We start from the raw sequence: 55,272 nt of genomic DNA, 5'->3' as shown, positions 1-55,272 counted from the left end.
GAAACTTAGAACCTATACCGTATATGTTTTTAAATGAAATGTTTTTTACATTATAGCAGGATAACTTATAATATGTCATGTTATAAAAATATAAGTTATTACACTAAAATGATTATGCTTTAACCTGAACTGTTTTATGTTATTACAAAAAGTTATGATTTTATGAGATAAAATTTTTCATGTTCTAAGAAACTTAAAAACGATACTATTTACCTTTATCTAAGTTATTTTTTTAAAGTGTCACATCATACAATACAAGGTCTTATGTTATGAGGTAAAACTTTTCATGTTCTAACAAGATAAACACTATGTTGTCATAACAAGAAATGTTTCTTGTTATAATGTTGTAACAATATGTTGTCATGTTATAATGTGAAACATTTTATGTTATAGCAATATTATATCACAAACTATTCATGTTATAATATTTATGTTACAACAGTAAGTTATGAGACATAACATGAAACTTCATTTCACAAGAGAAATTATATTTTGTTATAACAAGAAAGTTCTCTTGTTATAATGTAAAAAGCTTGTATGTTGTAACAACATGAAAATATCTTGTGACAATATGAAAAACATCCTATAACAATAAACTTCTTACATTAGAATGTGATTGTGATCTGTTTTTCTGTCTCTGATGTCGCTGCTGTAGTTTGAGGGCAAAAAACAAAACAAAATGAAAATAGTGGGGGCGGGGCTTAGTGACATACCTGGCAGGCAGGTGTGTCACTGGTCTGCGTCCTGATCTACAGAGTTAAACCTCCAGGAGATATTATGGTTTCATATAGTTAACTAACACGTGTTTGTGTTGTTTGAAACACTCACAGAGATTAGCTGATGGGATTCTTCTGGGGAATTTGGACTCAGTATCTAATCCTGGCAGCAGGCCTGTTGAAGAGATTACTGTATTCATTAGTGGACAATGATAGTCACGTCTCTGGCTTCACAATAATATACAGAAATGTGTTGATTCGTTGCTAAGATCTAGAAACAATAGATGCTTTGGCATGATTGCATTCATTTGCAGAGGGACAACGATATTGACTAAACAATTTGACACATTATCTAATTGATTAGTCAAAGAAATCCTGTGACTGGCCTCAGAATGTCTTTTTATTGAGATCTGTCCCTGCAGTATCAGACATGCCTGTTAGCATGTGGACAGACTGTTTTCACAAAAGCACAGTTACCAGGAAACTGTTGTGTGTTTGTATTGATGTCTGATGATGATCCTGCAGGTCAGAGTTCAGCCACATCAATCACTTTAGGATTGAAAGTTTCTTTTATTTATTTACATGTACATATTCTTATAATATGTTTGAAAGCTGTGGGAAAAGCTGCCGTTTGGATTGTGAAGGGATTGATCACCATGAATGTGTGGTCATATTTTGTTCTTCTATTATCACACAAATGTGCTGCCATATTTTACAATTATTTTGGTATTAGCACAATGTCATTTAAAAGGACAGACTGCATACTATATTCCATCTTACTTATGCTGCTATTTTTACATCTAATATTTTCTGGTTTCTTTACTTCTTTGTGACAATAAACTGAATATATTTGGGTTGTGGACAAAACAAGATATTTGAGGACATCATTTTGGACATTGATCAACATTTTTTACTATTTTCTGACTTCAAAACAAACAGCCATTAATTGATTAATAAAGAAAATAATTGACCAATTAATCAACTTTGTAATCATTAGCTGCAGCCCTAACCAGGTTACTCAAGATAATCCACAGACCTTGTTGTGAGCAGTTTGATGTAGGAACTACTTTGTTTTCACCGAACTACACCTGCAAACCACGGCACTGAGCAGAGGGAAGTGACAAATGAAGAGACAGCAGACGTCTGTACAGCTGATATCTAGATGGATAAAGAAAAGTACAGGTAAGAGCATGGATGGATTATGTGACTGTGGGCCCCTGGGAACACATCTGTAAAAGGCCCCGTCATCTGTCCTACACAGTAACAACACACACACACACACACACACACACACACACACACACACACACACACACACACACACGCACACAGACTGTGGTTCTTTGCCTTTTTTTGTGGTATCTTTACATCTCTTTGTAGTCATATAGTGCCTTTTTGTGATCATTTAGTGTCTTTTTCAGGTTGTTTTAGCTCTTTTTGTTGACATTTTGCTTCTCTTTGTAGATGTTGTGCAACTTTCTCTTGTTTTGTGCGTTTGCGGTCATTTTGTGTTGGTTGTTTTGTTTCCCTCTGTGGTTGTTTTGGTCCCTCTATAGTCATTTTGTGTCTCCGAGTTCATTTTGCTCCTTTCTGTGGTAGTTTTGTACTTTTTTGTGATAATTTAGTGACAATTTCTGGTTGTTTTGAATCTTTCTGTTGTTATTTTGCTTCTATTTGTAGTTGTTATGCATCTTTCTATAGTTTTGTGTCTTTGTGGTCATTTTGTAGTAGTTCTTTTGGTCTCTGTTGTTATTTTGTGTATCTTTGAGCTTGTTTTGCCCCTTACTGTAGTTGTTTGCATCTATTTTTGGTCATTGTGTGTCTATTTGTAGTTGTTATAGATTTTGCAATTTTTTAAATAATAAAGTGTGAAGATTTATTTAAAACATGAACGTTCATTTTTCTCCTTGAAATAGTTTTTGAGCTGTATCACACATCTACAGATGCAGACTGTGTGTTTTGTCAAAAATCTTCATTAATTTGCGTATTTTTCAACTGCACAAAAACTTTTAGAATATTGGCAAAATCAATTAATCAATTAAAACCATCTTACTTTATATTGGAAATATTACCAGAAGATAACCAAGACAGAAGATAAGCAGATATTATTATTGATTCTTAACTGCTAAGAAGATGAACAGTGTCCTGGCTGAGGCTGCAGCTGCCCTCAGTAACACAACGTTTGGAGAAGGTAAAAAAAAAAAACAAAAAAAAAAAACTAATCAAAATTAAGTGATCCCCAATAACTGATCATTTTATTTTATTGTTTGATCGATGAGATGCAACATGTAGGTTTTTCTTTTCTTTTTTCTATTCTTGATTTTATCTGTTTTATTATATGAATTATTAAAATTGATAATTCTGATTATATTATATATTGTTTGTCCACTTTTATTTATTTAAATATTTATTTCTAATCATTTTTAATTTCACCCTCCTAATAGATGTATGAAGAAACATGTTATCTGTTTTCTCTGGGCCCATCATCATGTTATATTATTTTTCATTCCTACTTATTGGAGCTATGTATGGACACTGAAGAGATGCTGACACTGACGGACTGCCTCCTAAAGACATTTGTGACCTTGTTACATCTTAAAGCATGCGTCTGCACCGTACGACTGCACTTGTTTAAAGGAAATAAGAAGATAAAATTGTAGGTTTGGCTATGTAATGTTTAACTGGTCTTTAAGACGAGAGGATCAGTTTAAGAGATACTTTCCATGTCCAGAAGCAGAAACCTCACAAGCCATAATTTGATAATTCTGCCTGTTTGCATTGAGAGCAGATTTACTCACTCAGCTGCCTTTAAAAATGAATGCAGAGGTTTAAATATGCAGAAAGTGAGTGAGTGAGCAGGAAAAAGGTGAAATATTAATGTTTACATGCTGTTACAGTACGACGATGATAAATAAACAAACAGCAGCTTGTACTAAAAGAATATAGTTTTATTAAGCATTGTAGCTAAGTTGCCTTCAAATACACCACGCCACAATCCGTCAACATTCAATCAAAGCCAACAGCAGTTCATTCTTTTACAACCCGTGAGTTAGGAAGAAACTCTGATCAACTTACATAGAAGGTAACCTATTTAGCTCTTGCAGGGGGGGACTGGGGGGGGGGGGGGGGGTACACCATTTTTCTGATCACTAATGAAACATGAGAATTCAGGAGAATTAAAATGTTAAATGATGATTCTGGTGTAGAAGTAGTACGACTGGAAAAAACATCACTAAAGTAAACCTCAGAAGTCGATTACTGGCTGACGGCTAAAGTCTTAATTGGAAGGTCGAGCACGTTGCTTTCAGCTACAAAAGGGGTGGTTTGATCAGCTTTTTATGGGATTTTTTTCAGGTATTTGACTAAATGCAGAAAAACAGCAACAGAGAACAATATTGTGTGAATACACTATTCCAAAGTGGCTAGATAACTTCTTGTTTTTTTTTTAATTAAATGCAACAGAGGTCAATACCACAAACAAATCAAGGTCAGAACAAATCTGTTACTAACAGTTAACACCTTGTATGGGCTATCACTGATATCAGCCATTTGTTTAATTTGCAAATGGGCACAGTACGTGTAAAGATGGAAGAAAAAGGACAACATGCATAATAACTACACACCTGTTAAACTGCGAACCATGCAGAAGGTTTTTTTTTTTTTTCTGTCGAAGCAGTTAATACTACAGCTCTACGCTCGATTTCGTGAAACCAAGTCGAGTGTCGGAGTTTGGCGACGAGATCTTTTTGCGTCTGATCTTTAGAGCCATTTCTTGAAATGTTACTTACAGCTTAAGTGACTGAAATTATACGGAGCTCATCTGAACGAACGGACACAGGTTACTTAAAAATGAGCTGAACCCAAAGTGGTGACCGAGGCGGATGTGTTTCATTTTGCTTTGTCGTTATACGCTCAGCAAAAATAGCAACGCAACACTTGTTTTGTTTTTTTTTTCCTCCCATTTTTCGCATATTGAAGTAAAAGATTCAATACTTTTGTGCACACAAAGGTTCATTATTCTCAAATTCTATTCATAAGTTTGTGTTAGTGAGCAGTTCTTTGCCAAGATCCATCAACCTAATGGATGTGGCATTTAGAGACTCTGGTTTAACAGCAGGACTGTTGCACAGTTGTGACAACTAAGGCTGTTTCACATAGGACTATATGAGATTTTTTTCCTAGGATGGCAAAGTCATGACCTGCCCTACTTTGCCTCCGATTGGCTTACCCTGAATGTCATATTTTGGGCTTTGAAGCTTTGGCAGTAATCAGTAGCAAATATTCAAACTTCTGGGGAGTGGGGGGTGCTGACTATGACTCAGCTTCAGCCACACGCACAAATGTTTCAAAATTATAGCAGTGCAATTAATAATTGTTTACCTTTAATATAAATATGACAGGTTTGGCTGGACGGGGTTCTGCAACATTTACTCTCAACTCTCACTTTTGGTTAAGAAAATGGAATAACTTTTCTTTGTTTTTTTTTAATCTGGTATGCATAGCTAATCAAAAGAAATTCAAGACGGCCCGCTGGTGAGTAAAAGGTGCCGAGCTATAGATGTAGGGTATGAAAAACATTTTAGCTGACAAAAAAATATAAACTATTTTTATTATTCACTGTATAGGCTGCACATTTTGACAGTTGGGGAATCTAAGAATCACTTTAGGGCCACAAAAATGACAGATAAAAATAAAAATGTTAAAAAATAACTGTCATTTCCAGAGAATTTGCTTTGCCACTGCTCGTTGGTCTGCATCCAGCTGACACTGAAGCTGCTGTCTGACTGTCTATGACTGACTATGTTTACATGCACACTCGTTTTATTCAGAATATGGCAACTCTGAATTTGATACTAGTCATGTACACAGCAAATTCCTGTTGGTTATTCTGGATTAGACCTTATTCTGAACAGAGCACATTCTGATTCACATATGTGGGATATGCTGATATTATTCTGTTTTTTTCTCTTTGGACATGTAAACAGCACATTCAGAATACGCGTCTCAGTTTGTGACACACAGCCTCTTGTTTATTTGCAGTCAGCTCTGTGCTGTAAACAATCCAAACAGCCAACAGTTTGCGAGGCTGGACTAGAAATGTGTGCACAAAAGAAAATCACAAATTTTTGGTTGAAGGGAGAAACAAACTTACTTTTAAACATTATTTTAAACATTTGGTATCAACAGGTTTTTGGATACACACAAATATCACAGAGCAGACCTTTTCAAGAGGGTGATTAAGTGAATGAAAGAGGGCGGCTGTGTCTGCACAGTCAAACATGTCTGCCAATAGTGGAAAACTTCAAAATTGACAAAACTGACAAAATCCTAAAGACGCGTCTATAATCTGAGTATGCACGGCTCCTTCTAAACAGGAATATTAGAGGAATATTCATTTTCATTCACTATGTAAACAGCTTGGTAGGAATACTGTCTTTTTCAGAATAAAAGCAAAAACTAGAACGTTGTGTGCATGTAAACGTCTCTGTCAGATGGTCCGAAAGACGACGGACGCTGTCAGAGAGCTGCAACTTCAGCTCGAGCTTGACACAGAGCGACAAAACACTGGCATATGTCAGAATAGTTAAGTAATAATTTTGTTGTGGAATATCATCGCAACAAACGAAACTTCAAATCAATCTGTTCAGCCCGAGGAGCAACCCGGATCTTCTTACCCTGACCAATTACCCAACCCAGCCAACAAAGGCAATGAGCAACAGTCAGTCAGAGGCAGAGTAGGACGGCTCGTGCCTTGGATGTCGTGGAAAATAACGTTATCTGTAGTTCCATGTGAAATAGCCACAGCTCAGTGTCTTAAGGGCCATCCACACCAAGAACTATAACTCTAACTAGAAAAAATATAGTTCTAAAATTGTTCTAACTGGAGTGGATGGTGGATTCCAGACTGATGCTTTATAGTCGTGGTGCAGACTCCTCAATCCACTTGAGTTCAAATGATTTTAGAATGAGATTTTTTATAGTTATGGTTATAGTTCTTGGTGTGGAAGGCCCTTAATAAAGCTCAAACTGCACATTTAAGAGTCTAAAACACACCCGTGAAATAATCCTGCTGTTTGATCAGTATCTCTATGCGCCACACGTCAGGTGGATGGATTATGTTGGCAGACTAACATGGATTTGAACAAATTTTAGAACAAAAACTGAGATAAAATAAACCTTTTGTGAGCAGAGAAAAGGTTTTAGCTTTTTTTACTTCAACTGCTGAAAAACTGGAGCAAAAAAAAAAAAGTGCTGCATTTATATTGTCGTTGAGCTTTCATGAAGCGGTTACCGTGACAACACAAAACTGATAACCGCACTGTGGCGATCACATGGCGCCAAGTACTGTTAGAGCATCAACCTAGAAGAACTAAAATATTTCACAATTAAAGCCTCTTGGAGCTTTAATATTCTAATGAAAAGGAAAGTATCATTCATCATACACATGTTCTTGGTGACGAGGTTGTGAACAACTCCTTAAACTAGCAGTGTGTGTCGTATATATCTTGTGTGTTTACTTGAGAGGGATCCGAATTTTAGCTCTTTTCTTTGTCTGACAGGATAAATGTACATTTGACTGTAGGCTTTCCAGATATCCTAAACCTTGTTCCATCTTTCATCCTTCACCCTCTCTAGAAAAATAGGCTTACTCTTCTTTTTGTAAGACAGCGGCCTCCAGACCTTCATCTCTGTGGTGGCCACCGTCTACATTTAGTGCATTTAAGTGAGGATTAGGATTGCACGTCTTGGAGTCACTGCTAAAGGCACTTTCAGGTTGGATGAGAGCCCTGCATTCCTCTTTATCTCCGTTCAGCTGGTCCGGCTCTTTGTCCTCCTCCTCCACACCGTTCTCCGCGGTTGAGCCGTCCTCGTCGTCGTCTTCATTGTTGTTGTCGTGCGGTGCTGGGCAGGATTTCCTCTCCTCCGGTTTGGGCGTCTTTCTCTCCTTCGCCGCATCGTGTCCACTTGTATGAGCGGGCTTATGAGCGGGTTTACTCTGGTGGACAAAAGGACAGAAAGGGATTTGAAACCGATGCCAAAAACTGTTAGACTGTAAGGTTCTTCTTTAAATCGTGTGCAACACCCAAGAAATATGTGGGCTGAAAGTCCTGCTAGCAAACAAAAAGACTGGAATTTAGAAGCTAATTAGCAGTAAAATAAAAGGTTTTAAGCGGCACAAAGACCTGCTGAGGGGTGGTTCGTTCCCACTCACCACATGCTGAAAGCTCAAACAATGATGGTGCATTCTGTTGTTGCTCTGTAATTAACCAGTGAGAGGACAACAGCTGTAGTTTGATCTTTGTCAAGTACATACAGTCTACGGTGAAGAACAACAACTGATATGATTAAACCACACTGTTGAAAAAGGGGTACTAGAGGTTGTTTTCCAGTTTTTGGCAGAGGTGGGAAGTTACAGAGAACAGACACTTAGTTACTGTACTTAACTATATTATTCAGGTATCTGTACTTTACTTGAGTCTTTATTTTTCTGATGTCTTTTTAGTTTTACTCCCTACATTTGAACGCAAATATCTTACCTTTCTACTTTTTCAAACCAGGCTTGTTACTTTAGTTTTAATGCTTTTAAGGGGAAAAGATGTTACAAGACAAAAATAATGAGAGAGATAAAGATGCAAACAACAAAAGATGTGACAAGATGAAAATGTCATAAAAGACGTAACAAGACAAAAACAACGTAAAAGATGCAGCAAGACAAAAATGATGTAAAATTTAATAACAAAAGATGTGACAAAAATTATGAAAATGACTTAATAGAGGAAACAACACAAAAACAATGCAATACGACAAAAGTAAATAAAAGAGCACTGAGACAAAAATGACATTAAAACTTAACAACAAAAGATGTGACGAAAATGATGAAAATGAAATAAAACATAACAAAATGAAAGTGAAGTCTAATGCATGAGATGAAAACAAAAGATGTGACGATGAAATTGAAAAGACATAAGACAAAATTTACGCAACAAGACAAAACTACGTAAACGATGCAACAAGATGAAAATTAGGTAAAATATGGAACAAGATTAAAATGAATAATAATCATCTTTGCATTCAAATGGGTTTCTTAGGGAAAATGTTGGCCCTTTAAAGTTGTGTCCCAGATTTCCGTCAGCTCTGTCAGATTTTGTACAAAAACATGATTTAATCAGGCATAAAAAGGGTTAGCTATACCCCAAGGACCCCTGTCTCACTTCCTGGTTTAAAAAAGGCGGGAATACTGCTCAAACACTGGTAGACTTTATATTTTTAGACAAATTCGTTCAATAATATTTCTATCAGATGTGTCTCAACCATAACACGTCAACTCTGTAGTCCTTCTAAATCAACACTAAATGAGAATTATGGTTTAAAAATGTGTATTTTGATTAACATTAAGAGAACTCAGACACAATATGTCTGCTCACTAAGACTGTGCTGTGAAATGAAAAATTTTGTCACCTCCGTCAAATTCCCCATCTGACAGCAAAGAATAAAAAAACTAATCCCTACGAGGTTGGCACGTTACAAGGTTTAATAGCCAAGAGTTTTATCTTTTAAAATATATTTTCCAGCATAACTGAAGAGTAAAAATCAAAACCCTCCTCAAATACAGTTTTATCCCAATTCTGAAGAATGAGTGACACAGGTGTTTGTTGAGGTTTTATTCTGTCATGTCAGGACTGTTCTACAGAATGATGTTTGGCAGCTGGTGCACCAGAGGGAGCAGTGGTGGTGGTGCTGCTGAGCGCTACGTTCAAAGGCAGTGAGATCAAGGAACAAGATGTGTCCTACGATTCACTGACAGGCTGCAGCAGTGTGACAGTAACGTGTATTCAAGGCTTTGCTTTTTACAAGATGGAGCAAAACTGTGGATTTACGGAAGCTGCGAACAGCCGTACTTGCAATTATTTTTTAATGCTGTTATCTTGAGATCACAAGTTATTTTGCTCTTATCTTGAGATAATGAGATAATCTACATGAAATCACAAGAAAATAAAAGGTTGTTCTGCTTCTGTTTGTCAAGACTTCAAGAGAGCCATGTCAGCGTGTACAGATGCTGTCTTAACAACTGCAGCACCTGATTTAACAGATCAAGGAGTAATCGTAACTAATAAACACATCAGAGTGTTCTTCAGTCGATGTTTAACACAGGCAGACACTGCAGCGTCAGACATAATGTTCATATCAGTCCTCTACATTTATGAATCCTCCCTGAAAGTCTTGACAGTGATCTTGAAAGTTGAAATCAGATCAAATCAACCAGACACTCATTTTCCACAAGATCATAATTATCCCATGATTGAAAAAAACAAGTCGTATCCTTGTGATGAATTATCCTGTAATCAAGAAATTGGCCTTTTGTTAGAGATAAATTAACCTGTTATCACCAGAACATGCATGTTGTTATCTTGAGATAACAAAATAATTATAAGATAAAACAATGTATTTCGTATGATTATAGTGATCAAAAGAATCAGTCAGCAGTATTATTGTGGTATTGTTAAAATGTGCTGAAAATGCTCAAAAAAGAGCGGATACACACACTGAAATCATTTCACCAACTTCTATATTGAAAATAGTTTGAAATGACATCCTGTCCACTGTGATGTTCATGTTTTCATCGACTGATACAAACCTGTGTTGTGTCTGAGAGACTGGTGCTAATTGTGATTGATGCTGTGAAGTATTTACTCACTTAGTTTTTCAAGGCACAGTAATCACACAAAAAAATAATACTTATCATATGGAATTTTACTGTTTAAAAATTTTAAAAAATTTTAAAAAATAATTGGAAGCATGGCTGCTTTCACAGTATTTACCCTGTGCTCTTACAATAACTTTGTCTGCTGGAATTCAAACTTGAACTACTTTTATATATAATAGAAATGTAACTAGGTGCTAAGACTGTCAAAAGTAAAAATACTACAATGTTTTTTTCAATACCACAATTATAACATGGACAGCACCAAAACTATTAAAAAAGTGTTCATTTAAGACCTCAGTTCAGTTCAGTCTTTACTGTTCTGCCTGAAAACTGGCTTACAGCAGTAAAACCAGACAGTTCACTTACTTTGTCTGTACCAGCACCATGTGCAGGCTGTCAAAAATAAGGAAAAAATCCTGTTTTTTCTTCTATATTTTTGTCGGTGGTATCGAAAGAGATATCCAGTTTTGAGTTTTCAGACTAGTACTGTATCAAAGTTAAAGGTTGTGGCTTTTAAGTAACACTGACTTGTGCACTTCTTCAGACAGGCATCTGAGAAAACCTGCAGCACATTCTTCTGGTGCACTGACATGAAGATGAATCTGCCTAAAACTTCTCTGTAAAGAAGACATGCCAACCAGAAAAGTGGAAGGATTTTTTAAACATGGACCAAACTCTCTCTGCTCAGATGCCTGCAGTAACAAGCTGCCTCTCAGAATATTATTTTTAATATTGACACCAAAACTATAAGGTCTACAAACATATCTGACCTTGATTTCACGCTGTCAAACTCATATTTTTAGTCCTGACCTTTGACTTTGACATTTGCTCCCACAGACTGAATAATATGATAATGTCATTTACTATTCAAGAGGAGGGAGGCAGAAATATCTCCTCGCTGAAGTTAATGTGTAGGAGAGAGTGTTCAATGTACACAATATAAAATAGATTGAAATCAACAAATGTTTAGTGTGTATGTATTTATCTGTAGCTTTTAATGTGAAACATACACATATGGATTTATTAAGATGAGAGCACAGGAACCCATTACAGTCGTGATCTGTGTGTCAGTAACTGGACCTGTATGAACTGATCATTAGAAGCGTATATGAAGAGTGATTCCTCAGCGACTCACCAGGTATGTTCCCTGACTCTTGAAGGCTCGAGGGTGGTACCTGCCTCCTCGACCAAACGTCCTGATGACGGGTGTGGAAATCACACCTCTGGGACGACTACAGAAGACACAGACAAGTCCACAAGCTTTACAAATACAGACTAATAGAAAAAAACAGATAACACAACGCTGTATTAGGGCTACTGTATGCAAAAAGTGATCAATGTCACAACAATAACAGATATTCTCTGAGATTAAAGTGGTAAATTTACAAAATAATACTCACAAATTTACAAGATAAAACTCACATATTTACGAGAAAAAACCTTGGATATTTTTCAAGATTTAAGAGGTAAATTTACAAGATAAAACTCATAAATTTAAGAGAAAAGAAGTTGGATATTATCTAATATTAAAGTGTTAAATTTACAAAATAAAACACAAATTTACAAGATAGAACTCAAAAATTTGGGAGAAAAACAAATTTACAAGAAAAAACTTTGATATTCTCTGAGATTAAAGTGGTAAATTTACAAGAAAAACTCACAAATTTGAGGAAAAAAATACACAAAATATAACTGACAAATGTATGAGAAAAACTCACAAGTTTCCGAAAAGAAAACCTGAATGTTCTCCCAAATTAAAATGGTTACAACTCACATATTTACAAGAAAAACTCACAATTTTACACGAATAAACTTGGATATCCTCCAAGATTAAGCTGGTAAAACTGCAAGATAAATCTCACATATTTAAAAGAAAAACTCACAAATTTATGAGGAAAAAAAACTTTGATATCCTCCAAGATTAAAATGTTACATTTAATGGATAAAAGTTAAAAACCTATAAGATAAAACTCCCTGCTAGTATTAATAAATGGGTGTTGTGCCTTGTAAAGTAAAAAAATCTGATTTTCTCTAAAATTTGTGAGGTAATTTTTTTTTTGGTCATCCATTTACCACTTGAATCTCAGAATATTTAAGTTTTTTTCTTGGAATACTACCACCCTGCCTCTGCTCCAGATTTTTTTTAACTGACAATGGTCATAACATGCCATCATAACAAAGTACTCGGGACGGCTCATCATCTTTCTTCACTCACCCTCTGTTTGGTCCACCAACAGACACCACCTGGATTGGGAAGCCTCCTCTTCCTCGGCTGCGTCGAGCTCCGGCCCACTGACCCACCACAGTGCCGGCGATCTCCAGCTTCCCACCCTGTGAAGAGATCCCTTGAAGTCCTCCTGAGGAGAGAGGGGAAACAAACTGTTAATCTGTGGTCCTACATCATTCTCTTGTGTGTGTAGAAGTGATTTAGTTTATATCTTGGTACGTAGTCTAGGACACAGAACAGGGAACACAAACACAAGATCTTCCACAATGATTGAGGCAGGGTTTAGTTAGAGGACAGATGTTTGTGAATTGAGATTCCAAACTAGTATAAAATGGCAAATTATGAAATTACTGTAAGACAAATAATATGAAGACTAAATACAAAACTGAATATTCCATTACTCACCAGGCATCCCTCTGCCCCTCCCCTGAGGAGGCATCATGGGTGGTGGGGGGTAGAAGGAGCCAGCGGGGGGGTAGAAAGGCACCCCGTGAGGAGGTGGGAGTGGCGGTGGGGGGAATGGAGGAGGGTGAGGTGGCCGAGTGAAGTTGAGACCTTCCAGGATGCTCTGACGCATCTTCTCCACCTTAGCAACCAGCTCAGCCTGAAGAAAAGGAAAACAAAAACACCTGAAACGACTGATGACTCTGTTCATGAACACTCATATTTCTACTGTCAGCGTCTGTCCATCCAAATGTGTCAGAAGTTTTAACCAAAAATCAACAAAGAAAATGTGAATCAATGTTTGTTTCAATCCACTATGGTTAGAACCTGACACACCAGACGGTTTGTTACACAGAACCATCTGGAAAGACGTAATTAGAAACTGTTCAGACAAGGGAACCTGGCAGGTGATTGGATGAACCATCTGTCTATATCACGTCTAACACTGGCTAACTTCAGCCAATCAGATCAAACTCGTGCTCAAGCCAGTCGAGAGAAAAGTGAAAATGTCTTTTCCGTGGAGAAAAGTCTCCAGTGTTGTTCTTTGCTCTTCTTTCAAAGCAGAAATACTCTCCAGTTCTGATATAACTGATGCTATCACAGTATCTGCGCTAACCTCTTCAGGAGCTGCCATCGTTTGTTCGAGACGAGTTGTGTCCATAGACGCTTCTCACCGTCGTCACAACTAAAACCACGCCCACAGCTGCCACTAGTCCCTCCTAAGACGCTGACTGGCTGCACCACTTTTGGTGCGGACACAAACCATTATACCATGATAGAAGGAGAGGGCGCAGCAAGATGAGGTAATTGAGGAACGGCAGCTGAACTTCAAACAGTAAAGAACGAATGACATTGCGGTTTCATGTATTAATGCAGTGGTTACCAAATTGGGGGGCGGGACCCCCTGGGGGGGTGCAGAGGCACTGCAGGGGGGCTGTGGATGGCCAGGGGAAAAATGTAGAGTGAAACAGTTAAATGATTATGATTTATGAAGAGAACATAAAACTTTTGCTGATGCTATCATACCGACTTTTGCTTACGTAAAATTACATGACTACTAATCAACTTTTGAATCCATTTTTACCTGTTGCTGGGGTTCAGATCTGTCATATGTCAGAACTTATTCAGACAGTGTTGCCATCTCTCATGCAGCACATTAAGTCTTTTAAGAAAAAGCCAAACACACTTCAAGAGAGGATTAAAACCTTTTTGCAAAATTGAGGATGTTTTATATCAAATTTTGCCATTTCCAGCAAGCTACCGCAAAAAAGTACATAAAAATACAGCTATTAACCCTGAAATTATGTCTGTGAAAAGACAAGGATTTCTTGTTGTGCCCAGGATTCTTACTTATTGCTCCTTTGTGTTTTTGTAAAAATAGGATGGACCTGCAGCGTTAGAGCAGCATGTTTTCTTTATACGAACACAGGTAAAATATCTCATTTAGTGCAGCTTTTAGCAATTTTCACCTTATTTGAAAAAGAGCAGTTACACAATTGGCTGTGTATTTTATTCCTGACTATCACTTGCACTTCTCTGTTTGACTGTGAGAGAAAAAAAATATCTTAATCAACTATAATATTGATTAAGATAAAGAAAAAAATTATCTTCACACAAGTCAGTGCAAATTACAAAGTGTCTGATCAATATCAGTCTATTATGAGGTGAAGTGTCTTGGTTACTTAAAGGCACAGGGGGTGTCGAGAGGATCTGTGGATTGATAGTGGGAATATTGATTCTCTGTTGGTGTTCGACACAAACACACACTTCATCTGTTTTTTTTTTTACTCTAGAGTGTTGATCGTGGTCTGATGCAGTCCCCAAATAGGGTCATGTTTACCGTGTTCACAAGAACAGTCCAAATTAACTGATTTAAACAGCCCCTCTTGTGGCATTCACAACATCTAAAGTGGAAATTCTCTGACATTCTCTGAAAGAGTTCACACGTTATGACGTGTTTGCTGACATTTTCAGAAATGAGGCCAGAGAAGTTCATTTTTCAGTGGATGGTTGAGTTCATATATTCTGATTTTAGCTGAACAGATTTGCCTTTGTAACTTTATAATATGTCCGTGGAAAACGTTGACATTCACAACAGCCTCATCTTTTCATGATGCCTTGGTAACATTACTCACTCTCTAGCTTGCTAAACTGTTACCCTCAACGGCTTCTTGACGCTGGCAGTTTTTGCTTCCATGTTGCTGTTGCCCAGAAGTTCTCATGACTTAAAAAACTGGAACGCCAAGCGTAGCGTGTACACGACTTCCTATGTCATAACCGCAAGCTCCAGAGTTCCATTTGAAGGAGGCATAATTTACAGTTAATGGCTGTGAAATTCTTCTGACACCTTCACACTGTGCACCCTGTTTGCATGTTGCCTAGCAACACAACTTGTGGTTTCCGCACTTATTATTGATTATATTAACACCTAATTGAAACACACATATCGTCCTGCCATCTGGACTTAAGCGAGAAAAAACAATCAATAATGATTTATAATTTTTCTTTTAATGTTTACTGAAAGTTGACATGTTCTGCGCAGAACATCATGTACATTCTACATAATGATATGGAAGAAACAATTCTAAATCCAAAAGTTTGCTGTAACTTTAACAGCCTGTGATGTTAGCTCAGCTGCTGTGTTTGTGCTGCGAGTCGACTCTGAAGGACGAGGAAACCTTCCTGCACAGTAACACAGATGTTTGAGCAGATCATTGTGGAATCTAATCATCATTTACCTTGTGATACTTGTGCTTGTTGACATTTGAAAGCTAAGTAGTGGTGTATAGATGATTCATGAGCTCTGAGACAACAGGAGATTTACTAAGACTCAACCACACAGCGGAAAGACACTATGAATGAGGGGAAAAACCCAGGGTTATTGTTGTTTTAAAGGCGCTGTGTAGAGTTTTCTTAAATGAATTAAGTTTTGTTTACATTCAGTGTTTCCCACCAAAATGTACCATGTGTATCACTGAGTTCCTACTTTATACAACACTCGCAAACAGATTTTTTGCACTATTAACTTGCATTATTTACATCATCATCTTCTTGCTCCCCACCTCTGACACAGCATCACCACCAACTATCAATCTGACATAAAGCTCTACAGTTATGTGTGTTGTGGCACAGGCATGTCTGTTCAAGTCCATAAGAAAATGAATAAAAAAACAGAAAAGACCCACACATAAAAACAATGATATTATTAGTAAAAGCTCCAGAGTAGCTTTCAGCTGAAACACTTAGATATCCATTTTATTTAAAATCAGTATGCTCTATTGAGTTTTATATTCATGTCAAATGAAATAGGGGCTGTGGTACGGCTGACCCGAATACTTCATGCATTATAGGTTCTACCATTGCCATGATAATTGACTTATGTGTTGAAGAGAGGAAAAAGACATTGCATCAGCTGCACCAAAAAAGTGGCAAAGACTGATTAAGAGTGAGAGATTGAGCTCCTCTATGTATTTAATTAGTCTCAAAACCCCCACACCAAGAAACCAGCCGCATGCACATAATACAAGCACACAGATCAATAACCATGAGTGGAAAATCATCCTCAAAGGGACCATTTCTGCTCCGATCAAGTTGTTGACTGCAAATTTAAGGAAACTATGATTCATAAGTGTTTGTACATAGTAAATCTGCAGTATAATAGCTTTGTTTCCACTGTATTGTACGGCTCAGCTCTACTCCACTCTCTTTTGGTACGAGGCACTTTTTCTTCATTTTGTTTTCCACTTCAGATAGTATCCCCTCAACACAGGCAGGATTCTTAGCTGATTGTCATAGTGACGGCGGGTGAAATTGCTGTGACATCATCATCAATCTGAGACATAGAGGATATCTCAAGGGAAGACTGTCACAGCAAGAAGACACACTTTGTTACAGAATAGGCTGAATGCTGTGAGACAAAAGACTGCTAAAAAAAAGAGAGTGCAAAGGACAAGATTCTCTGACCAATCAGTGGTCTGTGATGTTTTCACTCCACTGTTTAGTATTGGCTCGGCTCGCTTGGAACCTTGCTGACGTGATAACAAAAAAAAAACGTCACGCACTACGTACTTGTCAATGGAAAACCAAAAAGAGCAAGCAGAGTCGAGCCAAGCCGTAGAATGCAGTGGAAACGTGGCAGTGTGGACCAGTGTGAAACTGATTACTATAAAATTAGTGGAAATGACCAGTTTTGCACCACAATGTTCATGGTTAGTGAAAATAAAAAAATCTATCTAATCTATGCAGCACTACAGTACCTCAATATAATGCTGTTTTCTCACACATTTTTCTTTTTTCAAAAAACTGACTCTCCTTTTTCATGCCTTCAAGGAGAGACCATTTATATGATTGATCGCTTTGAGACTATTAACCTTAGAAATGTAAAGCAGGCTGTGTGAACTGATCACGACAGACTTTTTACTTGTATTCACTGCAGCCAGCAGCAGCAACCAGAAGTTAAGAAAGAAAACAGGAAATGGACCAAATGAAGAAAGGCATGAGGAGTAAACTGACAGAAAGCATAGAGAATTCTTGGTGAGAGTTTGGGGAGGTGGTGGATCAGATGATAGCTAAAACCTAAAAATGTTTTTGCAGCCTTGTGTGTGTTGCGGGTGAAGCTACCTGACCATCACAGAGGTCAATGAGCTGTGCCTTCTCCCTGTTGGCCCTGATGAGTTTACTCTGCAGCAGCTTGCCGTCAAAGTACATCCAGGGACAGCAGTGCTCCCAGGGGATAGGCTGTCCGCACGCGTCGTTGGCAAACAGAGCCATGTCCACGCCGCTCATGAACAGAGCGGCCAGCTGGACTCCTCGAGGGTCCAGGTTGTCGATCTGCAGAAGACAAACATCCAAACTTAGAAAACGTCCACATGAAAAGAAAAAAGAAAGACAGTATGATCTCCTAACAGCCCCACTGAGCATTCAGATTAATGAAGTGCAAAGCAAAGCACAGAAGCAAGCATAAGCAGCCCATTCACCCCCCGGCTGCCAAAATACAGCGGTACACATCCTAATCCAGCCAACACAAAAAAGCCAGCAGACACATCCTAGATGTTCTGGCACAGCAGAGAGCAGACAGGCCGACAGAGCTACACACAGACAGACCACAAGGACCAAAGCGCACAGCTTGTGTGGATGGTTTACACGAACAAAGGCCGAATGAGAACAGAGCTGCAGAGGTTTTACGACTGCTGATAAACCATCCACACATGACACGAGGACCCCTCTCGTGTCAGATACACAGATACACATCTTTAATGCAAAGCTACGGCTTCAGGGACAACGTGCTCGTACAGAACAGAGTTTTGTCGAGCAGGTTGTTTCGTCTGTAGAATATGAGGAGTGTCCAGAGAAACATGGAATCTAAGTCAGCCAATTGTCTCAACAGAAGAGCCTGTTTACACCTGGTGTTAACATGCGTCCCGGTGGTCCGATCACATGAGGACAGGTCTATGTACAGACTAGGTCTACAACTAATGATTACTGTCACAGTCAATTAATTGGTTGATCATTTTCTCGATTAATAGTTGTTTGGTCTATAACATGTCAGAAAATGGTAAAAAATGTTGATCAGTGTTTCCCAAAGTGCAGGATGATGTCCTCAAAGTCTTGTTTTGTCCACAGCCCAAAGATAATACGTTTACTGTCACAAAGGAGTAAAGAACCCAAAAAATATTCACCTTTAAGAAGCTAAAATCAGAGAATTTTGACTTTTTTTCTTAAAAAATTACTCAAACCAATTAATTAATGAATTAATAATAAATGAATCATTTGTTGCTCTACTCAAGACGCTCAGTGTGTCTTGGGTGAATTGAGATTTGATCCCTCAGAGCACATTTAGAGGAGGTCTGAGCCACATGTGACCACATTCCTCCAGCAATGTGTCCTGGGCCACAGTGAAGGACCGTCCACTCAACTGACATCCTTCAAGTCCACACAGAACAGCTGTCTGTCCATTTGGTTCTCTGTGATGCAAATGACACATTTTGGCTCTCAGCAGATGGTTTCACTAGTAACTGCAATATCCCTTAAAAAAAAGCCACATTTTCTGAGTTGTTCAGTGAGAAGAAACTGAATAAACCTTGTGAAACAGCTATGACAAATTCTTAATCATTTGTCCCTTCTTGTAAATTTGGGATTACGTGTTATATGTTCAGTTGCAGTTGCTTCTTTCCCTGTAAAGAACACATTCAGTCATGGCATCACTGTGACTATTCCTGATCTGCCAGCATTTAGAAGCTGTTTAAACTCAGTTTTTTTGATTCATTGAGTAATCTATTTATCGATTAATCTCACAATTATTTTTTATTATTCAATTATATAACAATTAATTTACAAAAAGTACACATTAAAATCTTGTCTCATTACTATTTCAATATTTTATTCAATCATAATCCCAAAATATAGGCACATAAAGCACATTAGTGATAATGTGGCATATTTTAAAGTTAGTCTAATTTCCTCCCTGTTTTATAGACTCCATGTCAGATGCCTGATCAGAAAATACTCAACTTCAAATTTAAAATGAGCTGTGATCCATATTAATTTAATCACTTATCACTTTGTCAGCTCCTCACTGAGCTGAAAAATCATTACTTTGACTTAAATTGGTTATGATGTGAAGTTATGTGCAGGTAAGATCATCACTGGCAGTGTCCTTTTGCATCAGTGTGGAGCAAAGTGAATGATTGAAACAAATTACAGACAGTCTGTAACATTAGTTTTATTCATTTCTGACTCATCAAGGGAACAGAAAGTACAAAACGGTCGGACTGTTAGATGACACATAATGTAAAGTTAACAGCAGCCATGCTGACATCACTTCTAACACAGGGGTGATGAAGAAACATCTTGAAAATGTGTGATTTCTACTAGTAGAAGCACATTCCACATGTTTGTAATCCTCATATATGGTGTTTGGGTGCTGACAGAAAGTAAGGAGGACGATGCCCCTGCTGCAGGAGGAGGACAGCTCGCTCAGTGCTTCACTTTCAGCACTCGTGTGGAGCAGTTTGTCCTGCTATGATAAGTCACGTCCAGTTTGTGTAACTTAAAGAGAGCCAAACTGTTGTGTTAGGCGAAAGACTCCTGTCTATGAAAAACTCTTAATTGTTTGGGCCTTCTTGTAAATTTGGCATTAAATGAAATACATTAAGTTTCTTTCCTTCTAAAAAAAACCTAGCTTTACTAGCTGACTGAACACACTGTTTCAACTGATTTCACTAGTTACACTAAATTTATGAAAGAAGACGACCTTTATTGACATTAACATGTCAAATTTTAAAAATATATCAAACAGTAACCAATATAGGCTACTTTTCTGTTGTCTGTGGAGAAGACTTTAGTTTAGAAATTGGACAATACTGTGAGGTGTTATGACGAACATTTTACACTTTGTGAAACACTGTCTATGACAAATTCTTGATAGTTTTTTTTCCTTGTGAAAAACGTGTGTTTGTTGTAGTATTGCTGTACCAGTGGCTACTCTGTGTCAAACAACAAATTCTTACTTGTTTGGGGCTCCCTGCAAATTTGGCAAATGTTATGCATTAAATTATTTCTGTCTTTGTGTAAAACACATTGTGTCAGTTTGTCCCAATGTTGTGGCTATTAGTGTTGGGGCGCCGGTTAAAAATAACATCACATTTGGCCTTTGCAAAAGTAAATATATGTATGTAAATGCTAGGGTTGTGCATTGACAAGAATCTGGCAATACGATACATATCATAACACAGGGGTTATGATTCAATGTACTATGATATACTGCATTACTGTAAGCAAGGTGGTATATTGCTGTTTTTTAATCAAATTTCTGCAAGCCTGTTATTGTATAAAGAACAGACCGCTGTATGCATGAGTTTCAGAGTGTGTCGATATTTTCTTACACACTACGTGTTTATTGGTATATAAAGTGGGGAAGTGAGATAAAATCACATGTGGTCATTCCAGAGACATTTTCATGCCAGATGTGAAGTAACGTACTTAGAGTGGTCCACTTGTGATTGGATCACCCAAGACGCATGTTAATACCAGGTGTAAACAGTCTCAAAGTGACACTTAAAGCACTTAAATACAGACCAAGTAAGAGATTGACAGGATGGAGGGTTATGGCCCGGACATTCAGGACTTGTGTGTGTTTCTCCGACACTCCTCACACAATAAACACTACAAAATCACCTTCAGTTCCTGCAGCTGGTCAGGCTCATAAAGTTTAGGAGAAAGTGCTTGGGCTAGGAAAGCGTCAAGTTCGTTACGACGCAAAATTCTTAATCCTGGCCAATGTAACATAAACCTGAAGCAAAACACAGAAGGTTAACAGTGTTACAAACACCAGGAACTGATCAACTCACTCCCTCACTCTCAAAGTACTTCAGGTCTCACCTACACAGTGACATCTACATACTGTATCTGTGTGTAAGGCTGCAGTCTGTCCCGGGTTACGGAGGTCTACTCACCGCAGCACGCAGCAGAGCACCAGGAGGGGTGTGGGGACGTTGGCAGGGTTCAGCATAGCCGGAGTGTCGGAGCGCATGCAGGCCAGGAACGCTCTCATCCTGCGGTTCTTGTCCTCCACGGCTTTCCCCAGCCACAGCTTCTTCAGGTTGGGGCAGGTCCACTCCCTGAAGGGCAGAGCCTCCACCAGCTCCGGAGTGTGGGGGGACTTGCCCTTGTAGGCGGCCCACTCTTTGACCATGACATGAGTATCTGGGGAAACAACGTTTGGAAGAGATCAGTGTTTGGATTCATCGAGTGTCCCAGGGCTGAGTGGCAGCCTAGGAAGAGGGCCGGGTATCAAATTTTGATCAACTGAATTGCTTCAAGCATTCAATAACAAATTTCAATACCTAAGGAGTGAATCTCATCAACGCCAGAGAGCCATTAACAACACAGCATGCTTGTACCAACAGCTAATAATGTTGATGCTTGTCTTTCTAACATTACACGTCATGGAGACATGCAGTAATAACCCTCCCTCATTACCAGAGACAAGGACCATTTTTCATAGTCGATTAATCAGTCGATTATTGTCTTGATTAATCGAGAGATAGAAAGAAAGACTCCTCTTGACCTTCTAGAGCAGCAGCGTTGTTACTGCAGTCGGACAGTATCTCCAGCTCAGATAAGCTTGCTGGGACTTTAATCCAATCAGATTGCGGCTCATTTGTCAACAGCCTCTCAGAGCCGATCAAAGACTCTGCTGTTTCACCTACCCCCAGGTTCGTCCCACTTACATTACTTTAAGTCTGCAAGTGAAGATTGCTTTCATTGTTGATTAATCGATTAATCTTTTAGCTGTTTGTCTTAAAATGCCAGAAAATGGTGAAAAATGTTGGTCAGTGCTTCCCAGAACCTAAGATGACATTTTCAAATGTCTTGTTTTACTCACAATCCAAATATATTTAGGTCTTGGGAGCAGTATCAAAGATTTTTGACAGACACCCAGCCCGAGGACTAGAGGATTTCTACCTCAGAGCGGGACTCGCTGTTTATGACACTTCGCACAATTACTCAGGAGAGAGTGTCATGCTGCTGTTTTGCAACACTCTGAGCTGCAATGAAGAAAATAGAGTGGAAGCGCTGCTGGGTCTCTGTTAGTCACATACTACTGCTCTTTGGATACTTCAAGTATTTTGTGCTTACTCTTCAGGTGAAGGGCTGATTGCAGGGGTAACAGTGTCAGTAAAAGAAAAACAAGACTCTCCTTCAAAAGTGCTCCAAGCAGTAAAATGCCGTTAATTTACATGACAAAAGAATTAAAAATGACCAACATGTATCGACCAACACAGGTCTTCAGAGTCAAGGACTCAATACGCGCTGGTATGTAAAATAAAGGCATTTTAATTTTATACGCTTACAATTCTTAATGTCTAATATGCTATTAGCCTCCTTAAACAAGTCTTGCTGGTTTTAAATAGTTATGACCCATAGAAGAATGAATATATAGGAAATAAGCATAGTTGCCGTGGATACCAACAGATGATTTACTGATGTATCATGTGGCCAATAAACTGCCTTTATAGTTGGAAGAATTTAAGTCAAAATAGTTATATGTAGCAATATTTCAATATCTATTTATATTTAATTAGCAAGGAGACCTAGGCAACAGAGCAGAAATGACAAGCTCATTATTTCCTTTTTATTCCAAATAAATCTTCTGTTGGCTAAGTTCCCCATTGTGGTAAATTAATTTTTAATATTTTAATTTTCCATGAATTTAAAAAAAAAAAAAAGCAGCTTCTATGTTTCAAATTATTTTATTCACGATGACAGTATTGAAAATCACACCTTCAGGATTTCTTAACTCTGGTATACTGTAATAACTTGATACCCCCCACATCTAGCAGCATCTCCAGTGTTGAGGTAAAATTATTGTTTTTGTCAAAGGAGACTGGTTGCCTTAGAGGGAACAAGATTTGACTAATGTAACAGTGGTTTCCCATCAGAAAAGAACGTCTGATAGCAAGGTAAAGCAGTAAAAATATTCTTAATATAGCGTACACTTGCACTGATATTGATTCAGCAGTACATTTCTTAGCTTTGCACTCCTGCTGCAAGAAAGCAAGATGATTTGTATCAATGCAGTTTCTTTTTCCATGAAGTCAAACTGAATGGTAGGGAAATTAACGATTGTCCGATATCTGAGGAGCTGCACCAGTGAAAGTGAAAGTTACTTTTTCTGTTGCTGCAGAAATTGATGATGTGACAAATCATCTGTGTTGAAAAAAAAGAAACTTTCTGTCTGCGTTTTTTATGGAGTGATCAATGACCTAATCATTGTAAATCTGTGTACACATGCAGTAGTTCCTCTACATCATTTTGAAACCATGGTTTGCTTATTTTAACTGTAGTAGTGACAGAAGACGCCTGCTTTCTTTGCTGTGTGTAAAAATTTCTTCCTAACAGCAAGAATGTGTTTGAACTGAACAAATAGTGAAACGTTTGAGCAGCAGGAACTGACAGATTCAGACTTCTAGAGAATTTTTTTTGTTCATTTCAGATTCAGTCGGACTTTGGAATTAGGTTTAATAGGACAACGCATCGCTCTGTTTGATCATCTCTCCTTTGATCCCCTCACTCTGCCGTCACAGTGGTGCTTTCCTCTCAAGTCTCACTGGAGAAAACCGACTGTACCCTGCAGATTAAGTGCATGTAAATGCACTGACAGTTTCGATGAATCTCTTTCTTCCATCAAAATGTTTCTGCCTGAACACCATATCTCAGTGATGGGTTAGGACACCTCTGGAGCTCTCACAAGTATGAGCAGAGATGATGATTGATCTCCTAAGTCAAGAAAGCCAAAGGAACACTAAATCGTAAAAGTAGAACCAAAAACACATCACTGAGAATCTTTGGCTGATTTCGTCCTCTATGAAGATCTATTAAAATGTGTCTTGGGTGATCCAATCACAATTGGACAGCTCTGAGTACTAAGATTTCCACTGAATAGTTAAAGAATGTTAAATGTTGATCATTGTTTCCCAAAGTCCTAGATGACATCTTTAAATGTGTCAGTCTGTCCTCAACCTAAAAGATATTCAGTTTGATGTCATAGATGAGTAAAGAGACCAGAAAATATTCATATTTTAAAAGCTGAAATTAGAGAATTTGGACATTTTTTGTAAAAAAAAAAAATGGCCACAAATTGGGAGTGGTCAATGATTACTAAAATGCAGTAGTCATACAGGTGCAGGGGTGAATGCATTGAGACTGCATTGAGATCTAATCACACAGACCACAGTCAGAGGTGGTCTGTGTTGGGCTCTCTTGAACTAGGTACCGCAATATCACCAGGCTCCCATAAAAAAAAAACTGGGCAATTCTGAGACTTGTTGAGTGAGGAGAAACTTTTAGTTATTTGTACATTTGGTATTGCATTACAGTAAGCCGTTTTTTTCCCTTGTAAAAAAAAAAAAAAAGGCAGTGGTGGCATCGTTGTACCGGTGGCTACTCTGCATCTCAAGAGCGTTTGCCTGCCAGTATTTAAGAACTGTTTGAACACACTGCTTCAACTGATTTCACCATTTACACCAAATTTCTGAAAGAAGACAACATTATATTGACAGTAATCATGTCAGATTTTACAGTAAACAGTCACCAATATAGGCTGCTTCTCTGTTGCCCATGGAGAAAAATTCCAGACTGTCTTTACAAATCATGCAATTTTGTGATTTATGGAGTAGGGAGAAACTTAATAAGCTTTGTGTAATGCTGCTGTCCATGACAAATTTCTAACTATTCGAGCCATTTAATAAACTCAGCAAATACTATATCTAACTGTGCTGTACTGATGGAGCCACTAGGGGTGTAACAATACACTGATCTGGATCAATATATTTATTCAGTGTTCAACAATCCAATATTACTGATGTAAAGTGAAAATATCTATCTATATTGTCATCTTTAAGACATGCTTTTATTTTGAAATCCAACTGGCATGTCTGTGTTATAAATGTCTGGAAGAGTTGAGTTGTAAAATTGTCAAATCATAGTTTAGTTTTTTTGTGAGATGATTAACTGGACAAATAATATAATCTGATCTCAATCATAGATCCCTGAGGATTGAATCAAAATGTTATTATGGCAGACAAACAATAAATATAACATGTGTATTGCCATGAAACTTGTGATTTACACTGCTAGTAGCTACTTGTTTATTAGCATATATGTCAGGGAAGTGAGATCTGATTACAAGTGGTCACTTCAGACACACGTGGAGATGCATTCTGATGCCAGGTGAGAAGTGACATACTTGTGATCAGATCATCCTAGACACATGTTAATACCAGGTGTAAACAGGCTCACAGTACAGGATGTGACACAGTGACATAAAGGAGCTTTCTGAGCACAGCACTCACATTCAGGGAGGCAGTTCTTCCTCATGGCGAGTCTCTCAGCCTTCTTCCTGGCCTCGGCCAGGCTGAAGAGCACTCCGTAAACATATTGACGGATGGGCCGAAACAGCTGCACTGCTGAAGGCAGGTCTTTGTTTGCTTCATCTTCAATGGTGACAGATAGCTTAATCTCCCCCTGCAGAGACACTGTGTTACCTCAATGCTGGACAAAGACACAAACAAGTCACTCTAGATACTTCAGATTCCACAAATTAACATGGAATGTATTTGTACTTTTTGCTTCAGTTTTACATTAAAAGACACTGACCGTCATAACAAAATAAGCCATCATTCTAGATGATTGGCTCTCTGACCTTGGTGAGAGTGTGGTAGATGTATGGGTACATAAGGCCCTTCTTGTGTCTGTGCTCGGCCACCCGCAGGACCTCGGGGGCCACGGCAGGGAGAGGTGGGATGGTGATGTCCATGTGGTTCCTGGTGGGCATGGAGAGCAGCGACGGGATCTGGGCGTTCAGGCTGTGGAGACCTCCGGCCTGCGATCCCGGGCTCACAGTAGAGGTCACACAGAGGTCGGCCTGAGGACAGAGAGCCAGACGTTTCACTTTAGTTGCCTGATGAGATGTCTGATCAGGTGTAATGAGTTCCTGCTGTTTCACTCACTTTTGTTTGGTCCCCCAGGTCTCCCTCTGCTGCGTTTTCAGAATGTGGAGTATGTCCGTTTTTCTCCCATCCGCCCTTATGGTCACTAACATGACTAAACCAACAAGAAACATATGATTCAGCTTCAACAGAGGAAAGATAAACCATTGATCTCCTGATCCCAACCAAGGGCAAAAAGGTTGTGACCCAGTTTAAAACAAATAAAAACAGAATGCAAATATTTGCAAAATCTTTCAAACCTATATTCAGTTGAATACGGCACAGAAACGGGATATTTCATGTTCAAACTGATAAACTTGATTATTTTTTGTAAAACTACACTCATTCTGAATCTGACGACTGCAAACCTTTCCAAGAAAGTTGTGAAATGAGCATGTTTACCACTGTGATATCATCTTTTCTTGTAAAAACATTCAGTGTTTGGGAACTGAGGACACTAATTCTTATTGAAGTTTAAGACACTTGGCATTGTCTTGCTAAAAGAAGCAGGGACGATCAGCTTGAATATTAAATATCTTTTCTTTGAACTATACTCAGTTGACTTTGAGTCAAAAAGGATTTGCAGATGATAACATTGTGTTTTTATTTGTTTTACACAGTGTCCAAACCTTTTGGGAAGCAGGACTGTAAATAAAATGAATACATTGAGCGATAGAGCCAGACAGATACATTGCTCAGCCGATATCAATATCAGAATGGTATTAGGGCTGTTGAGATATTAGATTTTCACTGCATGATTATCATGTATCGCCCAAAATTAAATGACAGTGTTCATGTCTTTATGCACAGGAGGCAGGGAAATGAAAATTTACAAAATGAAAGACAGAAGTCGGCAAATGGCAATTGCAGAAAACTCAAGACAGACTCACCAACTGTGTTTAACTCTTGGAAGAGAAGTGTTAAAAATCTTCAAAATCAGGGTACCTACCATGTCAATGGTAATCTAATGAGTGGCTGGTAAATCTGGACTATCACTAGCCATTTGGCTGATGGACAAAAAAATGTTTTGCATCCTGTGTGCATCATGAGATGGGAGTGTAATGCTAAATCAGTAGGCTACTTTTTTAAAACTGTGCTCTTCCTGGTCTCTCCCACAGTTGAAGCTGACCATGAACTCATCAGTACTTCAGGTGCCCAGGGTTGACAGCTAGATGCTCCTTTCAATGTTTGTCTTGAAGGTGATTAGTGGGCCTAATATTAGCAGACTGTGCTCAGCAGCTCATTAACACAATTTAATTTCATATTTTCCACTTTAACAGGAAGCATCATCTTGTTGAAAGGGGTGCATAAAATCTCGGCTGTCTGTATACCAGCATCTGTAAGGGACATCTGGGCAGTTCAGAATAAAAGTTTCCCTTTTTCTGGTGACTAAGTATAAACACATTTTACAGATACTTGTGTCTGACAAGACAAATCTTCATTTACAAGTGTCTGGAGGAATCATGTGTTTAATTCAGCCAAATGTGAGATGAACTCTTCATGACCTCGGTGGCATTTATGTCTTTGGCTTCCATTCTTCTCAACAGCAGAAAAGCTTGGTTTCCACACTAGCACTAACACATAAGACACTGACACAAATGCAAGAAGAACTGTGATGATAACCATCAGTAAAATGGTACAAGGTGTTCTCTGCTTCTGTTGTAACTTGAATCAACTAAATGAAGAATTTATGTCTGAGTTTGTTTGAATAATCAAACAAAACAAACAGTGAGTCTTCTGGAGATCTGTGTTTACAGAGACTCAGTCTACAACTGAGCCTCTTTGGGCATCTGGAAATAGAAACGGCATACTAAGCAGTAAATAACCGGCATTTGTTGCCACTAGAGACCAGATACAACACTGCAGTACAGTACAATTATAGCATGCTACCAAACATAAGCTAAAAACGTTGCTGAAAGAAGTACTGTACCCATTACCTCACAACCACTTTAACACGTTAAAATCTCTGTAAGTGTTTTAATGCACGTTCTAAAAGTGTCAACGATCCTGGGAACAATGTCAGGACTAAATTCCAACAGGAAATGAGAAGACAGAATTGATTTTCTGGGAAACAATGTGTAGTCATCTTCATATTAACTCGAACTGTAAAAATAGGGTGTTCACACCAAAAGCGGAGCAAATTTTCTGCATGGTGCAATCAGGGCTCAAAATATTTTTTTCCTCAACTGTCTGGAACTCTACTTTCAACTCTCCCAGCCTTTAAAGAGACATATTTTCCCTCTAGTGCTGTTTATCCATCTAGATTTTTTAGTGAGTTGGAGAGTTTTGGAGATATCAGCCATAGAGATGTCAGACTTCTCTCCAATAATAATGGAGCTGCCCAAAGCACCTTCAAAACTCTTTCTGCAGCAGAATCTACCCGAACAGCTTTCTTTTCCAAAGAAAGTAGTTCCTACATGAAACTGCTCACAACAAGGTCTGTGGATTATCTTGAATAACCAGCTCATGATTTTTGGAAAGAGACACTGGTTTTGAGTTTTTCAATTTTTTTTCTTTTTGGTGCTTTGAGCACCACAAGCTGAATGTCATTTAATCCCATTATATTAGAGAGAAGGCAGACATCTATGGCTTGTATCCAAAAACTCTGCAGCTCACACTAAAAAAAATCTAGATTAATGTGGAGCGGGCAAAAATTCAAAGTTAAGTTATATGTTTAGTTTTTACAGATTGCCAGGCGTGTGGGACTGTTAATATCTCACTTTACTAATAATTTTTCAGGCAAGAACGTTTATCCAAATAATGCAGATTTGGAAATCTGCTGCAACACTTCTATAATAAATTTCTCTACTGTCGCAAAAGTGCCCTGGACATTCTGTCTTTGTGTCCCAGGCGCTATTTATTGTCCCCCAGGAAAACGGGACATCCCTAATTTCAAGTGCTGGACACAATTACATATAAAGTCAATGCAAAGATGGCAAAAAGTGTGAATACACACCACCTGACAGGATTGCTGCAAGGCAATTTCTTGTCCTTTGCATATTCACGGAAGTTTGACATGTTCAACTTGAGCTAAAAAATTCTGAGATTTTATTTTTCTTATACTTTTGGGATTAAACAGTGGGTGTTCTCTTAACTATTACCTCTAAAATGCACAGTTAACCCCAAAATCAAAAATGGCCTGTAGTGCTGTTTATCCATCTAAATAGTTTTGGTGCCTGTTGCAGTTTTGTTGGAGATGTCTGCCTTCTCTCCAATATAATGGCACAAAATGGCACTCGGCTTGTGGTGCTCAAAGCTTACAACTTTCTTTCTAGTAGAAAAGAAAGTAGTTTCATTAGATATTAAATTAGTTTCAGTAGATAATACTGCAGAATGAGAGTAGTTCCTACTTGAAACTGCTCACAACAAGGTCTGCAGATTATCTAGAGCACCAGGGTCATGATTTTTGGAAAGATGTATTTTTTTGGTGCTTTGAGTACCACATGCAGAGTAACATCTAGTTCCAGTATATTGGATAGAAGGCAGACATCTCTACGACTGATATCTCCAAAATTCTGCAACTCACATTAAAAAAATCTAGATGGGTAAACAGCACTACAGGCCAGGAGACATATGTATTTTTCATTGTGGGGGAACTGTCCCTTTAGCCTGTCTATCACAGTAAGCTGTAGGGGTGATGACCTCTGCTGTCGGGTATAATGTACTCTGATTAGTGTCTCTCTGTCCATGTTGGCTGCTGACTGGAGGGGGAATGTACTTCACTTCATGAACGTACAGAGAGGAGAAGGGAAAAAGAAGAGAAGAAATGTTAGAACCAGAGTATCTGGTGACTGCTGAGTTCAGTCAGAGGGCAAACTGAACACACACAGACACACAAAGACAGACACGCACTCTCAGTTCCTGCTGTTGCTCTCTGGGTTACGGTTAATGCTTTCTGGCTGTTTGGGGCTAATAAACACAAATGATCCTGTCAAACTTGTGTGAGTAACACAGGGACAATTCACTGCGCTTTCTGTGTGAACACAGATTTAAAGTAAAAGCAGGGATACTATTTTGACACTTCTAAAGGGACAGTTCACCCCAAATCAATAATACATATTTTTCCCTTGTCCTGTACTGCTATTTAAATCAGGAACAGTTACTCAAAATAATTCACAGACCTTGTTTCGAGCAGTTTCGTGTAGGAACTACTTTCTTTCTGCAGTAGAATCTACCTGAATTACTTTCTTATTTCTACTAGAAAGAAAGTAGTTCCTACATGAAACTCACAACAAGGTCTGTGAATTATTTTGAGTAAGTGGGTCATAATTTTTGGAAAGAGACACCGGTTTTGAATTTTTCAAATGTACATTTTTGGTAGCTTGAACCCCACGAGCTGAGTGCCATTTAGTCCCATTATATTGGAGAGAAGGCAGGCGGCCAAAACTCTGCAAGTAACACCAAAGAAAATATCTAGATGTGTTAAAAAAAAAAAAAAAAAAAAAAAAAAAAAAAGCACTACAGGCCAGGAAAAAATATGTAATTTTGATTTTTGATTAAAGACAGTGATTACAAAAAGGGAGACTCTACTGTAATAAATCATGTTACATGGACTGAAAGCTTTGTAAAAGACTAAAATTCACTAAATTTCCCCCGTACTTAACCTTTAACACTTTGATGCACATGTCAACATGACAGCCTGGTGACCTCAAGTAGCTCAGGAGTCTCCCCATGAATGGAGACAGTGACGGAGCGTGCGTGTTGTGTTGGACTCACTTGGCAGTTGTGCCTGAGCTCTCTTCATTCTCCGAGGAGGAGGAGGTGGAGGAGGCGTTGAAGAAAGCGGCCTCTGTGTGGTTGGGGCTGCCGGCCTGGCCCGGGTTGATGGGAGAGGACCTCTCGTACAGCGGTGTGTGCTTCCCTTCATGAGGAATGTTGCTGAAGCTGTTCTGCTCCGGGGGGCCCCTCTCCTCGCAATCCAGAGCCACCACAGCCTCTGGGTATGAGTGCTGGACCTGCAGACAGAACGGTGAGACGAAAACAGACGTGTCACTCCTATGAAGCCAGATGCCTGCGGAGTACAGTACGTCTCTCAGTCTTACCCCGGGTTTTACAGGCAGCGGCACCTGTGGAATGTTGAGCAGTTTTGGAGATGGCACTGCAGCAGGCACTCCCATGTGTTTTGGTCTGACTGTGAAACAGACACACATATAATTTCACTATACAGATTCAGAAGAGGCTGGAGCTGCTGCACACATCTGAAGGAAAACAACGACATGTAGAGATTGTTTTCTGGGAATTTTAAAATTTTAAAATACTTTTCAACTATACCTCAACTCGTTCTGGATTTTTGAGGCAGATCCTAAATTTTGGTGTTTATACAGATCCCTCAGATTTGTTTTCCATCCATACCGAGAGGAACATTTTACAGTGTATAAAGTCTGCACGATTTGGTCAAAAATGACTGAATGAATGATTATTTTTGCAGTACAATTTTCATGTTCACTAAAAAACATTTGTTGGGGTCTGCACCAAACAAACATGTTCTCTTACATCTGGAGGATATGGTTTTTAGGCCTTTTTGAATCTCTTCAGCACTATAGAACTTCATTACAATACTGTTTACTCAAACATTTTTCTTTTTTTTCAAAAAATTTGATTGCGACACAATTTGGTTTTGGTTCTACAACTCCAATACTGCACTTGGATATACTGCGATTTCAGTAATTTTGTGATTAATTGTACAGTCCTAGATTACAGCTAATGATTACTTTCATTATCAATTAACCTATCAGTTTTCTTTTTTCTCAGTTAAGCGATTAGTTGTTTGGTCTATAAATGTCAGAATATGGTGAAAAATGTTGTCAGTGACGTCCTCAAATATCTTGTTTTGTCGACAGCTCAAATAAATTCAGTTTACTGTCAGAGAGGACTCGCTGAAATCTTTTTTTTCTTAAAAAATAACTTAAACGAATAAATCAGTTATCAAATTAGTTGGCGATTCATTTATGAATTGACAACTAATCAACTTCTCGTTGGAGCTCTAAACAAACCTACTCATCAGTGCTCCCTGGTGGACAGACTATGTAATAGTGACAGAGTTGACATTTCTCGTTACTAATCTGTCAACATATACAACAATACATCTGATATGAGCTGATATATTGACCTGCCCAATTTCTCAGCCAAGCTCTAATTATAATACATTTAAATTGAACACCTTTAGGCTAAAAAGGGTAATTGCCTTCCATACTTTTTCTTTCAATAAACAGTTAAATATATTACACACAAGAAATAAAAAAAAACAGACTGCCATATTTTCTCACATTTTTGCTACAGTAACCATCAAACACATTAGCAATATAAACATAAACAGATGGGACTTGTTCTGCTAAATAAAATTTTCTTGTGTTCATTTGAATACTCAAAATATCAATATTGAGTTTTAAGGTCTCTGGCCTGGACTCAAACTAAGGATTTTGCCTTCACATACATCATCCCTGCAGGTCCTGCAACACCACAGCTTATTCAACCTCTATCGTCCTCAGCCTTTATCTCATCATCTCTTTATGGGTTTGCAAACTCTTCCACCTCAGCCAACTATAAAAAACTGCAATATTTTAGCTTTCATATTATGATTTTAAGTTTGTCTATTCCTTCTTTCACATTCACATATATTGACTAGCAGGAAAATCACAGCAGCCTGTTGCACAAACTCAGTGCGAGTTCAGCCTAGTTATAACATTAATTATTACCAAGTATTGATTTATGCATTACTAAAACAAAAGCAGTTGTGTCAGAGGTAATCTACAACATAACTCTAACAACTGAATAGCTACACATGCACCTAGGGTCGGTATAAATCATAAAATGTCACAGAATTAAACTCACTAACAGTAAAACAGCTGTTTTTAATCCCACAATTTTTTTTTTCATTAATTGCTTTCCACTTTGCAACACAGTCATCAAGAGACCTCATTTATTTATGATTATCAATTTTAGTATTGATCTAGCTTGCTAAGATGCGATACAATGCCAAGGGGCTCATGCCAGCCAGAGAGCAAATGCACCCGGTAACCATGACGATGGTTGATGATAGTTGACTGGCCACATGCCTGAAGTCATGACCTTATGTCCATACTAGTTACTTTTATTAGCTGATTTAGTTACAGTTAGATGTTACTACAGGGACCCTCCAGGGTTCTCCAAGTTAAATATAAGACTTTTTAGCATGTTTTTATTACCACTTGGAATCAAATTTAATACCGATTACTATATCTACCTAATTATTACAGATAGAATGGAAAATCATTATTTGTCAAGTGAATTTAGTAAATCATTATGATACTCACATTCATGTTGCCTGGAAAAGGTTTAACTCACTCGTATTTTGGATTTTGCTGCCGCTTTAAAACAGCACTTTTAGGTTCTTTTTCATAACTAAAAAGATTAGTATATAATATTTTACATATAAATAATGTTTCTAGAGCGGCAACAGTAATGTTCACAACAACAAAGTCTCTATATAAACACATTAATATCTCACTGAAAGAAATCTAAACTTTCAGCAAACTAAATCATTTTTCTGACATGAGAATACTGAGTGAAGTTTCTACAGACTGAGGAACACAGACATCAATCACTATGTTCATCCTGTCCTCTTCTGACGTGATTCACTGCCTGCAGGGACTGTTGGCAGAGAGGAGGAGCTGCTTTGTCTCATCCAGCAGGAAAGTTCATAAGAAAATGACAAACTTCACTCTACTGAGTGCCCTCTTCTAGTTTATGACAGTATTTATAAAATCCTAAGAAAGGACAAGAAAAAATTAAGACCTTTGAAAACGAAATTCAAAACTTTTAAGGCCTTAATTTTAGGTGTTTTTTTCAATCCAATACTTTTAAAATACTTTTAAAACCCCATAGGTACCCTGTACCAAGCCTCTAGTGTCAATACAGCGGGTGCAAACCATTGCAGGTGTAAATTTTAACAAGGCACAACCATTATTAAATGAACTACACCTGTATTTGACAAGTCAAACTGTCTGCTGACAGAAATCTATGTACTATTTGCACTAACACTGTACATTTTCTATACAGAATGTAGGAGAAGGGATGTGATTAGAGTCTGATTAGACGGAAACCCACCTAAGTGTGGAGGGAAGTGAGGGGGTTTGCTGGCCACTGAGTAGTACTCCACTGCCTTCTTGAAGCGGATCACTTTATCATCAGTGCACGACTAAAAGAAAAACAGTAAAATGACATTAATACACTCAAAACACAGCAAACAGGTGCATTAATGGTACCTTGTCAGTTAACAAAGACCACATATGGAGAGAAGCACCATTATCTGTTCTTCCCATTCAAGTCCTCTTGAGCTGAAAGAGTGAACTACAGTTATCTCTGCTTGAATGCTTTGCCTTAGTACTCTAAAGCATGCAGACAAGTACTTATCCATAGTGTATTACCTTTAGTAGATGGCAGTCACCATACCCATATTTGAGGAAACAGCAGCACTACTCAGAAGTTATGTAATAAACTGCTATGAACAAGGTCAGTAGCCACTTAAGAAAAGGTCTACCCGAAAAATTAATATCAGTTTAAGTGTTCACTGTATTTAGAATATTTTCTCCGCTTTGCTCTACCACCAGAGGGCCTTTTCTGACAAGAAAACACCATTATATGAGCCAAACACCACTTTTTCCAACCCAACCAAACTCCATAGGCAAAATCAGTCATTTTAGCAGAATACGGGAGTTGCTGGTCTATCATCTCCTCGATCTGGTACTATGTTAATGGTGTGACTTCGGTGAATTCAGACTATCCTTTTAAAACACCCAAGTCAAACAATAACAAAAACAAACCTACAGATCGAGGCTGTGGTAGACCAGCAGCTCCTGTGTTCTACGAATTAAAATGACTGATTTCACTTACTGGGTTTGGCAGGTATGAAGAGAGTGATATTCGGATTATAATAGCAGTTCTCCCATTTGAAAAGGCTGTCTGATGGGAAAGTAAAGTGGTGAAAATATTCAAAATATTGTGTATAGTTTAAGTGGCTAAAATACCTTTAACTGCTGACCACTGCAGTTCATCTTTTAGTTTATGTGCTAGTGCCTCTCTTTGCTTTGCTTAACTGGAGTTGTGCTGACCACCATCCACTGTAGATAAATTCACTAACCGTTGATAAGTACCCCATACAACCTCACTTCAAATACTCTGAATTATCCCTTTAAAAGGTGCCCTGATAATTATTTCAGTCTCAACAAAGTTAAATGCTCTAGTATATACCAGCAACACAACCTTTCCCTGCTGGTAATTCACTTTTCAGTCATTCTTCTTTCTATTCCAGTGCACCATAATTGTACAGTACAGGATGACTTGTTGAAACTATTTTTAGATCTATGCAATGACAGAGTAAACAGATATTTTAGGTGGTTAGAATGCAATTGAGAACAGGAAATTGTGATCAAGGGAGGTTATCAGATTTTCCTCTTGAGAGCAGCACAGTTATGACTCGTCATCCTCCATCAAGTGGAGCTTGTCTTACTCATCATAAAAACTGTTTTTGGTAAGAAAGAATGGGTCACCTGACAATGTTTGAAACCCACTGCTTTACAACAACTCTGTTACCGATTCATTCAAGAAGAAATGTGATCAAAACAATCTAAGTTATATCCTTCGTCTCTAAACTAAAAACTGAATGTCTCATTTTCAGTGCTGCCTCGTCACACCAGTTCAGCTCTACTTTTCATACCTGTGAGTGCTTGAAGATGTCCTTAGCGATGGCCTCCAGGTCGGTGATGTCTGGGATGTTGCGGACGTAGTCGGCCACGGCCTTGATTACAACATCACAGGGTGGGAGCACAAGCTGGTGGGCACGCACCTGAGGAAGGACAGCGCACCGAGTTCACAACAGGTCAAACATTCAAGTCTGAAATAAACCTTGATGTCAATGTGTACAGTACTGCCCTGTTGCTGTTTAAACAGCAGCACCATAATCTTTAGCTTCCTGCTTCAGTAACAGGATTTTAAGCTGTGACTGGATGTTTCTACCCAAAATGCACCTTGGGAGTCACAGTGAACATCTCTCATGAAGTTTTTATGCAATTTCTACTTTTTTTAACTAAAGACCCGAATGTTTTCTGATGCAGTGGTCTAACTTAAAGTTACTAAACATATCTATGAATGGACTTATTAATCAGAACCAGGGGCCCAAAATACCTCCTGCCACTTCATAACTTTATGCCTTTTGTTGGCAACAAACAGTGAATGTAAACAGTTTTTTCTTGTTTATCGGAAAACTCCACGGAGCACCTTTAAAATCACAGTGAAGGGGAAGCAAGTGAGTTTTCATCTTCAGTCATGTGACGCGTGTTTCTGAGATGGATCTGATCAAATCTTCAAGATTTGATTGAATCACTCAAAGGTGCATGTGGTATCATAAATAACAAAGGATGCAGAGCTGTAGAGGACTGCTGATGAAAATAAGAGGGAGTCTGGAATATAATACCAGAGCTGCAATGATTAACTGATCATTATTCAACTACCAAAATAATCATCAACTCCAAATTCTCTGATTTCAGCCTCTCAAATGTGAATATTTTCTGGGTTCTTCACTCCTCTCTGCCTTTAAACTGAATATCTTTGAAGTTGTGGACAAAACAAGACACTTGAGGTTGTCATCTCTATCCATTTTTCATCATTTTCTGATGATCGATTAATCGAAAAAATAGTTGACAGATTAACTGATAATGAAAGTAATCCTTAGCTGCAGCCCTACACTGATGATATATGTTAACACAGGGAGACAGAATTAAAACTGTCTAGCCTCTAGTTACTTTCCAGTTATTATTGAGTAACCTAAGTGGTGTGTATCCAACACTACACTTGACAGGTGTGCTTGGCTTAATGACAAAAAAAGATAAACAGCAATAAATTCCCAGCCTCAGCCTGTACCCACTAAGAGATTAATAAGTAACCAACTGTCCGAGTGACAGCAGCTGCAGGAGCAGACAGTTTGGCTAGAAAGCACCTTCACATACAAGCTTTTACAGCATTAAAGGTCCAGTGTGTGAGAATCAGAGGCATTTATTTTTGTCAACCACTCACAGTGTTACTGACTTTGTTACTGACCTTGCTAGAATAATGTTAACTTTCTGGCTCAGAAAGTTGAAGTCAGAAAGCCAGAAAGTTCTATGAAGTGAGCAGACATGAAATATCTCTAGTTGCCAAGTCGTATCTAAGGTTTGTCCTGTTCACTGGAGTAGTGAACAACAGACTTTAGATTCTGATTGCAACACACATGAAAATATAAATTAATGGGGTTTTTTTGGCTGTTGACCATGATATAATCGGGATAATGCCCTTTGAGGTGTCCACAGGATGAATAATTAATGAATGACTTTGTGGAGGCAACTGTCTTCCGTGGTTTGGGCCTCAACATGGTCCATTAATTCCTGATAATTGATACCATATCAGGCATTTGGGCTGGGCAATATATCAATATTATGTTGATAGACTGTATTTGCTGTTCTATTATTTGCCTTTGCCCACTTAGTCATATCAAAATTACTGACAATTATTTCAAATCAAATTTCACATTTTGCGAAAGCACCAATAGTCCTCACTACAATGTTGTCGCAATATCAAGGTAAACATTGTGATATTTGTTACCGTCCATATTTCTCAGCCCTATTGTTGGGTAGTTTAATCTGCAGCAAGAAAACATATACTACCTTAGCGTTTCCCAATCCTGGTCCTTGGGGACGCCTGCCCTGCACGTTTTAGAAGTTTCCCTGCTCTAACACAGCTGATTCAAATGATCAAGTTGTTATCAGACTTCTGCAGAGGCTTGATGAAGAGCTGAGACACTGAACTCAAACACACTTTTTCTTGCTTTACAGTCTCTTTTCAGTGTCATTGTCATTGGAACATACTGTGGCAGTACAGTGGCTAGTTCAGTCAGGCTGCACATGTGAACCAGAGGGATTTGTGTTTAATCAAAGCCAGTCATTTAAAAAGTAACAGCTGAACCATTTTACATGCTGCCATGAAACTGTCTGCCACTGCTGTCTTTCAACTGTTTGACTCAACCAGTCACCAAAATATGAATATCCTGTTCCTGTAAGATGGACTGCACTGGCCGTGCATGAACATTTAGCCACATCACAGCGCCCGACTTGGTGGCAGCTGCTGGTTAGGCTCCAGAAAGATGAATCAACAGTTGGTCATTTGTTATCCAACGTGATGTTTGGGATTTTTAGCCATCAGTTATCACCAAAGAAGCTGTGATGTTTAATATCCTGCCTTCAGCTGTATGAAAATTACATGTGCATGACCGTGGACTTTTCCTTTCAATAAATCTGGCATGTGCAAACATGCTGACTTCTAGTCTTTGTGTTCAAAGCTCTGTAAGAATCAACAAAGAAAACTGGACAGGTGGATTTAAGTTCAGTGAGTTTAAGGATGAAACTAAATACATGTCCACACCCAAAAAGGCTTCTGTATAGCCTATTAATAATGATCAACAGGGATTAAATCAAGTTTTTACAGGGTTTTCAATGCCCTAAAAAGATATTTTGCCAACCAGCTTCTTACTGTGAGTGATGGAGTCCTGCATAAACACACAAGTTAAAAAGAGTTCTGGTTTTGTTTTTGTCTGTGCTGCTTTATAGTGGGCGGGGCTCACTTGGAAAACAGGTGAAGTCACATAGTTCTACACCCAATCAGGATTTAACAACATCTGAATCAGAACCTGATGACAGCTGTAGAGTTGAGACCAGGCCACAGTCAATCAAATGTTACAGGATCCCGAAGAATCCTGATGAGGCAGATTAACTGAATTCTTAAGTACTAAACTCCTCCCTTTTAATGGAGATGTTCGCCACATGAGTTAGTGTTTGTTTATGAGTTGTAAGTACTCATTAATAATCTTTTAGAAGGAGTAGATGTTTCTATTGGTCAAACTGAAAAAAAGTGATAGGAGCCTGGCAGGCAGTCACTGAATTCCAACTCCAGTGGGTTTTTGTTTTCAGGATAATGGGCTAAACTTTACATTGACAGACAATTGAGAGGTTTAGAGAATGTTGTTTAACTTACAACTCGTCCTCACTTGTCATTTAGTAGTAAGGAAGTATAATGTCTGGGGAGGAGCTCCAATATTTTCAATTTGGACTGCAGTACCCATTTTTGAGGGCTAAGGTGTTACATATTTCACCTTTAAGTTTTCATCTAAGGGAAATCTAATGATTTTTTCACACTTGCACATTTCATTTAAATGGGACTCGTTTTCCCCTTTCGGTCCATTTGTTAAGGTAGCTGTAAACCATAATCTCACTAGGGGGCGGACCAAAACTGCACCAAGAACCTTGAGAGAGGTCGTCTTGGTCCAGTCCCAGAGGAACTGAGTGGTTTGTTTGTATTGGGAATGTGGTTTGACCCAACTACCAGGTTTACTCTACAAGGCTAAGCGAACCGGCTCATTGGATGTACTCAGTATGAACTCCCCCGTCCTGTCTGAAGGCAGCACATCTTCTTTGACAAGTGTGAAGATAATTTCCATGCTCATGAGCACATGCAAACTCTGCCATTGATCCATGTTATTGCATATCAGTGTTTCTCTCACAGAAATATTGTATGTGCCAGCCCAGAAAACAGGACATTCTTCCTGTATTTACTTTCTTGCGCCTGCCCCAGACACATCTGACCAATGAGCTGAGTAAACGTTCTCATGTGCTTTGCGGTGATACATTTGGGTTTGCTTGGATTTTTCACTGTGTGAAAAGAAACTGAACCATGGGGAAAATGTTTACAAACTCAACAACTGATCGGACCAGAGCAAACAAAGTATAGGCGTGAAAATGCCTTTAGGGGTTATGTCCACCAAAGCCTTTTTACCCCGGCTGAAAACGCCAGGCGCTCTTCTGAAAACACCCAGCTGGGAGCAGCTGAGAGCACTTTAGAGGCACAGTGTTTCATCAGCTGACACACTTAGGTTGCCATCATACAGAATATCAATGGAAGTAACTGTTAATTTACCTAATTTCCCAGATTTCTGTTATCAACAAATACAGATTGTAAAGATGTCGGCACCAAGTAAAGTACTTGCTTTGGCCCTTGCTCTAGATGACAGGAGGGCTGAAGCTTGGACCCATCGGTTTGTGTGGGTTCATGACATTTAGTGGGCGGGGAAACATCTCAAGAGCTGAAGCTGGACGACGGGGCCAGATTCAAAAGTACAAGCAGTGCATAGGTTTTGGTAACCTATTCGTCCTGCCCCTCCTCCACTGTGACTGGACGGCTGTCAGCATTTTACCCAAAGCTGTATGGCTGCAACTTATGATTATTTTCATAGGCGATTAACTGATCAGTCTTCTTTATTTGATTAATTGATTAATAGTTGTTTAGTCTATAAAATGTCAGATGAATGTCAGAAAGGAGTAAAGAAACCATTTAAGAACACACACACACTTAAGAAGCGTGAATTTTGACTTACTCAAACCTGTTAATCGATTATCAAAATAGTTTGCGATTAATTTAATAATCAATAAATCATTGCAGCTCTATGAAGATGAACAGGTTCAAACTCTTGGCAACCAGAATAAAACTGCGAAACGTTCATTACAGGATAGACACTGAGCACTTCTTCATGCTGCACTGTTTATAGCAGTAGTAGTGTTAATGTGCAGCATTCCCAATGGAAGCAATTCAACAATACGCTGGCCTCAGGAAACAACAATTTGGTGGACAGAGCCCCTTAGTATTAGGACTCCACAGCCCCAAAAATCCTGTATAACACACTTCCAACAATGCAACTCAACAGCAGCAGGAGCATGAGCAGCAGGCCTCCTGTTCTCTAAGGAGGCACACAGCAGAAGCAATGCACTCACCTGAGACAAAAATACAGTATAAATATTGTGCGAAAAAGTGTATACGGTTGAACAATGGTTCAGCACATGATCAGAAAAGTACTATTCACAGTTCACTTCTGTGACACTGGATTAGCAGGCCAGTGATTATAAAGAAATGATCATTAATCTTTACCTTCAGAGATGCTAATGGATGCTCTGGGCCAAGTAAGCTCCAGTGAAAGGCAGCCAAGTCTTCATCAGGCAGTATGTGATTTCCTTTAGAACACAACACAGCATCATTAGTGGTGTTTAGTCATCTAAACCATCAGCTCCTTTATATTCTGTCCAGCAGTATCACACCAACCTAACAGTGATGCAAAAATGACAAAACGATTGGGGTTGAGATCAAGCTGCCGTGCCACTTCGTGCATCAGGTACTGGCTGGTGGTGAGGCTTTTGCCGTTGCGGCTCAGTTTGAGGGCGTGTGCGCTGAAGTAGTATGGGATGTTGCACAGAGCGTAGTCCGAGTCGTAGGCCACCAGGCCATGGAAGCCGTTCTCCCTGCATAAGGCTATCACTTCCAGGTGGTGGTCCTCGATGCTCTGGACAACCTGAGGAGTGGCCGAGACGAGAGTTAGACTTTAGAAAGCTAAAGCCTCAAAATAAACCTCTTACACAGACATGGTGCATTAGGCTCTCTACAGAAGCAGGATTACAAAGCAGGTGCAGTTCTGTTTGAGTTGCTCTTAGTGAATAAGTCCTACACAGCTGATTGGATAGTCAAAGAAAGAGGGATGGATAATTGGCTATATATTTAAAATGTGATCCAGTCAAAAGAACCTGATCTCAAAGGCATTATTATATGAATACTGATTTACAAATTTTCACCCAACACCCAGCACTGTCAGAATAATATAACTGCTCAGTTAAACAATAAATCCTGATAGAAATGCAATGATTAGTGTATCAAAAGGTAATAATCGCAACTATTTTAATAGTTGAGTAATAGTTTTTTCAAGCAAAAATGACAAACACTGTCATGTTCCAGCATCTTAAATGGGATGATTTGCTGCTTTTCTTCTTTGTCATTTATGAGAGTAAATAAAGAGTATTTGGGTGTTGGACTGTTGGTTGGACAAAAGATGCATTGAAGACATCAATTAGGACTTTGGAAAACTGCGATGACCATTGTCCTATTTTTTTTTTTTTTCACATTTTATGGACTAAACAATTATTAGTGAAAATTAAAAACTAAAATGCTGGTAAAATATGCAATGTAAAAAAAAATATAAAATAGGCTGATAGATTTGCTTAAACACCAGCCAAAAAAACAACAGTTATCTATTGAGTGGCAAGTGAAAATTTGAACATTCATTCAAAAAACTTAATAAAGAAGTTAATTTTGAACCCTGATCACTGGTGTGATGTATAATAAAGACTTTAAAATCAAATATCTTATCAGCCTGAAATTAGCATTTTTATATGATAGGGCAATAAGATAATGCTTTGATTACGTGTGCGTGATGCAAGAATGTCTGTGGCGTGAAGGTTATCTGAGGTGTCCCAAACGGATAGCAAAGATGCTATTGTGAGGAGGAGCCAAATCACATTCCTTCAACACTACAGATTTAATTACCCATTTTAAGAGCTGTCATCCCGAACAATACGATACATTTGTAAAGAACAAAGAGAAACAGGAACCAGAGAAAGAAAACCTGTCAGCAGTAGTTTTCTTGTTTTGCCCAGTGAATGTTAACACTTAGAAAAGCATTGTAGGTTATGTCTGCATCTGCCAGTGGGTCATCATAATAAGAGTAAATATAGGCCTCTCTGCAGTTAGGTGGAAAAAATATAAACATATGAAGGTATCTGCATCAGCAATCGGACAAAATATTGGCATATTGGATATCAGCAAAAATCCAATATCATGCATCCCTACCATTTGGGCAGATCAAATGTGTGATAACAGTTCTACAATACTTAATGTCAGTGACAAAAACTGCATACAGAATCAGAGGCAGCTGTACAGTTTCTGCATGTTTTTAGTACTTCCAGTACTCAGCTAAAATATGTATGAATTTATGTACATTGTCGATTTCTTGCGTAGGTAATATTTAGTGCCAAAAGTACTTGCATGTCATCTGCTGACTGTAGTCTCAATTAATGGATATGTTAGAGATTAGGACCACACACTGTGGTAAAAAAAAAACAAACAAAAAAAAACAACCGTGTGATTATTATTATTATTATTACAAATATTATGACTGCGATTTGATTCACAATTTGTGGGAATGATCATTTTTGCATCATAATTCTCATTTTTACTGAAAGAAAATATTTAAGTCATGATCATGTGACATTTGTTGGGGCCTGTACCAACCCTACATGTTTTCTTACACTTTGAGAATAAGACTTGAAGGCCAGGACATATTTGCAGCACTACAGTACTTCATTATTGTGCAGTCTTGTCACAGATTTTTACTTATAAAAAAATTGTAGCTTCTGTGATTTGGCTCTTGCTCTTGGCTATATTCAGATTTCAATGATATTTGGATTAACTGTGCAGTCCTAGTACTGACTGATCTCCCAGCTGCAGTCTCAGTTAACAGATATATCAGAGTTATTAATCAGTAGTGAAAGATTACCATCGCCATTTATCTGAGCTAAGGGGGACATGTACAAATGTCTCATTTTGTCCAACCAATACTATGACATTTACTTACCTCTATAGAAAGCTCAGAAAACCAGCAAATATTTACAAGTGACAGACTGAAGCAGTGAATTTAGGGCATTTTGTTTTAAAAATTATTGAGTGATTAACAGCTAAATAGCAAAATAGTATCATGTCAGCTGGTTTATCATATCAATGTTAGGACTCTTGTTTGAATGTGTGGCTTGGGACAATTTGTTCTGCTAGGACTAATCCAACACCTTTTATTAATGATAAAAGCCTATTCTAATAGTGATCACATGTATTCATAGTTGAGATAATGTCACAAGATCAAATGAGTTAAGACCAGGCCACTGCCTGCACTGCTAACACTACTACAGATACTCTGATGAACTTGACCAGCTTTTATCATGGGTGAAGTTGGCAGTGCTGTCATGGTGGGCAGCTAGCAGGCTAACCACAGAGCCTGCTAATGTCTGCCGGCCGGCCGGCGGCAGTTCCGGAGTGCCGGTGCTCAACAGGCACTGCCAGGCCGAGTTTCACTCACCCCGACGCGGAACCTGAGGAGGGCCAGTCGGATGCAGTGGGCCATGCACACCGGAGGAAGGAACCAGACTTTGGGCGGCGGGGTGCCCTTGTTCTGGACGTGGCTGATGATCTGCTGGGCGGTCTGCCTCTCGTTCACCTGTCGCTTGACCCACTCGTGAAGGCGGCCTTTCTCCAGGGCGCCATTGAAGCACACCAGGAGCTCAATGTTGCCGTTGAAGCAGGCCTTGGAGAGGGCGGCCAGGTAGCCCAGCATGTGGTTCCACTGGCCGCCGCTCACCCAGTCGGTGTAGAAGCCTCCGTAGAGCCGGTGGAGGCAGTTCTCGGCGTCCACCAGCAGTCTCAGCGGACTCTGAGGGGGTCTCTGCCGGCCACCTCCAACCAAACTCCCCCGGGCCAGCTTCTGGAGCTCCACCGGCACCACGGCGCTCGGGCAGTGCTTCTCAATGTACTCCTGGAAACCTTGAACACCCATGTTGAGCGTCTGTCAGGAGAGACAGGAACTTAAAACTGACGGTTAAAAAAAAAGCGAAATATCGGAGGAAATTAAACCGGAGGGGGTCTGTCCCCCTGACAGTGACTGACAGCCGGCTGCTAGCTGTGGGTATTGCAGGAGTTGGAATAATTTCGAAAGAAACGAAAAAAAGGCTGCTATTCTGGCATGGTCGGTTTTTGGTGAGTTATTTTTTGGTTCATGGCTGCTAGCTGCCATGTGTCGGTTCACGGAACCATGTCTGAGGTTGTGAGTCTGCCGAAGTGAGAGGGAGACAGAGGGGGACACATGACGACACGACGCACCGGCACGTACAGATGCACGCGGGGAAACCAAGAGGATACACTGCTGCTCACTTCCGCGTTAGCTTAAGCTCACACGACAAAAATCTAGTACCTTCTCAAAAATACGGTTTCGTCGGGTTGCGACACAGAACTTTAGTTTCATGACAAAAACAAATTATATGGTTAAAGTCAGAATACACACGTTTGTCAAATAAGTTTTTGTGTGATCGTTATCTGATTTCTACAGCCATAACTAAAGCCAAAATCTTCACTGAAAATAATTTTGTTAGTAGTTTTTTTATTTATACAACCACACCTAGATGAGTACAAAACGAACTACATGAAATTGTAGGTCGACATTCCCACAGATTTACAAAAGACAGGGAAAACAATTGATCATTTAATCCTGCCAAAATACATCTTAAAGGACCAGTGTGTAGTATTTAGTGGCATCTAATGGTGAGCTTTCAGATTGCAAACACCTCATCTCATTCTCCCTTTCCAAACGTATAGGTGAAAATATAGTGGTTATGAGACTTGAGGCTGTATCTAGAGCCAGAATTTGGTTTGTCCATTCTGGGCTACTGTAGAAATATGGCAGTGCAATATGATGTCCTCTGCAGAAGATGACCATAGATATATAAAGAGAAACTGGATACTGGATGAAAACATAGTTATGCATTACTTAAAAGATGTTTTACCCTTCCAAGATGATTACCGCATCACAGATATGGGGTAGACAAAAGTACAACATATTGCAAAGAATTTTATTTATTAATTCATTAATTCATTTTTTTTGTCCTCTGCCATTAAGTGGCTATAACTCTTCAAAGGGACAGTTCATCACAAAATCAAAAATACATTTTAGGTAGATTGTGGTGCAGAAAGTAGTTCCTACATGAAACTGCTCACAACAAGGTCTGTGGATTATCTCGAGTAACCGGGTCAGGATTTCAGCACCACAGGACAAGTGCCATCTAGTGCCATTATACTGGAGAGAAGGCAGACATCTCTACAGCTGATCTCTCCAAAACTCACATCAGAATGATAAAGATGGATAAATAGCACTACAGGCCAGGGGAAAAATATGAACTTTTGATTTTGAAGCAACTAATTACAAATACTCAAATAACTGTAATTAAGTAGCTTTTTTTTGGGTACTTGTACTTTTATGACTAGATTGTTATATACTTTTACTTGTACTTAAATAAGCATTGCACTATGTAATCTACTGAAGTTACTTTTAAAATCATAATTGAGTACTGAGTACAGTTGGAATTAATATTCAGACCTTTCATCTGAATTTTTGTGACCAGTAACTTGATAGGATTGCAAACAGGAAAATGAAAACAATGACACTGCAACAGCACAAGTTTGAAATAACGATACCAATGTTTAATGATCAATTATTAATCACCTCTAAGAATTTAAGTAATTAAAAATGTATTAATCAATATTTAAGCAATAGTCTAGACATGGCAGCCATTTGTTGAATAAGGAAATTTAAAATGACGTAAGTATTTTAAAAATATTAATGATGAATTGATTACACAGGCTGCGCGAACAGTGCTATATTCCAGTATACAACATGTCAAATTAATGAGGACGGTATTTTTCCTGTGCACTCTTTTACTTTTTTCTTCCTGTCTTTTTTCTTTCTCTCTTTTCTCTTTCTCCCTCACTCTCTCTCTTATGTCTCTCTCTAGACAAGGGGGTAAAAATCACACCACTGTCTTGTTACAGCTCTTTTCCTCTCTTCAAAACTCTTCTGTAAACTTAAGGTTGAAAGATAGGGGCAGCAGCACTGCAGCAGAAACACTGTGTGTGTGAACAGGGCAGTTCAGTGGGGTCGCCTTCACACACAGGTACATGCAGCCAGTGTGGTCAGAGCCTAAGCGGTACTAAGCGGTTATATCCAGCAGAAGTGGAGTTTCCAAAGGCTGGATGTGAACTATCTTGACAATCGTTTGAATCTTTGGGTTTGTGGGTTTTGTTTCCTGATTTGTGGTAGGGTCACAGTTGCATCTCCAGACTTTTAGTGTGCACCAGCCAATCAGCAAGTAGGTAGTTTTCCCATCTGTTGTTGCAAAAGTTTAAAGTGAATTTCATTCCATCTAAAAACAGACCCAAAAAATTAGATGACGACAGACAGACAGACAAACAATAACAAGCAACAGAGTTCAACATATCTAACATTACCGTTAAATGGCACTGCAGTGGTTTCTGTGGTTTACCTGTTTTTTATAGAAAGCCTGTCAGGGCCTTCTCAGCAGACTCTTTTTTTATGAATGAGAAAGCAGAGGAAGGGGCCCACCGGTGCCCCCGTGTTTTAAAAAATGCAGCAAAAGAGGCCCCAGTAATGCCTCTAAGGAAGACAACTCATGATAAATACCCTCTAGAGTGGCCCAATGTCCAAGACAGTGTGATAAAGTGCCTTCTAGACTGCCTTTCAGGTAGAGAAAACTTGTAAAGTGCCCTCTGGAGTGACCTCAAAAAACAGAATGTAATAAAGCACACCTTAGAGTGTCTTTCCAGTACACAAAATGTGGTAAAGTGCCCTTTAGAGTAACTATCCAGAACATTAAACATGGTGAAGTGCCCTTTAGGGTGCTCTACCAATAGAGAAAACATGTTATAGTGCCATTTCTGGTGCTTTTCCAGGGGACAAAATGCTTTAAAATGTATTTTGGGGCACTGGAGTCCCTCCACATGCAGCTGGTGCCCTTTTTATTTTTTTCTCCCCTGCCCCTCAGACTGCCTGAATCCACCACTGGTTTCCACCAGATGGAACTTATGAAACAGTTTGCGCTATTAACACTTTTTGTTTAAAACGTTCTCGTGGAACAATTCACTGGAATTCCTCCTGGATTTAGATTTTTATAACTACAATTTTATAAATAAAGATTTAATGGTGAGAGAAGCACACACCTAAATTGTAAATATAATGCAGCTATGATGTACAAATACATACATCTATATTTCACTAAATGGCCAATTAGTCATGAATGAAGTCTGTGGATGAGGTCATATCCTAACACTACAGCTAGAGGGCAGCATACCATTAGGAACTGCTTACTGTCTGTGCAGCAGTCACTCAGTTGACTTCTCCTTTTTGCAAACTTTGTTTTCTCAACATTTTGGCCAGAGCAAGCTACTGTCAACCAAAGAAGCTGAATGAAGTGTGTACACAATTTTTATTTCGTATCAGTATTTCTACGCAAGAATATTGCATGCTCTTTCTATGGGTAATTTGATTAAATGAATGAATGAATGAAACCTTTTTTGCCCCTAATGGAATTTGTTTGCACAAGGAACATATAAGATACCAACAACCACACATGACAGGATATGATATAACATAAACATGAGTATCATATGAAACATCATAAAAAATATTAAAAAGCATCATTTGGGGAATTCATAAAGTGCAGTTCAACAAAAAGCAAAATAATGAATATGCATCTCTCACAGGCACAAAACTGATAAAATAATGACATACACTTAATCTGGAAGTGCCAGTTCATACAAAAATCAAAAATACATTTTTTTTTTAAATTTGCACAACTACATCATGGGTCAACAGGGGATCTGCAATCCTGAGGGGGTCCTCAGACCACCAAATCATTCTTAACAGATAATTTTATTCTGAAAATACACATTAACATGAATCAAGCATTATATAAACAAACAAAAATTGGCCTATTTTTTTTTTTAAATATCCCAATGCTGTTATCAAAAGGAAAATGTCACACTGCTATGTTTCAGATTATAAATCCTATAAATGTGAAAAAAAAAGAAAATCTTACAGTTATAATTTTACTAACTCCCAGTTGATCAGCAACTGAAAAGCTACACAACAGCTAATGTTAGCATTAACTATTAAACAGAAGAATTCATTTACAATAATAATGTTAGCTGCAGTCTAATTGTGGCTAATTGGTTAGCAAATTACGTTGTTTTACCTTGAAAGATGGCCCAGTATCCCTCCAGATTTTCACTGTCCGTTGTCTTTTCAGTTGCTGATCAATCTGGAATCTGTTAAATGATAATGATTTTGTAGATTTTGTATATTTATGACTTGCAATCTGAAACAAAGTAGTACTACATTATCCTTTTGATAACAGCATTTCTCAACCTGAGTGTGACAAAAGAGGAAAATGTGAATATGGTGAATTAGGAAGAAATACTGATTCAGTGTTCCTAAGGAGGCACACTATATATAATCCTCCATACTTTTTCTTCTTATTGTGTGTGAATGTTGCAAGCATTCACAACCCTGCGTTCTTCTGTTACCAAAATGTATTATTATTATTATTATTATTATTATTTATTTATTTATTTATTTATTTATTTATTTATTTATTTATTTTTCCGCCACATTTTTTCATATTCCATGAATTCAGCATACTTCAACTTCAACTTCAAACCATTCCAACTTCAACTTATTCAGCTTATTCAACTTATCATTGGATATTCAACATTAAAATTCCCATCCCTATTAAATCCCATTCAACGAAAACTTTGTAATGTAACTAGTGTAACCCTCTTGTCTTGTTTGTTGGTGTTCTCCAGTTCTTCTGGGCTGTTGGCCATATGTAAAATAAAAGTTGATTTACCACAGAATCATCATATCTATGTTCAATCTATCTATGTTCAAAATTCAACTAATCAATTAATTGATCTTAAAAAACATAACTAAACATAATCAAATTTAATTAAAGATTTTTTTATATTTATTTTTTTAGGTATTTTGAAGGCAGCACAGTGGAAAAATAACTGATGATTCAGGTACAAACAAAATCAAAGCAAAATCAAAATACTAAGTTTTATATTCAATTTGCACTCAAAATAAAATAAAAATTACAAATCAGTCTTGAATCTTTTTTAATATCCTCGACATACACAGTGAACCAGAGCAGCCTGTAGGGGACGTTGCTCTGCTGGTGTCTTTAAAGACAACACATGTCCTCAAGCAGGATTCAATCCAACACTGAGTTGAAGTTAAATCTTAGCAGGTCGTCCTCTTGAGCGTCTCTCTGCATCAACTTCAGCTCAAAACTCACCCAAGAACTGAACCTGGTTCCTCAGAACTTGAATACAATGATCTGCCTTCCTAAGTCAATGAATCAGAGATACATGAAGACTCTTTCTTAGAGCTTTTCACTCTTTCCTTTGGAAACGGGTCTCAAAACTAAACCAAGGATCAAACCAGGGTCCTTGAACTTTGAAGTAATGATCTATCTACCTAAGGCAATGAATCACAGATACTTCAAGCCTCTTTCTGAGAGCCTTTCAATCTTTCTGTTGTATTGATGAAACCTGGAGCCTCAAAACTACTGAGTGGTGATTTTACTTCTTAAACCAATTAACCAGAGACACTGGCGAGCTCTTTCTTAGAGAGTTTTACTGTGTCCTTTGGAAACAGGTCTCAAAATCAAATCAAGGATTAAACCTGGGTCCTCAAAGTCCAAACATTGATCCAACTTCTGAAGACAATAAATCAGAGAATCCTACAAAAGAAGCTCCACACCCCCAAAATATAGACATCCAATAGATTTTTATAACTTTTATTAAATGTTTGATCTGTGAATAAAATATCTGAAGTGCTTGCGACACTCAGTAACCGACGGCCACGAGCTGAAGCATCATAACCATACATGAAGAAGAAACAGAACGACACCAAACACGTTACATTCAGAAAACTTCAGTCGCAGCTGCAAACAGAAACCACTTCATATGTAGAACAGCTGAGTGAGCAGAGCTGCTGGTCAGAATCACTTCATGTGAAAGAAAAGTCACATCCAGATTGTTGATTTCATCTTACAATCATTGCATTTCTGTTGATAATTCTCTCTTCAGATATTGCAGTTTTTAGGTGTTTCTTTTTAATCTCTTCTAAATAAAGACTTTGAAATCATTTCAACCAAAGTGAATGAACTGAACCCAGCCTGTAGAATAAAAGTGTTTCCCACTGCTCTACATTTGGATTGTTGATATCAACATGTTGATTTCATGAGTCAGTTTGTCTGAACAGAAACAACATCCAAACTTCCAACACGCTACAAACACACAAAAACCTCTGGAAAAACTACACATCTGCACAACTTTTCAAGTATGACAGATTATAGTGTCATTACTGCACATTACAGATTTTTTTTTTTGTTTTTTGTTTTTAGCATTTCAGGTCTGAGCTGTTTGTATCTGACATCCTGATCCCAGACAGTTTTTTTCTGACAGGAAACTGCTGTTATATTAGTCAGATATATTTATCTTCAAAGCTACTAAACTCCAAAATTTTGACAGATGGATGATGAGAGCATTTAATAATGAATAAAACACACAGAGTCAGGCAAATGGGTTAGAAATCTATCTGCTCAAAGTCCATGTCTACTTGCCCCTATACATATTGTTTCATTTATTAGCTGTTATCAAATAACAACAAAGCAAAAGTTAATTGTCATGTTTAATCTTTATTCAAGTAAATGAGGTACACAAGTCCAACGAATCATATAAACCCTGATGACTTTATTCAACTTGATTTGGTTAATTTCAGTTATTGTTGTCAGAAACTCCTGACTCTTCAAGAATAATAAAAAGAAGAAGAAGAATGACCTCACCATACAGCAGTATTTCCTAAATGCTCTCTTATTCTTTCTCTGTTACTCTGTAAAAAATAAAGTTGCGGGCACTAATTTCTAGCCAAATAGCTTAACTACATTTTTGAGTTTTAAGTCAATCTCATGCTTTAAAATAAACTAAAATGCTTGCTGACCTGTAATCTTTTGTTGAGACAATTTACTTTTCTTCTTCAGATAAGCTTGAATCTTTCAGTTTTAGAAAGCCAAAATATTATGTATTTCAAAAATTGTTTACAGTGAGTTGTGAACCTGATCTGTCATAATTTGGGTGCTCGAAAATTAAACAGCTGGAACTGAAAATATTGAATTATTTACCATTATTCATTTTAACTTTAATGAATTTAATCAACAACTTTTGGAATACATTTTTTGTTGAATTTAAAGAAGAAAATAAATCATATCAATAAAAGATTATAGGTTAGTTTATTAGTTTTTTGTTTGTTTGAGTTTGATTCAGAACTCGAAAATTTAGTGAAGACAGTTGCCTTGAAATTAGTTTTGCTACTTTTTTCTTTTTTTTTTTTTTTTACAGTGTATTTGGATGATTATTTTTGCTTTTACAGTACATGAATCTTGAAACACAATCTTGAAATTATACTTGATGTGGACAAATGGCTCAATGGCTGTTTCTGTCCCTGAACTGAGCAGCACTCTGAAACCACACCTCCTCCACCCACTCCTTTCCCGTGTTCCAGAGTTCTCGCAGAAAGCTGATACCATTTCTAGATGGCCACACGAAATACTCTGCATTATCTGGACGCAGCCTCATGGCACGACGAGTAAAAACCAAAAGCCTGCAGAAGCGGAACAGAACCAGCACATAGAAACAATCCTTCTCTGCTTTGTTGAGAGGGAGGACACTTTCCCAGCCCGCAATGACAGCTCCACCCGCCTCCATAGGTTCAGGGTGCTGTATCATTATGTGCATGATGGCAATGGCGAGCTCATAGATGTAGTAGCCACTGTTCATATCCCCAAAGTCGATGATGCCAGAAATTCTGTAGGAGCCACTCTCATCAGGCTGCACCAGCACATCGAGGTCATTGAAGTCACCATGGATAATACCTGACAGAAGGAACAAAGAAAGTGTTGTGGTTTACTGGAACCAAAATACACACTCACTCATGTATTCAGTGATGTTTCCGGTCTCTGCTGAGAGTACGCATGCTGGCCATTACGGCCCTTTTCCACCAACTTAGCAAGATTCTTGGAACCTTCAAGTTAGCCTGCGTTTCCACCCATTTTGAGTGGAACCATTGTAATCAAGGATGTCATCAAGAGAGGGCGCTGAACAAACCACAGCAACCTGGGAAACAATTTATTTTTGGTGAAAATGCTCCGTACCAGTTCAAAATTAAATGCCTGATCTGGAACAGGGCCAGCTCCATGCTGGTGGAAAAGATCTATGAGAGTGTTTGTACTAACTTGCTCCCTTGTCCAAGTGTTAAGATGTGAGAAAGGGATACAGGCCAGTGTCAAACAAGACAACCTAGAAAAGCATCTCGAGAATTAATATCACACTCACATTTGCGGAAACTGGAGCGTTTGGGGACCACAGAGGTCTTGTACTCATGAATAATAGATTTCACAACCTCCTGAAGAGGATCTCCATCTATTACACTGATGTTTGTCTCCAGGAGGGGGACATTGGACAGGCTCACTGTGAAATTCTCACTATGCAGCATGTTGAGCTGAGGGTGCTCCAACTGGAAACAAGAACAACAACAACAACAATAATAATAATAATAATAATATAGAGAAGCTGAAGGCAGAAGAAAAAGTACAAGACAAGCACAGTTCTACAAAGGTGCAAAACCATGTATTGCACCTTCAGTTGAAATTTAAATAAATCTTCAAGTGACAGATCAACCCCAAATCAAAAAGATATATTTTTCCTCATACTTCTAGTGCTATTCATCCATTTAGATTTTTTTGGTGTGAGTTGCAGAGCTTTGTGGATATCAGCTGTAGAGATGTCTTCCTTCTCTCCAATATAATGGGACTAAATGGCACTCGGCTTGTGATGCTTAAAGCGGCAAAAAATATATTTGAAAAATTCAACACCAGTGTCTCTTTCCAGGAGTCATTACCTGGCTACTCAAGATAGTCCACAGACCTTGTAGTGAGCACCTTAATGTAGGAACTATTTTCTTTTTGCAGTAGAATCTAACAGAACTACTTTCTGTCTCCTAGAGAGAAAGTAGTGCCTTCATAAAACTGCTCACAAAAAAAATATGTGGATTATCTCGAGTAACCAGGTCATGATTTATAGAAAGAGACGCTGTTCTTACATTTTTCAAATGTATTTTTCTTTTAGCACTTTGAGCACCACAAGTGACCATCACCCATCATACTTGAGAAATGCCAGATATTGTCTATGGACAATATCTCCAAAACTCTCCAAGCCTCACCAAGAAAGTCCAGATGGATAAATAGCACTATGGGTGAGAGTAAAAGGGAGGAAAAATATTCATTTTTGATTTGGGGTTTTTCTTGAAACAAGAGACTTTCATGTAATGAAAGGGGTATTATAGCTGTTGTAGGATTCCATTCTGGCTGCTGTCTCTCCGGTTTCATACAGTAACTGTGGAGTAAAAGGAGCTTTGGAAATAGTGGTTCCAGGCAAATAAGTCAACGGCCGCACCAGGTACTTCTGACAGCCATAACCACAATCTGTCAAAGGTTAAAACAGCATAAGCATTACAGCCATTCACTCACTCTGAACAGTGTGGGTATTGGTATTACAGCGGGCATGAAGCTGCTAGGTTTTGCTATATTACATAAGACTGAAACTACAAGTGTTATTTTTTTTGCCTTGAGGCAGAACGTGTTCATCCACCTCCTCCACTGGTGAGTTCTTACAGTGGAGCTCATCACTGCTATTTATTAGCTCCCTGAAACAGCATCTAGCCCAGGGCTAATTTCAACAACTCAGCATGTTTACACACATACTCATAAACAGACATACTGATGGTGTACACCAATCAGGCACAGAAAAGGGTGTACCCCTTTTGCTGCCAAAACAGCCTCGACCTGTCGAGTCATGGACTCCACTAGACCCCTGAAGATGTGCTGTGGTATCTGGCACCAAGATGTTAGCAGCAGATCCTGTAAGTCCAGTTCTGTATGATGCCATGATGAAGAGATAATTAGTGTTATTCACCTCACCTGTCAGTGATCATAATGTTATGCCTGATCGGTGACACAGTATCTCAGGAATATGTTGCTCTTGCTGTCAAACTGTCAAATAGATGTTGGAAACAAGGGT

The 55,272-nt window shown here is 38.5% G+C and overlaps 1 protein-coding gene and 1 pseudogene across 1 annotated transcript; both read right to left on the bottom strand.

Moving 5' to 3' along the window:
* Nucleotides 1–5,540: 5,540 nt before the first annotated feature.
* LOC146331085 (constitutive coactivator of PPAR-gamma-like protein 1 homolog) lies at nt 5,541–45,509 on the bottom strand. Its single transcript, XM_084726798.1, has 17 exons — nt 44,591–45,509; nt 41,737–41,983; nt 41,566–41,648; nt 36,278–36,406; nt 34,669–34,759; nt 31,626–31,714; nt 31,300–31,538; nt 26,605–26,698; nt 26,298–26,519; nt 25,948–26,119; nt 21,547–21,796; nt 21,269–21,383; nt 17,714–17,923; nt 13,055–13,253; nt 12,638–12,779; nt 11,558–11,654; nt 5,541–7,713 (listed from the first exon to the last, which is right to left on the bottom strand). The coding sequence occupies exons 1-17, from the start codon at nt 45,062–45,064 to the stop codon at nt 7,363–7,365; spliced, it is 3,204 nt and encodes a 1,067-aa protein (XP_084582924.1). The 5' UTR covers nt 45,065–45,509; the 3' UTR covers nt 5,541–7,362.
* Nucleotides 45,510–52,620: 7,111 nt separating this feature from the next.
* LOC146331084 (hydroxylysine kinase pseudogene) lies at nt 52,621–53,689 on the bottom strand (annotated as a pseudogene).
* Nucleotides 53,690–55,272: the final 1,583 nt, after the last annotated feature.

The sequence above is a fragment of the Lutjanus erythropterus genome, chromosome 2 (genome assembly GCF_056507025.1).
Source record: "Lutjanus erythropterus isolate fLutEry1 chromosome 2, fLutEry1.hap2, whole genome shotgun sequence".
NCBI lineage: Eukaryota > Metazoa > Chordata > Actinopteri > Lutjaniformes > Lutjanidae > Lutjanus > Lutjanus erythropterus.
Note: the sequence above shows the minus strand (reverse complement) of the source record. Positions and strands in the feature narration are given on the sequence as shown.

Bases quoted from the DNA above. Each gene is read 5' to 3' on its own strand.
- LOC146331085 (XM_084726798.1), bottom strand. From the start codon at position 45,064: ATGGGTGTTCAAGGTTTCCAGGAGTACATTGAGAAGCACTGCCCGAGC. The intron at 34,760-36,277 runs GTATGAAAAGTA...TTTTTCTTTTAG, and splicing joins ACATCTTCAAGCACTCACAG to TCGTGCACTGATGATAAAGT. The intron at 21,384-21,546 runs GTGAGTAGACCT...GTTTTGCTTCAG, and splicing joins GTGCTCTGCTGCGTGCTGCG to GTTTATGTTACATTGGCCAG.